Genomic DNA, 68,122 nt, shown 5'->3' on the forward strand with positions numbered 1-68,122 from the left:
GAATGCTGTAACCAGATTTAAAGAGTTGATTTCATCATCCTTTTCTTCACTGCCATGTGCTGATATGACAGAGGACGGCTACCTAAATTTTACTCCAGTAGAACTTGACTCTCTTGTTGACAGCACTATAGCTTCAATGTGTACAACACTGGACAATGTTGCCCCTCTGAAAAGGAAGGTAATCAGTCAGAAGAGGTTGGCTCCTTGGTATAATTCACAGCTGCGTGCGTTAAAGCAGACTGCAAGAAAGCTGGAGAGACAGTGGCGTTCCTCTAATTTAGAAGAGTCTCAATTAGTCTGGAAAGATAGTTTAATAACGTATAAGAAAGCACTTTGTAAAGCTAGAACTGCTTATTATTCATTATTGATAGAAGAGAATAAGAATAATCCCAGGTTTCTTTTCAGCACTGTTGCCAGGCTGACAAAGAGTCCGAGCTCTGTTGAGCCATGTATTCCTTTAACTCTCAGCAGTGATGATTTCATGAGATTCTTCATCAATAAAATTGTTTCTATCAGAGAGAAGATTAATGGAATCCTTCCCATTATTATCACCGATGTATCATCAAGTAGAGCAGCTTTAGAAGTATCTTTCGAACCTGAATTGTATTTAGACAGCTTCTGTCCAGTTGATCTTTCTGAGCTAACAACAGCAATAGTCTCTTCTAAACCATCAACTTGTATGTTAGACCCAATCCCAACCAGACTGTTCAAGGAGGTTTTCCCCTTAATTGACACTTCCATATTGGATTTGATCAATCTGTCTTTGCTGACAGGATATGTACCTCAGACTTTTAAGGTTGCTGTAATTAAAACTTTACTTAAAAAACCTACTCTTGATTCAGAAGTGTTGGCTAATTATCGACCTATATCCAATCTCCCTTTTTTGTCTAAAGTTCTTGAAAAAATAGTTGCAGTTCAACTTTGTGATCATTTACATAGAAATAATCTGTTTGAAGAGTTTCAGTCAGGTTTCAGAGTGCATCATAGCACAGAAACAGCACTGGTGAAAGTTACCAATGATCTCCTGTTAACTTCTGATAGCGGACTTGTTTCTGTGCTTGTCCTGTTGGATCTCAGTGCTGCATTTGATACGATCGATCACAGCATTATGTTACAGAGACTTGAACATGTTATTGGGATTAAAGGAACTGCATTAGGCTGGTTTAAGTCATATTTATCTGATAGATTCCAGTTTGTTCTTGTAAATGAAGAATCTTCCTCACACGTTGGAGTAAGTCATGGAGTTCCTCAGGGTTCTGTGCTTGGACCGATTCTTTTTACTTTATACATGCTTCCATTAGGTAACATTATCAGACAGCATGGCATAAATTTCCATTGTTATGCTGATGATACTCAGCTGTACTTATCTATGAAACCAGATTAAACCAACAGGTTGGTCAGACTACAAGCCTGTCTTAAAGACATAAAGACCTGGATGACTCAGAACTGTCTGCTTTTAAATTCAAACAAAACTGAAGTTGTTCTCTTTGGACCTGAGCGCTTCAGGGAGAAATTGTCTAGTTATATAGTTACTCTAGATGGTATTTCCTTGGCTTCTAGTTCTACAGTGAGGAACCTTGGAGTTATTTTTGACCAGAATTTATCATTTGACGCACATATAAAACTGGTTTCTAGGACTGCCTTCTTTCACCTTCGTAATATTGCTAAAATCAGGAACATCCTGTCTCAGGGTGATGCAGAGAAACTAGTTCATGCATTTGTTACTTCAAGATTGGACTACTGTAATTCCTTATTATTGGGCTGTCCCACATATTCTCTGAAAAGCCTCCAGCTGATCCAAAATGCTGCAGCCAGAGTTCTGATGAGAACTAACAGGAGAGATCATGTTTCTCCAGTTTTAGCTTCTCTTCATTGGCTCCCTGTTAAATTCAGAATAGAATTTAAGATTCTTCTTCTCACATATAAAGTTCTTAATGACCGAGCTACATCATATCTTAAAGATTTAATTGTAAGATATTTTCCTAACAGACCACTTCGCTCCCAAACTGCAGGTTTACTTGTTGTTCCCAGAGTTTCTAAAAGTAGAATGGGAGGTAGAGCCTTCAGTTATCAGGCCCCTCTCTTGTGGAATAAGCTGCCAGTAAATGTCCGGGAAGCAGACACCCTTTCCACTTTTAAGATTAGGCTTAAAACTTTCCTTTTCGATAAAGCTTATAGTTAGGGATGGCTCAGGTAATCCTGAAACATCCCATAGTTAAGCTGCTATAGGCTTAGACTGCTGGGTGACCTCATCTGTCACACCTTTCCTCACTTTGCTCTCTTTTTCCCCCTGTTTAATTTCTCAATTGATTTTATGTACATGTGACATTACTGTGGTTATTAACTTGTGTTTCCCTGTTCCAACAGATATCCTTTGAATGGTGTTATGGTGTTTTTCCCCCCTCTTTTCCCTCTTTTCTGTCTTCTCAAACCCCAGCTGGTCGAGGCGGATGGCCACCCTTCCTGGTTCTGGTTCTGCCAGAGGTTTCTTCCTGTTAAAGGGAGTCGTTCCTCTCCACAGTCGCCACAGGCACGCTCAGGACGGGAGATTGGACTGAAGACAAGTTTCGGTGCAATCTGTTGGTTTCCTTAGCTAGGATATTATTTTTTGAATTAGCTCTATATGAATTAATTGGATTATGATTACAATAAATTGAATTCCAATTGGCTTGAATTGGACTATATTACTTAAGTGCCTTGAGATGACAATTGTTGTAATCTGGCACTATATGAATAAAATTGAATTTAATTTAATTGAATCCAAACTGCAGACACCACAGCTTCAACTTTCCTGGAAGCCCTGGTTTATCTATTCTATCCAGTCCCTCAGCAACATCTTTCCGAAACTGCACTGCCTGCTCTCCATCAGTTAAGTCGGCCTGGTACCACCTACCTAAACTCTTTACTGCCTTTTCCCTAATTGTTGGAATTTTTCTTCATCTATTACAAACTTTATATCACTTAATTTCCCTCTGCTTATTGAGATACTTTTTGACTTAGTAGGTTTGAATTTTATAACAGCCGACTTTAGATTTTTATTAAGTCTCTCAAGTATTCTCCTCATACATGCCACTGTTGTAGTCACCAACATCATATCATCCATGTAGGCCCTAATTGGCGTAAGGCGCATCTCCTCCTGACGTCTCTCTCCACCTACAATCCACTTGGAAGCTCTAATAATTATCTCCATTGCTATTGTAAATGCTAATGGAGAAATCGTGCACCCTGCTATAATGCCTATTTCTAGCTTTTCCCAACCTGTTGTGAAACCTGCTGTTCTTAGGCACAGTCTAATATCCTAGAAATATGCTCTTATTAAGTTAACAACAACTACAGGCACTCTAAAATAATGAAATGATTTCCAAATGTGTGGCACTGAACCAAATGCATTTGCTAGATCCAGAAATATAACATGCAAGTCTTTTTTCTCACTCTTGGCTGTCTGAATCTGATGCCAAATCATGCTAGTGTGTTCTAAACACCCTGCGAAACCTGGTATTCCTGTCTTCTGCACAGTAGTATCTATTAAGCTATTCCTTTCTAAATAACTAGCTAATCTCTGTGCAACTACACTAAAGAAAATCTTCCCCTCTACATTTAGGAGAGAGATCATCTGGAACTGATTCAGTCCCAAGGACTCTTTCTCCTTTGGAATAAGAACGCCTCCTGCCCTACGCCATGCTCTAGGAATAAACTGTTTCTCCCAAACTATTCCTAATTGCCTCCACAAAAACTTTAGGATATCAGGTGCAGTTTTATAAACCCAGCAGGGGACCTGGGGCCGACGAAGCCTTTGCACGTCTGACTACCTTCTCAACCTCTTTCCTTCTAGGTGGTCTAACATCCATCTTATGAGCTATCTCTCCTAATGGTGGCATACCAGGTGGAAGGCCTGCTACTCTACACTGCTCAAGATCTGAATATGTATTTCCTAGATACTTTTCCACTTCTGATTTTGTTGCCTTAAGCTGCCCTGCCTTTTCCTGGTAAATAACCCTTTAACAAACTTGAACGGGTCCTTGTAAAACACATTCCTTATATATTCTATTTTCTTTCTCTTTTTCCTAAGATATTTGGCCCTTCTGAATATTGCTTGTCTGCTTCTCAATTCTTCCTGCAAAACATTAATATCCTCCTTCTCTGCCTCTGTAGCTCTTTTCCACTGTTTTCTTAACCAAATTCTCCATCTCTCTTTGCCATCTCGACTCAACTAAATTAACTCTTTCAACCCTTTTTCTATCTTGCACCCAAATTCTTTCTACACTATAGGAGTAGATTATATCTCCCATCTTCTCTAACCTATCGCTTGCATTTCTTCCTCACCTACCTAATATTATCAACAAATCTTTATTGACTGCCTCCCATTCTTTGTTGCGATTTGCCCTAGGCCACTTAACTCTTGCATTCTGCCCCATATTTCTCCCTCTAACTTGCCCATTCACCTCAATATCAGCTGCATCCCTTCTTAGAACCTCCTCCTCCGTAGCTGTGTTATCAATATCCTTCGGACTGTGTTTTTGTACCTGCCGCTGGACTTTATCCGACTTACACGATTATCTTAACACACTACCCTTCTTTTACCACACATCTCTTTCTTCTCTGATGCATTTTAAAGCCTATAACTGACGTTGCTTTCTGCCAGCCACAAGGACAAACCTGGAGCTTATTTCCCTATTGTCTACCACTTTTATTTTCTACAGCAATGCTGTCTTTGCTCTGAGAACTACTCTGCCCAGCTTTAGCCCTAGAGAATAGGTTATGAATATTTGAGAGAACTCTCTGTGTTCAATGCTTCGGACTCTTTAGTTCAGTCCCTTCACATGCATACTCCTACTTTTGACCTTAAGTTACGCTCATTACTGATCTTTTTCATTTGCTTATATGTTGCAGTTAAAAAGTTGCCAAACAGAGTTAACAGTTAACTCTTCTACTCACTGTCAACATGTCATGGAGATACATCGAAAAGCCATATGTTAGCAGGATCCAGAGGATCCAGGATCCAGAGTTGCCTTCTAAAACTCATCCAAAATGGACCGACACAAAGTAGACAAATTCATGGACCCCACATCTTCCAAACTAAAGAGTAGAGGGACCATCTGGATTGCTATCAACGCTCATTAGTGCCAATGGAACTGGCAACTTGCACATTTGAAAAAGGCACCATCAATGCTGAAAAGTTTAGACAGGTTTTAGAGCAATATATGTTCCCATCCAGATGACACTTTTCAGGGAAGGAGACAATAGACAACACTAAAAAAAGGAGTTGGAGAATAGAAGAAAATGTGTTGGACTGGGCTGCCTGCAATTCAGAGCTTTCACTAACTTAAAACCTTCAGAAACATTCAAGCCTCATGTCCCAAAGTAAGACAAGGATGACCCAGGACTATTGAGCAGCTAGAATCCTATATCAGACAAGAATGGGAAAATTTTCCTCTCCCAAAGGTCCAGCAGATGGCCTCCTCAGCTCCCAGATGTGTAAAGACAGAGAAAGTAGAAGAGGGGACGCTACACAGTGGGAAACATGGACCTGTCCCACCTTTTTTGAGAAATGTTGCTGCCATCACTGTCAATATTAGATTCTATCAGATACAGGATTCTGTATTTTTTGTGAATAAAATATTGGTTTCTGAGATTTGCACATCATTGCATTCAGATTTCACACAGTGAAAAGCTAGGAATTGGGGTTGCACTTATCGCAGATCATGTTTTGGTCTTTGCTTTACGCATTTGTACTTGTTAAGTCTTGTTTATATCTACTTGAACACGGAATAAATTCTGTAGGAATATTTCCCCAACATTATCTCTGAGTGCAGATAAATCCAGTAAAACGTTTCAAGCAGCAATGCATCTGTTTTCTTGTGAAGAGATTATGTCTGTGGATGACTACAGCTGTGAGCTAATAGCTGCAAAACACAATCAGACCAGCCTGATGCTTCTCCAAGTCCCACAGCAAATTTGATAAAATTATCAAATTTGAAAGAATTGCACCAAAAAAAATTTATATTTTACAGTTTTTCCTAAATGTATGTCTCTGCACTCTCCAGTAGCACATTTTCCATGGAAAAATTTCCCTCTGTCTGATATTTCTTCCATAGACCCAACACTATCACAAGGACTCCTTATGTCATGTCATATAGATTTTGTTTTGCTGCCCAAGTTGACAGCAGCACATCTTCATTTTCCGAAATGTATCAGCTGTTTGATGTATCAATTCTCATTAGGCTAATTTACAGCAAGCTCGGTGTTTACAGAGTAGAACACAGCACTTGTGTGCAAAGCAAAACAGCTGAAGGTTGCTGGTGAAAATTTGAATAAGTTGATGACTCTTCCTCACCTCGCTGCCCGATCCCGAACTCTAAAAAGACAAAAACATATTTAAATGTAGTTAAACTAAGAAGTGAAGTCTTATGACACCATTGGTGGAGCTGATTTATCAAAGCAGAATCAATATGATCTCAAGCTCTCCAACTACAGGCTCCTGATTATCAACAGGTCTGTTTGGGACTCTGGACTCAGTTGCACTGCTCCTGGTAGACTGCTTTGGTTACAACTGAAATGAGCTGGTTGCACCTGTGTTTGTAGATCAGTGTATTTTAGGATATCAACCACCAAACTATACACTCCAGATGCTCAATTTCTGATTTGTTGTGTTCTATGTATGCTGAACCCTGCCTGTTGAGAATATAGTAGATGGTTTAATATGATTTAGATGTGAAGTGGGATGGCGTGGTGGTATTTTGGTGGAGCGAAATGGAGAGGCAGAGTCACTGTTGCACTACTTAGCCCTTAGCAGTGTGGTTTGAGAACGCTGTAATTCAGAGCCTCCCATCACTGCTTGGATGCAGCAGGAATGCACTCCAATGGATTTTTCTTGTCAAATACATATTATTTTCTATATAACTGCTGAGTTACTGTATGTTTGATGCAAACAATTACTGCCAATGACTAATGCATCTTGGTCAGTGTGTATTATTACTCTCGGAGATTCAAGACTTTTTTGATGGTGTCTGGAAATAGAAATAAATTAGATTTTTTTTCCAGTCAACTGCTTGTAAAAACGATGATTTCACAGATAACTTTTAAACATCAGATCTATTGTTCTGATTTACTGATGATGATGATGATGATGATAATGCATCATTAGAGACAAAAAAGTAAACTATTAAGCATTTGTGTATTAATTTATGTTCAATCTCATGTAGCTGCAGAATGAAATGAAAGCAGCAGCTGCTACAAAATACAAAATATGGACTGATTTCGAGAACCAATAAACTCACAGATGGTTTCACTTTGAGAGACTCAGACCCTGGTAAAGTTAGAAAAAAAATTACCCTTTGCACAGTGGTTTCAGGCCCATTTTTGGATGCTTGTATTTTTCAAAAAGCCCACAAAAATGTGCAAGAATCAAAATTTCTAATGGCTTTTTTCCTTTAATTAGTACGGTACAGTTCAACTCAGCACAACTCCTCTCTGCTTCATTTTCTACTGCTGATAGTATCCTGAGGTGGGATCAGCGGTTTGTCATTACAGTATATTTGAAGAGATAACTTTCCTTTTTTGTCTGTTTATTACATGATTACATGATTCAGCGGACACTTTTATCCAAGGCAGCTTACAAGTGAGAAGTAAAGAGGTTATTTCACAAAATGAGTTTGTGACAGCCTTTTACTGTAGTAGATTTGAATATCTTTTGATCATAACAAATGAGTTCTAGAGAGCTCAACAAAAAAAATTTCAAAATAAATCTATACTTGCAGCTAATAAACAGAATAATACATTTATTAGTCATGCACAAAATATTAATTTAATCTGCACAACTGATTGTGTCTGCAGTGTTTTTAACCTGAAACTAAACAAATCAAAGTATTATTTCATCATTCAATCAACAGGTATCTGTGATACTTTATCCAAGATGTTGCTCTCTTACCAGAAATAAAAAGAAAAAAAAACATTTGAAGTATACTGACATGCAGCAGCCCTTGTAACAATTGTGTCTCTGTGTTTTCTAACCAAAACATAAGAAAATCAGACCAGCAACCATTTGTGAGACATTCAAGGGAGTTTCCAGACTTATTGTTTTTGTTAAATTAGGAGAATCCTATAACCCCATTTTTCACTATCATTTAACACAAAAAAATGTACCAAAGCTTCATACATCAGTTCTAAGAAAAAACATATTCCTTAAGGAAGGGGATACAGAGTACAAACTATAAAAACAGACAAAAGGCAAGAGAGGAAAGGAAGAAGGACATGTCAGCTGGGGACAGATGGATAAAAAGAGATATATAAATGCAGTGGGTGACACATGGAGAGATAGGGGAGAGGATGAGACGAAGAAAGTGGAGTGATGAGAAACAAACTCAGCGACTCCTGTTTAGTCAGCCACAGAAGTTGGGAAAGTATTCTGTGGTCGCTACAACTATTCAGAATATGTTAGATGGAGGGGGATCTCTGACAGCACTGTGTGTGTGTGTGAGAGAGAGAGAGAGAGAGAGAGAAATGTTTGTATGGTGATTTACTTATGTGTGTTTGTCTCAGTGGAGATTTTTTTACCTTTAACTGAGAAACTAAAAAAATATGGGGTTGTTCAAACAGAGATGACAACCTTTATTCGTGTTTCAAAAATATGTGACCGTTAGCAGTCATGAGCAAATGCATGTGAAATTTCCTGTTGTTGTGTCACCAAGGCAACCTTCAAAATGGTGTACTATAACATGATGTTAACATTGTGTTTCAGTCCAATCCTTATCCTAACCCTAACCAAGATGTTTTAATGTCAACTGAGACACTGCGTTTCCTTTACTCTTTCTGTCATTTAAATTCATTGTTTTGTTTTTTTATTTGATAGAGACATATGCCTTAACATAGAGAATGACAATAATCCAAAACAACAACATTTGTAGCTACTGCTAATTTCTAATGTTTACATTGTTGTTAAAAAAAAGAGAGCATGCTACACAGTGGAAAACAAAGACCTGTTCCAACTCCCAGCTGGGGCCTTTCTGTGTGGAGGCTGCATGTTCTCCTCGTGTATGCGTGGGTTCTCTCCGGGTACTCCAGCCTCCTCCCACCATCCAAAAACATGCATGTTAACTGGTGACTCTAAAAAAAAAATAAAAATAAAAATTGTGTGAGCGTGTGTGGTTGTTTGTCTCATTTGTCTCTGTGTGGCCCTGTGATGGACTGGCGACCTGTCCAGGGTGTACCTTGCCTCTCACCCGATGACTGCTGGGATAGGCTCCAGGCTCTCGCGACCCGACCGACAGATTAAGCGGGTAAAGAAATTGGATGAATGGTGCTGCCATTAAATTCAAAGTGAGCTAATATTTCAGTTAAACAGTAAAATGTCTCACTATCAACATTGCTGTTGCTCTTTTGTGAATGAAATATTGGTTTATGAGACACACTGCTCACCACAAAAAAATCAGAAAAGAGCTGATGGTGCATTCTGTTAGCAGGAAAACCAACAACAGACACAGGTTTAGAGAAAAACAGACATATATCCCCTGAGTGTGTTGGTCTGTGTGTGGTCATCAACTGTGCAATCACACAGCGAGCCATACAACATTCACTGCATCCCACCATTGTCCTACTGCACTTAACCAAAACAAAATGTAAACACATGTTGACACGTGTAAAACGTGCTGTGCTCACTTAAACACACAGCTGACATGTATCAATAGTGTGTGGGTATAGTTTGGGGGGGTGGGGAGGTGAGGGCAGTTTCTGGGAATTGTGCTGCTGCTACAGTGGGGAGATGCTGAGAGCAGCATGGAGTGTGTATGCGTGTGTGTTTGTGTGCCCCATTGTTTTCGCTTGTTACATGGATAAAGATTAGAATGCATTTTCAGTACTCCAAAGCACACACAGACACAAAGCCATGCATACACCTCAGTCTGACCTTTATGCAACTTTGCATGCGGACACACTCACAGTAATGACATCAGGCATGCTGACAGGAGGACAAAGCCTGTTACTTCGTGACAACGCTAATGGAAAGTGGCATTTACCTTATTAAGCCTCTTTTGAACTGCAGTATGTCAACCTGTCATAGTGAATGAATAACTTTACCAAAGGAATAATGTACAGATCCTATGTTTGATGTAGTAACCGAGAAAATTTGCAGTTTACCAGTCCGTGCATCATTATATTTCCAAAAGAGGGAAAGTTATTGAAGCGTAAATGACTGGGGCCTCTCAAACAAAAACTGCTGATTCGTTAAATATCTTGAGAGGAATTGGTGTTTTACATCATGCTGGCATACCAGAAATGAGGAAAAGCTGGCTCTAAGAGGGTGAAAACACATTTTCTCAAGAAATTACAGAAAACCAGCCACTAAAATGAAAAGCTAAATCAACATCTGGCCAACCAATGAGATCAACAAGAACTGCTCATCTAGAGCTTAATGCAGCTGGATACCATGGAAGGTCTGCCATTGCAAAACATTTTCTTTCTTCAGTTGGTGCTGAAACACACATACAATAATGCAGTGATAGAAAGTCATCTTGCTGACTCAACTTTCACTTCCCTTTTCAGCACTAATTTATGTTTTAAAAATCTCAAAAAAAGCCTTTGATCTCAATGGCCTGTCTCAAGTGATGAAGCATGGAGGTATTTTGCAGTGGTGTGGGTGTCTGTTGTAGGACTGCATAGTAAGTTACTTCTAAGAAGAACTGGGTCAATTTATGGACAGCTGGCTTTATTTGGCAGAAAGATATCAAGATATCTTGATGTCAGATATCAAGGCTGGCTCTGAAGGAAGGTAAAATCTTCCAACAAACTTCCTTAGTAACACATTTTATCGTGTTTTACACACTTATAATAAAAGGGTAAAAAGAGGAACTTTTTAAAAAATTTACTCTTTAATCTTTTGTCATTACCATCATTACAGTGCCGCGATGTTCTGTAACATAGTCTTGCACAATCAGTGTTGACTTTGGGTTACAGATCAGAGTGCTATCGTCAATGCTAGTCTGCAGACTTAACATGTGGTGTTAATTTGCTCATGCTTAACAAAGCCTAACAAAACAAGAAGTGACAGAGATGAGTGAGTGATGGGCTGATGCTTTAACCTCCCACGAGTTCCATAGGAAGTAAGGTGGATGTGGAGGGACACAAGGACAGGAAGAAGAAGCAGAGAGTAAACACAGTCTTAGTTTCACACCACTGAAGAGCTGCTGCTATTCTTGTCTGTTAAGTCTTTAAACCCTGAGGAGCAACAGCATGCATACATGAACATACCAACAATACATGAGAAATTACAGGAACCAGGGGTGGTTGGTGGCTTAACATTGGTGTTGCAGATAACTTGCAATTCCCAGTAGTTTTGGATGAAGATGCCAGTACTTGTTGAAACCTGTACAAAACTGTAATGTGGCAGGGCCCAAACTAAGCAAAGTGAGCATCTCCCGGCTCTTAATGCCTTGCCTTTCTTTGATGCTGACCTAGAAACAAATCCCGGAATATCTAGGAAATCATGCAACCAAAGAAGACAAGAGAAGTTCATACATACAGTTGTAAAACCACAAGTTGAGGTTGCACCAGAGGTTCCTTTAGGATTTGAAATCCCCACCAACATGAGATGAGATGCAGCAAAATGACCTCTCATTGTCAGCCATTTTGTTGAGAGCTAGAGAGGAAGAGTCTGAGGTTGAGCCAAAGAGGGGTATTTTTTGCAGAATGGCATCCTTTACCATCAGCATGGTCAGGATAAGCGGCTAGTGGTCCCTCAAGCAGTCCAAGATGTGGTTCTTTCCTTGGGCCACTCTATTCCCTGGGCTGGCCACCTCGGGAAACACAAGACCACTGCTCGCATTAGGCAACATTTCCACTGGCCTGGATTGCGCTCGGATGTAGCACAATTCTGCAGGAGTCGCTCTCAGTGTCCAGTAGAGAAAAGTAAAACGGGAAATTGATACATGCTGGTCATTACAGATTATGCCACTATATAGCCGTAAGTTTTTCCATTAAAATCTACAAAGGCAAAATCTGTGGCTTTCTCTCTGATACAGTTCTTTTCGAGGATTGGTTTCCCCTTTGAAATTCTCACTGATAAAGGAACAAACTTTATGTCTGGACTATTGAAACAGGTTTATAAATTCTTCTGTCTTAACTTCAGTCAACTGTGTTAACTATGTGTGTAGTGATGTTTAAGACAGTTGTAACTGTATAACTGGAGTGACAAACAACTTCAATGTGAGCCTACATGGTAAATTCAAACTATCCAAGCATGACCTACCACCCTGTGCAGGGGGAGCTGACTGCTCTTCATCACTAATATTGTTGAACCTAGACTGCTGGCTTGTCTGGGCCTCATTGCTGCTGGTAGTAGCTTGGGCTGGCTCTAGCTGTTGTCTTTTTTGGGGGAAGAAGCTCTCAATATTTTTGCTTCTCGTCATATTCCCTTAATATCCTTGGGGGAAATGTAATTCAATCACTCAATGACGCAATCGATCAATCTATCAATCAATCAGTCAGTCAGTCAATTCACTTTGAAGTAATAGCCTAAATTATGTCTATTTATATTATCTACAAATCACTTAACACAATTAACACATATTGCATCTCAAACATTTGTGGCATTTGAATGCAATTTACTCTGCCTCTGCCTATTTAATCATCTAAAAATATGTGAACTGTGAGCTAACTGATATAACTGATGCAAATAAAAAGTCCTTTATCTCCAAGAGAAAAAGCCTTTAAACAGCCCTTAAATCACAGTGTCAGGAAACTGTGGTATGTTTTGTTCTGAAGTCTTGTCATTTCCTGTTTTATTTTGAAATATTAACTTCCCCTCTCGTTTCAGGCACCTTGCCCTTCCTCTTGTGTCAGATGTCTGATTGTCTTCCCTGATTCCAAAGTGTTTCCACCTGTTCCACATGCTCCCTCATGTGTTCAAATAGTCTGCGTTTCCCTCTGTCCTGTGCCAGTGTGTCGCAACTCCTCAGTTCTTCACCCTCGTGCCTTGAATCCCTCGTATACTTCCAAGCCTTGAATCCTAGTGCCTGTAGTCGAGTCACCCTCCTGCAGAGCCTTTTTGTTTGTAAGACTTTTGCCATAGCTTTAGTTCTAGTTGACGTAATTTTTCATAGCCTGATTTTCGTTCCTCCGTTTTTGGAGAGATTTTATGTTGTTAAACTTTCATAGAAACCTCCGCTAGTGGAGCGCGTTGATTTAATAACTTCTTTGTTTATGTCCGCCTCACCAGGAGAGCGAGAGTTAATTTGTAATCTTTAATAGCCTTTCTGTTTTCCTCCTAGAGTGGAGAGAGCTTTGTTTAGTAATTTTCATAGCCGCACTCTCCTTGAGTATAGTTATTGAGGAGAGCGGATCAGGGGTTTAACAGCCTATTGGTTTGCTCTGTTCAGGTAATTCTCCTGTGTCACAATAAAAAACACCTTGTTCTGAAATCTCCCTGCATCTGTGTCCTGTGATCCTCTGGGCCTTGTCACAGAGAAATAAACCACAACTTATTCTTGCGTTATAGCTACTTACATCTGGCCTGTCACATTATATTTCACACACTGGTTGGTAAAAAATATAACAATAGCTATTTTGAACACACAAATCTGCAAAAAACACCCTCAGTCCAGAAACATTTCATGTTTCATTGCTGTCACAAACCACAACATCACCAAAGGTGTCATTCTGAGTACTTCTGGAAAGTTTCTTTGCTCAAGCAGTGTTTTCCAGTGTCTTCTACACAGAATTAATAACTCTTTCAGTTGAAATTAAAATATAAATGTATTACTAACAAATCACATCCTGATGAATACAATAGAATAGCCACTTTATTGTCATTCAAACTGGTATGGGTGAAATGCAGGGTGTGGTGGTGATGGGGTCCTTTACCAGCCTCTTGAGGCACTTCTTCATTATGGGAGTCAGTGCAACATTAGATAGTCATTAAAGCATGTGATGGTGGATTTTCTGGGCACTGGAATGATGGTCGTGGACTTGAAACATGATGAAACAACAGGCTGCTCCTGAAAGTTGTTGAAGATGTCCAGAAGGACTTGTGCCAGCTCGTTTGCACAATTTGTTCAGTTTGTTGCAGAGTTAAGGGGGTTATTGTCATACAGTGGAGGAGCAGCCTTGTAATCTGTTATTGCCTGAATCTCCAGCCAAGTGTGCCACGATAGGTGGTGGGTACTGAACAGATGGTGGGTAGTGTGGTGGTACTTCAATCCATCAATCCATCAAATATCTGCTCTAGAGGTTGCCATCCAGTGATAATTTGACAGTATACAATACTTTAGAGCAATATTGTCTACCACGTATACTCATTTTTGTGAAAAAGCAAGATGACAACAAGGGAAGAAAAACTGATAAGTGCTGATATTCCCTATAGGTGTGAAAAGGACAAACTAAGGTCTGAGTTGGGAAAGGCTTTGGATTAGCTGAATATCTGCCAAGCCAAAGAAAAAAGAATATATAATTAAACTGAAACAGGCCTTATTGGAGATACAAGAACTGAAAACAAGACAAAATGTTCTCAGGAAGGACGTTCAGGATCTCAGGGCCCAGAATTAAATCTTCAAGCAGCAACTTTCTGAAGTCAGTGCTGAAAATAAGAGCATAAAACCTCAAATGGCAACTGTCCCGGAGCAGCATGGCATGGTAAAGACAGTTGTAGCTCACCAGCAACGTGCACTGAAAAATTTGGGAAACAAAGGCAGAGAGAGAAATCTCATTTTCACAGGAGTGCCAGAGAAAAAAGGTGAGAAACATTGGGAAAAGGATGGAGCTGATGTTGAAGACATCTTAGGTGAGACATAGTGCCCCGGAGTTGTACCTGCTAAGGTTATGAGGCTTGGAAAACCGAGAGGAAAACTCACCACCTCGCCCCCTGTTAGTGAGTACAAACACTATAACAGAAGCAAAGATTGTGTTGGAAAATGCGAGGAAGTTGAAGAACTCTCTATAAAGAAAGATCTACATCCTGGAGTTCATAGAAAGTGGAAGAGGCTGCACGACTTTGCAAAAGCTGAGAGGGCTGCTCCTGTAAATGTCCAGTGTGCAATTAGAGTTGACTACAAGAAGTGCGCTGTAACTAAAGACGGTGAGATTATCTGTAAATTTGCGTCACCTTTTCAACCACAGGGTCCAAACATGTGAAACTGGGCTTCTGGAATGTTAATGGGCTGAGTAATAAACTGGAAAACATAAATGTGATACGGTGGGTGGGGGACCAAGACATTGTGGTGTTGTCAGAAATCAAAAGAGCTAATGTAACCCCTGCCTTTGTACCTGTGGTAGCTAAAAATCAAAACAGCCAGAGAGGTGATGTGATGATTTTGTTTAAATATGACGTTTATAATGAAGTTACTGTAATTGATACATCATCTCAAGAGCAAATTTGGTTTCAACTACAGACCGTCTCTTGTGTGATGTTTGGTGGGATTTACACACCACCATCAGACTCGTCCTTTTTCTCAAATGTAAGTTTTTCAAAAATTCAGGCCAGTACTCAGAATGACACCTTTGGTGATGTGGTGGTTGATGACATGAATACAAGATATGGAGATAAGGGGAAGGAATTGCTTAAAGGATGCAATAATATGCTGTATAATCCCGTTGATGAAACAGTAAATACTAATGGAAGGAGTATTATTCAAGTGTGTAAAGACAATAATTTATTGGTTGTGACCAGCTTGCATATAGTATCGCACTCCTCCCCTTGTTTCCTGACCTACCGTAAGAGAAAAATATGGATTTCTGAAGTTGGTTACTGTTTAATCAGAGCAAGTTACATCAATTGTGTTAAAAGCTTCGATGTGAATCATAATATTGATCTGCCATCTGACCATGCCCCTTTGACTATAAAACTGGTGTTTACAGAAGAAATTATTGATATAAAGATACTTTTACAGGGTGCTGGTGATTTATGTAGGCATTCTATCAGGACTCACCTTAACATCTCCAGGGGTATGAAATCAGTACCCTTACATAAAGTGGATGCAGACAGATTTGCTCTTAGCATAAGAATACTGGGAATTCCTATTATCAGTCCTGACCAGAATATAGACCCCTGGCACACAGCCCGCCCCAGGCAGAACTTTCACCATGTTGGCAACGCATATTAGAGAGTAGTGATGTTAGAATGTCATGGCGGGCAATTGATTGGAAAGGAGAGTTTTCCTTAACCCCTAAACAAGAGATGCCATCTGAAGCTGACTTCCAGGAACATCTGGAAAGACTGTTAAATCCTCCTCCTGGTGAGGGACAAATCCCACCACATGTAGAAGACTATAATGTCTTCTACATGCCTCTATTAGACCACCCTATTACTCTAGTAGAAGTCCAACATTTGATCGATCATCAGTTGAAGCCAGGAAAAGGAGCCGGCCTGGATGGTATAAGCCTGGACCTATTCAAACTATTGCATGGTGAATGGCTAGTATTTTTGTTAACACTTTTAAACTTTATTTTAGTATGTTGCTACCCATTAAGCTGAACCCCTGCTAGATTGATCATGTTATTTAATAAAGGTAATCCCCTGAATTATGATAACTATCGGGGGATCAATAGTGTTGCTAAGTTGTGTGACTATGTGTTAAATAATCGGTTGATGGCCTGGAATAAACCATCCCGGGAGCAAGCAGAAGCCTAGCCACAGAGAATCTGCACTGGACATATTCTAACACTCAGGCTGTTGATAGAATGTTGTGTGATAAAGAAGGTGCAACTGTACATTGCTTTTATAGATTTTTCTAAGACTTACGACAGAGTCCCATGAGGAAAACTGTTCTGAATGTTAAAAAATTTCGGTGTGGGTGTTACTATGATTTTAGCTTTGATGTCAATGTACAATGTTACTACAAGTATCTTGGGCTCCACCACAATAACATCTTCTATTGGTGTAAGACAAGGATCTCCCACATCCTGCTTCCTGTTTGTAGACAGGCTTATTAGACAGGTTAAACAACAGTGTGGAGATGATGGATTTCTGAAGTGGCTGCTTGTTTTAATATTAATGGATGACACTGTTATCCTTGCAACATCCATAGAAAAGCTGACTGAGAAACTGAAAGTTTTGGAAAAATTCTGTGAAGAATAGGCATGCTGGTTAATGAAGAGAAAACAAAATTTATAGTTATCTTTAGAACTGATGAAGACAGGCAGCCTATTCAATTGCACTGCAACGCGGCCCACCCCTAGCAATATTTATATGTATCTTGGAGCTATTTTTACTGCTGATGATAACGCCCGAAATTCTCTTGACTTACATGTCAAAGATAAAATTAAGCACTTAAACAAATGTATCATTTTCCTATCAACCAATTATGATGCTCCATTTTGTGTTAAATCCTAAATATTTGATTTCATCAGCTATTTTGTATGGGTGCGAGGCTTGGCTAAAAATTCACCTGAAGTCTGTTGAATCCCTTTATATGACTGGGGTGAAATCTTTATTGGGGGTGAGGTCTGCCACACCAAACCTTTTTTGCCTGATGGAGGCAGTCCTCCATTCAGTACAAGTTTTAATCAGACAGAAACAAGCCAAATTCTTGACTAAGGTAATGCAGCGTCATGGTATTGATGATGACCCCTTATGGTTTGTTCTTGAAATGACAAGAAAGGAAAACAAGGTCATGGACTTATACCTAAAGGAGTTAATGAATTAACAAGATCACATTGAGAGAGATTGTGCAGACATGATTGTGAAAATATGCTCTAATGAAGGAACAAGATACAAAACCTACCAAGTCATCAACCCGGACATGTCCACACACTCCCTTTATTCCAACACTGCCCCATACATTCAGGACCACTTGAGAGTGACTTTCACATGGTTCCAGTTGTCCTCCCATAGGCTTCGTGTAGAAATGGGATGGTGGAGCTGCACACCCCCATACCTACGTGTGTGTCATTGCAATATGGGCATACAAAGTGAGGAACCTTTGGACACAATGGTCCACTACAACACAAGCAACTCAGAATAAATGCATTTTTCTGGAAGTTTTATTAACAATTGTAGACATGCTTCTCATCTGAGGTCAGTGACTTTTCTGTTTTACTTTCAAAGGTAGATTAAAAAAGCTACATATGGTTTCAGAGATCATTTGTACAGATATCTCCTTCTGCTTCACTTGTGTTTCATAAAAGATGTATAGACAACCTAAGATAACAAAAGATTAAAGTAAAAAAGAATACTAACAGCAGCTGTACATCCATATGCAGTAATCACAGAGGTAGAAATCAGTTTTGGAAAACCAAACATCAAAGTTCAAGATCTGTGTTGATTAGAAGGAAATATTATGAAGGTGATGGCAGTGATCTCTTACTTGTTTAAAGGTTACATATAATGCCCCATTTTTACAAATTGACACAATTTTCTGAGGTCTTATTGAGATGTATCAGACAGGCTTTGGTCAGAAATACCTGTTGGTTTAAGCACAGTGCATCTTGTCTTTGCCATATTGGCAGGCTGCCTCTTCCCGTGTCTGCTCCAGAGGGGGTCCAACCAGGCTCGCCTCTACCTGTTCCTGCTCCAGGGGGAGCCCTGGCAGGCTCGCCCTTTGCCGCGTCTGCTCCAGAGGAGGTCCGGCCAGGCTTGCCTTTACCTGTTCCCACTCCAGGGGGAGCCCAGCTGGGCTTGCCTCTTCCCACGTCTGCTCCAGGGGGAGCCCAGGCAGGCTCGCCTGTTCCTGCTCCAGATGGAGTGCTGCTGGGCTTGCCTCTACCCGCTGATGCTCCGGAGGGAATCCTACTGGGTTCACCTCTACCCGCTGCTGCTCTGAAGGGGGTCCTGCCAGCTGCACAGCCTCCCTCCACGCCGGTTTCTGCTCCCGAGGGGGCCCATGGGGGCCCGCCCTCTCCTATTCCGGTTCCTGAGGTGGCTCCACCAGGCTCAACTCCTCCTGACTGGTTGTCTGGTCGGCCGCCGGACCGCCTCCAGTTCCTGGTCCCACGTCGCTGGATGTCTGGCCGTCAGCCAGGCCATCCGCCGGGCCATCCACCGGGCCATCCGCCGGGCCATCCGCCGGGCCATCCGCCGGGCCATCCGCCGGGCCGGCTCCTTTGTCACTGGTCATCTGGTCGGCCACCAGACCATCTCCAGTTCCTGGTCCCACGTTGCTGGATGTCTGGTCGGTCGCCAGACCGTCTTCAGCTCCAGTTCCTTCGGCTCTGGATGTCTGGCCATCCACCACACCGTCTCCAGCTCCTTCGCTGCTGGTTGTCTGGCCATCCGCCAGACCGTCTCCAGTTACTGGACTCTCATCGCTGGTTGTCCACCAGCAGTTAGTTTTCTGGTTTTGGGACTTTCAGTGATTTGTTTTTTCCTTGTTCCGAGCCCCCTCCTTCCACCCAAGTTTTTGGGGGGCTGTGTCATGATCCTGTTTTGTATTTTTCTGGTTTAGTTTTGTATTCTGGTTTTCTAGTTTTTAGGTTATTTAGCTTCTTGAGTTTTCTTTTGTCATTTCCTGTTTCCCTCAGTTCCCTGTCAGTCACCAGTTCCACTCCCATCTCCCGTGCTAATTCTCCTCAGGTGTAATCTATCAGTAATCACTCTCTCCACAGTATTTAGTCTCCAGGTTCCTTCTCAGTCATTGTCAGATCCTCGCCGTCTATGCCGTTGTTTCGATGTCTACATGACAATGGAGTTTTGTACAGCTTAGTTTTGTTGTTTTTCTTAGGTATTTCCCAGTTCTTTAGTTCCGTGTTTTCCAGCATTGCTGTGATTTTTTGTTTTTTTAATTTTCTACAATAAGCACTAAGTTTACCTCTGGATTCTGTTCCATCTCTGCATCTGGGTCCAGCTCCATCGCAAAACCCCCATGACAATATGTTGCATTACACAGAAGGTGTTAAACTACACCTCACCAGTGAGAAATTGTCCAGAAAGAAGGGAAGCTAATTGTTTTGTTGTTTTTCACCTTGAGTGACCTAGTGGAGGGTTTCGAAAGCAGTTTGCAACTGCAAACTTCTTTTTTATCTAATTTTTTTTTACCCAACTGATATTGCTTTTAGTACTATTATTTTGTTTGATTATTATGATGAATTTTGTGTGATCTTAAATTTAGCTTTGCTGTGTTTGTAGATGTACTCTCCATTGCCTGGGAGAATATAAAAAAGATTAAAAAGATCACGCATGAGTACCTATTACACTATATTGCCAAAAGTATTCACTAACCCACCCAAATAATTAAATTCAGGAGCTCCAGTCCCTTCTATGGCCACAGGTGTATAAATTCAAGCACCTCTGCATGCAGACTGCTTCTACAAACATCTGTGAAGGAATGGCTCGCTCTCAGGAGCTCAGTGAATTCCAGCGTGGTAACGTGGTAGGATGCCACCTGTGCAACAAGTCCAGTCATGAAATTTCCTCACTACTAAATATTCCACAGTCAGCTGTCAGTGGTATTATAACAAAGTGACTAAAGGTAAATAGATTATTCAACATTATTGGATAAAAATCACACAACAAAACAAAAAGATGGTGCAGGAAAGTATGTAAAAAATAAATAATTGAAAATAAATAAAGTGCTTGAGGAAGGTGCATCAAAGGTCCTTAAAATTAAAACTTTCATTTTGGTCCTGTTGCAGTAGTGGAGATAGCTGTGAACATGTTGGCACCAGAAGGTTTCCAGCAGTGACATGGGTCATCAAAGCAGCCACAACAGCCCCAGAGTCAGAGTCAGCACAAAATGGCACAAAAAATGGCACAAAATCAGAGTAAATGGCAGATGCACGGTCCATTTGCTGCTTTGCTTACACTTGGATAGGCTCTGTGATTGATTTATTCTACTCAATGGTGTCATGAACCGGTGACACTCTTTTGTTTTGAAGTTCTGTCTTGTCTCATCATTTCCTGTTTTATTTTGAAATATTAACTTCCCTCTTGTTTCAGTTACCTTGCCCTTCCTACTATGTCAAATGTCTGATTGTCTTCCCTGATTCCCAAAGTGTTTCCACCTGTTCCCCTTGGTCTCTCATGTGCTCAAATAGTCTGCATGTCCCTTCGTCCCGTGCCAGTGTGTTGTATTCGTTTCTGTCTCACACTCTAGGGTTCATGAGCCACATAATTTCACAGCCTGTTTGCCAAGAGCCTGTAGTCGCAGCGATCCTCCTACAGAGCGTTTATGTTGTAGTTTTTCATAGTTTTAGTTCTTCTCGAGTAACCTTTCACAGCCTGGTTTTGTTGTTCTGTTTTTAAGGAGAGATTTTTCGTTGTAACGTTTCATAGTCCCTCTTTTAGTGGAGTGGTATTTGTGTTTGTTTTACAGCTCCCTGATTTCGGCCTCCGTTACTGGAGAGCCTTGCTTACCGTTAAAGTTTTATAGAGCCTCCCCTTGAGGAGCGTTTTCTGTTTTGCATTTCTGCCCCTGTTACCGTTACCTGTTTAATTCCGCCTCACCAGGAGAGCGTGATCTTCTGTTCATAATCTTTATTAGCCTTTTCTGTTTTCCTCCTAGAGTGGAGAGAGTATTGTTTCATACATTTCATAGCCGCACTCTCCTGCCCCATCCTTAGTCTGGAGAGGGCATCAGGATTTTTACAGCTTTGCTGTAACTTTGCTCTGCTCTGGAGTACCTCCAGTGGTTGTATTAAAAAAGCCTGCATCTGTGTCCTGTGTTCATCTGAGCATGACAAAGGGCTCAGGTGAAGCAATTACTTATATTATGTTAATATAATTATATAAATATATTCTAACTGTAAATGTCATTTGTATTTTGTTTGTTTTTGTTGTATTTGACCTTGAGTGACCTAGTGGAGGGTTTCGAAAGCAGTTTGCAACTGCAAACTTCTTTTTATTTAATTTTTTTTTTACCCAACTGATTTTGCTTTTAGTATTATTATTTTGTTTAATAATTACAATGAATTTTGTGTGATCTTGCATTTAGTTTTGCTCGGTTTGTAGATGTACTCTCCAATGTAGGGGTCTCCATCATTTGTATTTTATTTTAGTATGTATTTGCATGGAAATAGCTCTAATTACCCAAACGCCCAGCAAATGCTCCATATAGAGAATAGGCAAACAAATTGTCTGGCTATTCTTTACCCCACTCTGATTTAGGCTTCCAGCAATTATTCATTTTTTGAATTAGATCAAAGAAACCCTGAATTCAAAAAGTGTTCTCTGGTCTTGATGTATAGACTCATTTAAAGTAACCTCTGACGCCAGGAAGTGTTTCTCTGCTTTAACTGGATCTATAGGGACTCATCTGAAGCAGGAAGAGCCCTCAAGATCCTTGATCTGTAGCTGTTCACTTTGACCCCAGCTTGGCACCAGGAAGTGTCCCTTTTACTCATACTAGATCTATGGAGTCACTGCTAGTTATGGCCTCAGACAGGAAATGTCCTCTTTGTTGGATAGATGGAGCCATTCTTATTTCCTTCAGAGAGCAGGCCAAGTATTGTGTGTGTTTGGCTCATTCTTTGTCACTGATGGTAAATGGGTTTGTGGCAGCTTTGTCAGAAATATGGCTGAAATAATTGCTTAGGTGTAAGTGATTAGAACTGGTAAGCTTACAGATTACTATGACCACTGTACAACTGTAAGCTGTCAAATGTTGAATCGTAATGTCAACCAACGTCAAGCAATTTAGCATTGTACCATAACTAGCCCCAACCCAAGAGACCTTGACTGCTCCTAATTTGTTTGTGGAGAAGTCTTTGCTGCTGACATCAAGATATGAAACCCCCAGGTTTCAGAAAGAAAAGTAACTGATTCTTTGAGTAAAACTAATGAATTCACATGTATCAATTAACCGAATGGAGATTGATACTTAAAGAGTGAGTACATTGTCCAATATGATTTATACACATGGCCACGGTAACAGCAGCTCATTTCTACTCTACAACTTTTTTGGTTGTGTTTTTGTATTAGTTAATAAATTTCAGAAAAAGAGCCTAGAGAAAAACTAAGGTGTAATATTGCTGTAAGCCTTTTTGTCAAGCCCGAATTAATTTCCCTCAGATGCCAATAAAAAATATCTTTGTTTACTTTTAGGCACATGAGACTTTGGCAGAAGCTGACAGTGTCATATTTGAGAATAAGAAAAGGTTATTGTGTAAGTTCAGGAAGGTTAATTCATGAAACATATAGCTTCTCTAATCATATTGACATGACATTGCTCACAGACTGTGACCCTTTTGTGACCCTGTGACCCTTTTGAACTTTCTTCCCTGATCTACGGCATGATGTCAGGACATCAAATTTCTTACTTTTGTAATTGTGTATGTAGCATACCATCTGAAGGCCTTTATCCTTTCTCCTCACTGGCATATTTTCAATGGTGACTGTTATTGTTATCTGTGACTTTGACCTGGAGTTTGAAGGATCATGTACAGGCAATTCAGTTTAGATAATCAGTTTCCACTCATTAGGATATGAATTTACTTATGACTATATTTACATTTTGAGAACGGCTGATGATACTCCATATTGTGTTGACATGAATACTTCAGGTACATATTACAATAGTGGGGAGTTAGCAGCACACAGGTCAGCATAGACGACCAAACACATGCTCGCTTACAGCTGCAGCAAATGTTTCAGAATATTTACTGACATGTTTATATTTGTCTCACCCTGGTGTGTGGAAATTTTACAAAGGGGCTGACTGAACAAATTGTCACAATAAGTGAACTATTCTAGAACATCTCTAGAACGTTTCAAGACTCCAGTATACGTGTGAAGCAGTATAGGACTATGTAAATATATTCAAGTTAGCGTTAAGTATCTGCACACAAAGATACTGGGAGGAGTATCTTTGTGTGCAGGAGGAGAAAAGCTGATCGTAGAGGAACATAGAGAGAAAAAGAAGAGACAATAAAAACAGACAGTAGAAGAAAGGAAGAGGGGGATGATGATCAGATGAAAAGTAAGTGGACAAGATAGAAGAGTAATCCTTTCTCTAATCAAAGAGATCAAAGACAATGAATGACAAGGAGATGTGTTGGAGAAAGAAAAGAGATGACAGGAAGAAAGGAAACAGGAAAAGAAGGAAAAAGGGAATAAACAGGACAACTGAGAAGTGGCTGGATAGAGAAGAGGATAAGCAAGGTTGAATGGAAGAAAGGCGAGAATAATAGAACAGAAAGAGGAAAGGGAGAAAGGGGGATGAAATAAAGAGGTGAGAAGTCCATTAATAAGGCAAAATGAAGGATGAAAGGAAAAATTGGAGAAATAAAAAAGGGAGAAAAAGAGTCTTTTCTCTGAGTTAGCCCCTGTCTTTCTTTTGCATCACTTAATGCTGTTCTGCATACATCTGAGCTCTCGAGGTTTTATGTTGTAAACACACACACACTGGCAGCTATCTCATCCAGCAGCTGTTGATGTCTCTGACAGCTCTGATCTGGAGGTCTTTGGCTAGAGGAGATTTTTGGCTGCAGACATTGAGACAAAAGAAAAAGATTCTCCAGTAATTATTTAGCAAGAGAGTCTGATTTGAATTTAGACTAACAGTGAAAGTCTCCACAAGCTTTTGCAAGCAGGCAGTAGATATTTTATGAAATATTAATATGTTCTAGATTACACGAAATATGTGTTATTTCCATCCAGTTCTGCTCCTGGTTGAATTCAGAATACACTGTTTTCAATTTGTCTTTGCTTATTATTCCAGAAAAGAAAATGAGTTTGGGCATACATTTTAATAAAAATATAATGTTCACTTGTCATACAATGACCTAATTAAAAGGTTAATTTGAACAACACAGAAAAAATGCTTAAAAGGATTTCGGTGCTTCATGGTGGCTTTACACCAACCTGACATCACCCTGATCGCTCTCCTATGTAAAACAGGCAAGGACAAATAATATCCCCTTACAAATTCTTGGAGATTGCTCTGTTTCTTGACTGGATTCTCCCTATTTAAATAAAGGATTGTTCCATGAACAGGACAGAAACCACACTGTTCCTCCTGAATCTGAAGTTCGACAGTCAATATTAAATGGCTTGTGACAGCCTATGCTTGCTTAGCTACTTTGTCCTGACTGCTGGAGTCTGCACATTATTACTTACGTTTGTTACACATGCTCAGTAAAAATCTTCAGTGTACTTTGCCCAAAAAAGATGACAGAATGTTCAAATGAAAGGTGACTATCTCATATTGGCTGTGCCTGTATAACACTGCAGGTGTTGCCAGTAAAAATATTCATTCATTAGCAGAACCACATTAACCTGACAGTGAGCAAGTACGATGTTGTCAATTTAATATTAACATATTATACATTTGTTTCAACACCAAACAGCAGGTTGGTTTGTTTGAGCTCCACTTTGATCAGACCAAAGTCTGCCACAAAGAACCTAGACGGTTGAATAACGGTTTTTTAAATGATCTGATTTTAATAAAGGGAAGGAATAAGAGCAAACCTTAAAAAACATAAGCCACATTTGTAACTAAGTGTTTTATTGTCTTTTATACTCTCAAATACATTTTGTTGATGAAACATTTGTAAGTTTAAATAGTCACAAGTGTTATTATTGGAGTAACTGGTACCCTTTTACACCTAATAACAACTTAACAAAATGTTTATGTGCACAAAGGACCTTACTTTATTTTAATTTAATATCCGTAATTTATCCTATTCATAACCATTACTCGTTCAAGCCTAAACTTAATCAAAAGGCTGTATCCAAAGTTTTTACATTTCAAATAGTTTTTTTTAAATAGAGGTCCAAGAAGAAGATCTCATTCATCCCACCTACGTGAGGGTTTTACATTGAGATATGTAGATGGAGTTCTGCTCACCCAGTTCCAGTGAGATTCTGATCGATAGTGCCCAGATCAGTCCTATACCAAACCTGCTCTACGCTGCAGATATCAAACTGAGGGCATCAATAGGAACATGTTCTGAAAAGGTTGACAACGCTGACATCTAGACGATTAACTGAGTAAATACATGCAGGCACAGAGACAGGCTTTCTCCACAGGAAGAATATTCATGTGTTTAGATTACACTTTCTTTCTTTGAATTTGTTTAATCAGATGCTGCCCGTGACACTATAATGAGGATGAAAATAGATACATACACGTATGTAATATACGTGGAGAACTAAAGCAGAACTAAAAATCCTATTAAAAGAGTTTTATGATTTTGATCTTAAAGTTGCAACAAGATGTCAGATTTCAAGGTGACTGAACCGTTGTGACATTCTTTCTATTAGAGGACGAATGTTTCCACGTTTTCCTCGAAAACTAAACTGAAGAATGAGAAGACATCGGAATATCCGGGTCTCCTGTAGAACGGCCTCAGAAGAAAACTCCATCTCCCATGGTCCCACAGTTTTCACAACAGTTTCGTGCGAGAAAGCAGCTGGGGGGTGGGCAGGCTGCGTAAGTGCAGCACGGAGACAGAGCGGGACACTGTTTGGACTTCATCAATGAAGATTTTCACCGCAGGGAAGCAGCAGGATTTACTGAGAGAAACCCGATCGAAAATGACCAAAGACCTGGAAGTGGAGCGCATCGCTAAAAAACTGGATAGAATGGTGCACAAACAGGACACGGTGAGTGCAAAAGCAGCGGAAAAGCACGCCATCAGGTGATGAATGGTACCTTTAACTGGTGAGTGGGGAAAATTCTGGAAACCATGGCCAGTAGGTCTAAACTGTGTTTCCTGACCGGCGGCAGATATTTCATTCATTTCAGCCACAACACGCTGTATTTGGTGCTTGGTTTGTTTAAATCTCTGTCACTGCTCAAAAAAGCTGCCAATTAAAACCAACGCACCTGGGATGAGTTGTCTCAGAAAAGAGTTAATCAGTTAGAACTGCGCTACATTTGTTTAAAGAGACTGCAGTTTGAGTTTTATTGCTCAGTCCAGTTTCAGTTTGTGCTCATAGCTCAGATTATCTACAGACAGTCTTCATTTACAAATGATGGAGAATCGATACAAAGAAAATGGCTGAACACCAACATCTGTTCTTTTAAAGTAGTTTACATCAAATAATAACACGAGAAACAATTCTGTTCATACACAAATGTCCAAATACAGTATGCTGACTGTAAGGATGTTAAATTTCTGCACAGGTACATTTAAATTTACAGAAAATAAAACGTTTGTTTTTCTAAAACCTTCTCAAATTAAATCAAACTAGCGTTTTAGATCTTATTTCAGCCTGCTTTTCACGTACAGATTTAGTAAGTTCTGTACAGTCCAGTGATAATTTCATGCAAATATAAAGCCTTTTAAAATGTTTAAAGGTTGGTTCCGCCACATATATGACTCAACCATTAGAATGTTTTATTTTTTTTAATGCATTTCATTGAACATCTTTAAGGATCAATTTATAGTTTCCACATTGGGTCTTTGTTGGCCAGAGTGAGAGAATATTGGGATCCATGGTGTCATTCATCGACTTAAGTTGCTTGTGTATATTTAAACATGGGAAACACGATGATAAAGTTAGCCTCTCTTCCATAGCTGCATTACATCTGTCCATAAAAAAATGTTTTTTTTTGTTGTTTTTTTTGCTTTGGCATTGTCCTTATGCGGACAAATCAAAGCTGTGGATTTTACATCCAATGAAATGAAACCAAGATTTATAATCAGCCTTATATTCTGTAATTTTTTTACTACTTTGTGACAAATTTGCTCAGACTGAGCTGTGGCCTTAATTAGTCTCAAAACCCTTGCAAGTAAAAACCGAGTGCACACAGTAAACACTGGCCCATAATTTGCCTGTAATTTAATGCATTTTCATAACAAAATGGTGCTTTTTTTTCACTGCAAAATGCGTAAGATATGCCTGCTTTTTATGACGCTCAACTGAGGCACAATAAATGCAGCTGTTTATGTGCATTAGCATTTACGGCTGTAGCTCAGGAGGAAGAGCAGTCGATTGGTCGGTGATTCCACTCTGGCTTCCCCGGGCTACATGTCGAAGCGTCCTTGGGCAAGACACTGAACCCCATGTTGCCTCCCAGTGTATCATTGGGGAATGAATGTGTGTATGAATGATTAGAAAAAAAGCACGTAGTTACGTATCCTAAGACGTGCTGTATAAGTGTGTGTGAATGGGTGAATGCGGCATGTAGTGAAGCGCTTTGAGAGGTCAGTTAGACTAGAAAAGCGCTATGCAAGTACAAGTCCATTTACCATTAACTGCAGTTGTTGTTTGTTGGTACACAAGGCTTTTTATTTGATTATAAGAGTTGTTGTTGAAGGTAACAATACTTAGTGGCAGTCGTGCACCTGATAGTAATGATGGTGAACTGCCTCAGCCTTACGTGACTGATACCCATATTACCCACAGTCACCAACGGGGGCTTCATCCTTTGCAAAGTGTCAGCAGCTCCCCCTGCCCGAGTGACCACCACTTGGTAACACTACGGTGATCTATCGGGTGATAAGCAACTGTGGCGAACTCAAGTGTGGACTTAATAGGAAACTTAATCTTTGGGAGGCCTCATGAACATTCCCATGTGGTAATGTTGGTTCAAAGACACAGATGGGGATTTCCACACCATCGCCTTATTTACCACAACCTTTGTCCTTAAGAGACTATTTCTCCCACCAGACCTGTCCCATACCTTATCTGGAGGACATTAAAATAACAGCTAGCAAAAAGCTTCCTGTGAAAAAACAACGGAACCCCTTTATATAGGAATTGGGGGAGAATCCAGACCAAATGTTTCTTCCCCCTTATCTGAACAAGAAACAGACCTGTCACACCTCTACCAACTATTTTCCTCAGATTCACTTTCAGTTGGATTTTTAAAACTGTGTTAAATGTGTTTCATACCTTTTTGTACAGGTTCTTTAAGGTTTTCAGTGATATCACAAGCTGCAATTTCATACCTTTTTTACAATCGTACTTGGTATAATAAGGAAGAAATCATTATTTAGGAAAACAACTTTTCCAGCGAGCCACATTGCCACCTAGTGGTCTGTCACCAAATAGTTAAGCCTAAATTAAGTCATTTCTACTTTACACGTCCAGGCAAACACCATGACGATGTCAGGCATATTCTCGGCTGAAAGTTGAGCCTCAGCCTGCGTCATGCTCCGCTTCCACGAATCAAACCCTGAAAACTGCTAGAAGTAAATTAGAATGGAAAGAATTAGAAAGGGAACAGAATGAAGTATTAGAAAGATTGTGTTTTTGTTTTTCGTTTGTCCATCGTTATCTCTGTATCCTCTTCAAATATCCTCCTCAAACACTACACTCTGCAACATTAAACTAGCTTCTCAGCTGCAGGTCAAACAGGTCATTGAAATAATTGAAAAAGTGAAAGATGACAGTTTAACTTCATAAACTGATCAAAAATGATCTCCATGTCTGTTTTTCGTCACTTTTAACCTCCGCTGCTGCATAAGTTACTACACAGTAATATTTTTCCCACAAAGAAAGCCAGCGTAAGCTTGTCAACTTTCTGTTAATATTTTCTGTGAATTGATGCACCAGAGTTGGTTATTGACCAAACAAACAACCAACTCCAACACTCAGGTGAACGTCTACAATAGTGTTATATCTGACGGTGAAGTCTCGATATCAAACCTCCGTCTCCTTGGCAACGAGAAGCCCCCAGTGGAGAAGACAGACCTACCAGGCAACCTGAAAGTCCACAGAAATTCATGCTACTTCATTTATTTATAACAATACAAAAACCATGGACAGAATCCCATCTCATCTCAGTATTGTCGAAACCGCCCAGTGATTGATTGCGTGGATGGAGCGCATGAAGTTCTCTTTCTGCAGCCATGTCTGGAAGAGGAGGAATATAAAGTTGAGGACTTCAACAGGTGCAGCTCATTCCCTAATGATGGAGACGACGCCCACCTTAAACAAAACCTGCAGAAGAAAACAATAATAGGAGCACACCCCTATGTGGAGGAGGTCGTCACACTCCAAATTTGTTAACCTTTAACCGTAAATAGCGACTAAAATTAAGACACAATTTTTAGCAATTCTGGTACATTTGTCCATTCTCTTGCCCCTTCTCCAAACCATAAAGCGTTCCCTATACCATCATACATGGTCCACGCATTTCTCCTGTTTGTACTTTGAGGATCATGTTTTTGTTGACATCTTTCAATAAATAGTTCATATATTTCTGACAAGTCGTTGTTAAATGCTTCTTTGTGTGATTTTTGGTTAATTCAAGCGAGAACTCGTGAAGTAGCACTTTGAGACTGATTAACATTAATTTTAACATGAATGATTATTTTTTTTCCTTTATCGAAGGAATGGTGCCCCCTATCGAGCTTTATTTAATTTAAATTTAATAGTGAGAACACCATTTATAACGTCTTCCTGGTACTGCTGTGTCAGGCATTTGCTACACAACCTTCCTAATAATAATAATAATAATAATAGAGATACAATTTATTATCACATGTGCAAAGTCATCCTCAGTACAATGCAATCGTTTTCATTCTTATTGTATTGCCCCCAAAATGATCAGGAGTAACTTTGACTAATAGAATGACAACACTTACGAGCAAATATACTTCCAGTTGCAATTACAGTTTTACTGTATTATTACTGTTGAATGTTCAACGTTGAGAGTTGGATGAGGGGAGGGTGGGAAGTGTAATTGTACATACAGTATGAGTGCACGTTTTCTGTTTCACAAGAGTCTAAAAGTTTAAAGAGTAATCTAAATCTCTTACCATGGTTAGTTCTGAAGTATTTGGGGGGTACCGATCAAGCTGAGAGATCCAGATATACAGCTTCCCCAACATTACTGAGAGGAGAGAAAAATGGTTAGGCTAAGTCAGCATAAACAACCCGATTATCACAAGATATATCAAGATATATCACCAGAATACCAGCAAACTGAGTATACTGCACATTTGGATGTTTTAGCCCAGCTTTTCACTGTTGTATGTACCACAACTTCATAGAAATTTTGATGGACTGTTGTGGGACAGCATGAGAAATGAGTGGACATTAAACTCATCAGCTACTCTAAAGACAGATTTTGAAGGGGGGGGGTGTAATTTGGACAATGATACTACTCAAGCTAAGTTTAATATGGCATACATCGTATTTACCTGAGCTTTTAACTGTCTGTAATCCTGGTAGAGCTCTGAGGTCAACAAATCAACTTTTGCTGGAAATGGCCAAGTCAAAATACAAACACTGGGATGACAGAGCCTTTTTTCCGTTGATGCCCCCAGGCTCTGGAATAAGACCCCTGCCGAGATGTGTCTGATTTCTGACCTGGGTCTCTTTAAATCTAGGCTATTGTTTTTACTTATTCTTTTCTTTGGTACACCAAAAAGATTGTTGTAAAGGGCTGTATACATAGAGTACATTTACATTTACATATAATAAGGCACATTTTAATAATAATTTCCCTTTGTAGTATTGTATTGCATATAGTATCTGCAGTATGAAAAGATGTTGACAGAAAATAAGGACAAAATGGTTCTGTTTTTGCATCACAAGCTAAATTCATGCAAGTTCCATGTAAAAATTCCTCCGCTTTATCTAAAGAAATTATTTACATGAGACTCATGTAAATAATTTCTTTCTAAGGTGAAGGCTTTATACAGCCCATTTTTCTATCCGAAATTAAGAACAACCTCCTCTGCAACAGGTTTTATGTTTGGCATCAGTCACCATGGTGATCTAGCCTAGTCACAGGAAAAGTGTAAATGTTCTATGTGAATAGGTGGTTGTAGCATGTAGTTTTCGGTAGGTTAAAGCAAATTTGTGTGTCCTGTGTAAATGATTCACTAAATGTGGGTAATTGTGGTTGAACAGCTTGTTTCTGTGTGTCAGTTTTTTAGGCATGCATTTAAGTTTTCTATCTGCTGTTTCTATGATTACTGTAACAGTTATTTTGAATATTTTTATGTTATTTGTCTTTGCAGATTGTGGCTCTTCTCTTGGAGAAGATCTTCTAATTTAACTGTGCCTGCATGATTAAATACTGGTTAAACTCATCTATGATAACCTTTGTGGTCTTACAGTCTTATAGTAGATCCTAACTTATATGAATGTTTCAGTATTTGATGTTAAAACATCTTGCTTCAGCTCTGTGTTCATTTTTGAAAAATACATAAATCAGTTTTCGACCGTCACATAACTTACTTAGTTTTGGATGAATCTGTGTAAATAACTGTAGGTCATCGGTCAGTTTCCCATGGGTCAATATGTCAGCTTTTCAACAGAACAATATTAAATAATTAGCCATCTTCAAAGTCCCACTTTCATCTTAATATGACCATCCACATTTATGCTCCTGTAATTATGATCCATGTCTGACAAATTACTTGCAGGGCTGACTAAATTATCTAAAGAACAGCCTCATAAAATACAGCTATACATGACTGCGACCAGACAAAACCCAGCACAGTAAAATTACTGTAAATGTTACAAAAACACTAAAAACCACTAATAAGTGAAACGGGTAAGTTGGAACTGTGTAGTTACATTTGTGACTTATGTGTTGACTGCATGACATTTTTATGTGTTATTCCAGCTGCACAGCAGTGTCGTTTTATTCTATTCTTGAGGATAGTCCAGGATGCCTCAAGCGTCAGTATAGTATATAATACCTTATATACACATATTAATACAGTATATACTGTATGGAAGTGTCTGAAGTTGCAATAGCAGGTACAGTAATTAGGTCTTGATTACAATAAACTTCCATTAATAAGCGTCAACATGAAATATCAAGTCTTTTCATTTTTCCCCACAGTATATGTCACGGGCCAATTCCATGCCTCCTGGTTATTCTGCTGGTAGGCCCATGTTAACATGATTTCATGATTAACTACAAAATGGACATTAATGTGAATGTCTGGAAGTCACAAGCTTGAATGTCATACCTAGGAACCAGCAGGAATAACTGACAAGCCAGTTGCTGAAGATGGGTCCAATAGGGTTTATTAACTGATAAATAAGTTTCTAGTGACTTATAAAGCCCTGTGACAGTGACCAAATACAAACCTTGCAGCCTCAAAAAAGAAACTCATAAACCAGTGGATGATGTTAAAGTAGCTACAACCATCTTGCCCAAATGGGATATGTAAACCCCTCAATATTACTGCTACTTTTTGTGGAACTTTATTACGATTGAACAGACTCTCTCCTCTGAAAGTAGAGGGGTGTGGCATTGGAGAACCCTACTTTATTTCTGATAACCCGTATTTACTCTGTGGCTAAGTGAAATGCTACCTTAGTGACATGCAAACTGGGCCATTCTGACATAACACTGCAAACATTTTTTTTTTGTTTTAAAAGATTAAACCAATTTGTGAGTGTTTAGTCAAGAGAACACCTTTTCTCAGCAGAAGATGTTTAGACTGAAAGAGAAACAAGCCCTGGAAAGTTTGAAAGATGGGCTTTTTGAATATTCCTTTTGGATTTGGATACAATTCTCACACTAAAGTTTTCCGACTGAAGAAACGATGAGTAAATAAAGTATTTTAGATTAAATTTAGTGTGTACACATGTGGCAGGTGTTGCTCGATTCAAGCTAATGCAATCAATCTTTTCGTGTGGATAAGTTAAAGTGTAAATGCTGTCATCTAAATTTAAGTGTGCACCCTCCCCCCACTTGAAAAGGTGAGACTTACTCCCTTTTCAGTAAAAACAGATCCAGTGGGTTTTTTCCAGTGCTGATTCAGAGCTGGCACAATAGTATGTTCTTCAAGTTGGTTGTAAAAAGAAGCAGTTAAGACGTGGTTTGGTGTTCCACAGCCGCCATAGAGGTACTTCATTGCATAACTTTATTTGTCTCATCCAATACCCAATGAAACTTTCGTTTAGTGTGTTTTTTTTTTTGTTGTTTTTTTTATCTGTAGTTGACCATCATTTCACCACAATAGATCTTGGTGGAGAGCATTTTGGGATGCTATAAAACCAGGGCACAGAGGGCTTTTTCAGTTTTGAATTTAAATGATGACGGTAGTTCCAGGCCCTGGTTTCATACTGCTTTAGAAGTCCCAGTAGTCCCAATATAGCCTCCTTTAGATTCTGAATGTATCCTTCCGATTCCAGAGTTCTTCTTTCAGCATCATCTATTGGGTTATTTTCTATCCTCTCTTTCTTAATTTCTTAAGCGATTCTGAATTTCTGCAGTGAAAGTTCCCTTTTTCTTGGTCTACCATCTTCTCATAGTGGTGTTGAATTTCCTCCTCATTTTGGTCACTCAGGCTCTTCTAACTTGATTGGGTTAAGTTTCTTTTTAACTTGGCCAATCACCCTGTTAGCTTCTCTCTCCTCTAGCTTCTCCACTTAAATATTTGACTTCTCTCTCTTGGGTGTCTTTCATAGTTTTCCTCTGGTCACACTCGCAGCCCTTTCAAATGCAGCTCTTCAGTGCTTTTGGCCTCCTAACAACCAGTATAAAGGGCTTTTGACATCAGTCTTGTGGAGCTCCCCTTTTACAGTAATGTGCACCTGGAAGTCTGCAGTTTAAAGGAGCATTGCACAACCTGGCCCTTCTCCTTGGAAGATTGACAGCTGTCCTGAATGTTTTCCACTTGTGAATAATCTTTCTCTCTGTAGAATGATGGACTCCACATAGTTTGGAAATGGCCTTATAACCCTTCCCAGATTGATGGGCAGCAACAGCTTCTCTAAGATCATTACTGATGTCTTTCCTCCTTGGCATCGTGTTAACACACACCTGAATGCTCCAGACCAGCAAACTCATACTTGCTGATAAAAAGTTAATTAAGTGTATTTGATTCATAGCACCTAGCTGCTACTTATCCTTTCCGCATGAGTGAAACAGATTACAAATAGGAGACAAGTCATTAAATTCATGTTTCATACGATAAAGTAGTTTGCTTAACCTGCATCCTGCACATATAAAATGTACTATGTTTCTGTATATAAACGAGGGTTACTGAGTACGAATATTTGATTAGCAGGTACATGTGTGGAGAAGCATGATGTGTGTTGTTGTGAATCAGAGGGCCTCGATTATAAAGACTTTTTTTTTAATGAGAAGGCAGCAATTATTATTTCAATAATTGTTTGTGTCAATTTGTGCATTTCTGCAGCTTTTTAAGTTTTATGCCTTTTTCGCCAGTGTTTTTCAAGTCTGCACATAAATTATTAATATTGATAATAATGTAGATATGTTTACTACACAGAGCAATTTGTCATAGTTTTTAACTATCACCTTCTTCTCCTCTTCTGCCTTTGTTTCTGCCCATCATTTCCTTCACCCCTTCTAAAACCAAGCCCAATTTCCATGTTTTTTGTGCATGTTCTTTGTCTTTGTCAAGCTTACCTAAACTCTTGCATGACTTCTGATCCATAGACTACATCCCATTTACCTTTTGGGTAAGTTTAATTAAGTAACATAGAATTATTACATGGGGAAGCACGGTTGTCCTCATATAGCCGGTTAAAAACTGAACATCATGTGGTTTGGTTATTCTCTTGGTAACTTTGTGTGAATTGAACTAAAGTTGAGTGTCTTGGACCCTCTTGGTAACAGCTGGGAAATTCCAGGATGAAACCACAAAGCTAAATGTGAATTAAAAATGTCCATTTTAATTCTTGTCTAAAGGTCCCATGACATGCTTTAACATGTTTTCTGGTTCATCTCTGGTTTTAAAATGACAAATTATCACCATAACCATAAACTGATGTTTTAAAAGGAAAAAAAAACTATACTTAAGTTTTAGTATTTTTATGCAGGAGGAACTTGTTTTATATAGTAGCTTCAAACTTGCCACACCCAATCTATTCCCTTTTCACATACATCACAGTGAAGGAAAGGCAGGATTTCCTTTTATGGTCGAATTCTCCATACAGTGCACCTCAACCAAAGCATGCATGTTACCCACCGGGATCGTTTGCGCCGTAAGGAATGAGTGATCCACCACTACTTCTCAGAGCACAGGACTTTGATTTTGTAGCGTACTCTGTATTAAATTAAGGAAAATCAAAGAAATGCCTTTTAAAAAGGAGCACCACCTTCGACAAAAGTATCAATATTATAATTAATCAGTTTCATTGCGCTACTCTGTAGTTCTCTCTTAAATTGACCTATGTTCCACACAAGGAAATGTCTGAAAACGACTCATTAAAATAGAAACTAAATATTCATTGAAAGCTTAGACCAAAACACGAACCTGAAAGAAAAAAACTTAATGGCACATAGAATATGCAGGAAACAAGGAATAGGTAGAAAACAACTTGTGACTGTGTACTGAGTCTTTAACCATATGGATATGAATAATGTTGTGGCAGTTAGTTTTTGCTGCTCAACTTCATATTCTGGATCCAATTCTGGCTAAACATGCAGAGCTGGGTTTTAAGTATTGTCATGATCATTATGTAGCGTTTTATAAAATTGTCTTCTTTGTTGGAACTTTCTGAGCAGTGATCTCCGTCATGAGTTACTAACATGCTCTGCCAAACGCTTTCAGCAAACCAGGAACCCGACTCATTAGAAGACAGTTCTCCCAACTTCCAACTTGTTCACAGTAGGAGGCTTCCCACCAAGTACTCAAGATTAAGAATTAAAAGAAAGAATTCAATATTTTTTTTGTTTATTTTGGATGGAGGCACAGGCAAAATCAGCAAAGCCAAAGCCCACAGTGCCAGTGTTCTCATCATAGTTTGCAGCACTTAATTTTTTTGGAGAGATTAAGGAAAGAGAGGGAGTGAAGAGAGAGGAAAGGAAAGAGCTTGAAAAGATGGACACCAAAACCGGGTAACCAACTGCTGCATCTGTGGAGAGAGAAGAAAGCAAGCTGCGACCAAACACAGAATCGTCAGGAGCAACTGCAGAAACATGGATGGGAAGAAACACACAACAAACGACTATATGAGAAGGAAAATTGCTGTAGTCAATGGTTATCACTAAAGCCAAAAATCACATTGTAACAGTGGGGTGAGCATGTGAGTGAATGAATGCTTGTGCATATGTGTGTGTGTCAATTATATGCTAAAGTCTCCATATGAATTGTGTATAGTGATAGGGGGAGGGGGCCACAACCACACCCACTCCAGAGATCAGGAGCAGAGAGGAAAGGCACCTGGACCCGTGCAACCAGTAACCTCCATGAGGTAAAGAAGAAGGAAAACAGACAGCCCATCACAAGAAAGCCATGCTGCAACTGAGCGGACAGCAAAGGAGGGCCCCAGTTAGAGCCCCCACAATCAGGGAGTCAGGGACCAAGAGACCCAGGAGCCCAAGGACCACACCTCCACCTGGTAGAGCCAGAGCCACCCTGATAGGACAACCATGCATATGATGCAAAGACACACTCACAAATACAAAAACACACTCTCCCACAAAGACACAGCTTCACAGATACGAGGACTCACACTTGTCAGAACACCTCCCCCTGGTCTCTCTTGCCCCCTTTATGGTGGGCGTGTGGGAGGGTTTGTAAAATGCTGTGTAATTTGATGGTATGATAACTAAAGTGCAGTTAAAATGGGGAAGAGGGGGAAATGCAGCAGAGATATCCCCACTGCTCGTAGACAGCAGAGACCCTCCACAGCAACCCACAACCCCAGGCCTCAATGTCTAATGGTATGCTATTAAAATTGAGAGGTAGGCAATCGTGTAAAGCCTAGTTTGTGCTTCTGCGTCATGTCGACGATGTACCTACACTTTAGCTACACTGCTGACGTGGACCCCTACGCCATAGCCTGACACGCACCTCAAAAAAATCCTAACTATGTGTTGCGTTGACGCAGACCGCAAGGGCTGTTATTGCTCCGCTCAGAATGTAATTTCCAGCAATTGCTTTTTCAGATCTTAATGGCTGTATATGGTGAAGAAGTTTGTCAAATCGGACCGTTGACATTCGAAAGTATCGAAAGTGCATTTGTTCATCCAGGTCTCTCAGTGGGTGAACCAGTGTTCTAAATACTCCTGTTCCCAGCCTTGACCGGTCGTACAGACCACCTCCACAAATGTCTTGAGGGAAAAAAAAAAAAGAAGGAAGGAATCGGCCACACACACCCCTAGCGGCATGCTGAATTGCAGAGCAACGCATTCCCTCGACGCAGAACTTCGAGCGTGAGAAACCCAAAACCTTACGTATGCATGTGCCCCCCCCCCCCAAAATCTTATGTGAATGGGCGTTTGATATGTAAGAGGAGGGGGAGGAGGGGAGAATGTAAGGCTAGTTACAATGGGCACCCTCGTTCCCTGTGATCCGCTACTACGAAGAAGTAGGGGATACGAAGAAATACGGTGAGCCCACAACTACACTGCACCTCCAAGAAAGCGTCCATCCCTCCGACTCTGTTCCTCGCTCCCCTTAGGGGTGCTTCCCCATTCACTCCACATTCAAACACAGGTACACATTGTCCTGAGTCTAAGACCCACCATCCCTAAACCCAGCCGCACAGCCCCAGAATGGGGAAAGACAATCCCCCACCACCCCAGATCCGCACGTAACAAACACATCTGAGACCCCAGAGCACCAACCCACACCAGGGTATGTACCAACCCACTCAATTCAATTAAATTTCAAGTCAATTTTATTCATATAGCGCCAGATTACAATTGTCATCTCAAGGCACTTAAATAATATAATCCAATTCTAGCCAATTGGAATTCAATTAATTGTTATCATAATCCAATTGATTCATATAGAGCCAATTCAAATAATATCCTAGCTAAGGAAAAAAACAGATTGCACTGAAACTTGTCTTCAGTCCAATCTAGCGTGCCTGTGGCGACTGTGGAAAGGAACGACTCCCTTTTAACAGGAAGAAACCTCTGGCAGAACCAGACTGCAGAACCAGACTGCGGATGGCCACCCAGGAAGGGTGGCCATCCGCAGTCCACCTCGACCAGCTGGGGTTTGAGAAGACAGAAAAGAGGGGGGGAAAACACCATAACACCATTCAAAGGATATCTGTTGGAACAGGGAAACACAAGTTAATAACCACAATAATGTCACATGTACATAAAATCATTTGAGAAATTAAACAGGGGGAAAAAGTGAGGAAAGGTGTGACAGATGAGGTCCCCCAGCAGTCTAAGCCTATAGCAGCTTAACTATGGGATGTTTCAGGATTACCTGAGCCATCCCTAACTATAAGCTTTATCAAAAAAGGAAAGTTTTAAGCCTAATCTTAAAAGTGGAAAGGGTGTCTGCTTCCCGGACATTTACTGGCAGCTTATTCCACACGAGAGGGGCCTGATAGCTGAAGGCTCTGCCTCCCATTCTACTTTTAGAAACTCTGGGAACAACAAGTAAACCTGCAGTTTGGGAGCGAAGTGCTCTGTTAGGAAAGTATCTTACAATGAGATCTTTAAGATATGATGGAGCTCGGTCATTAAGAGCTTTATATGTGAGGAGAAGAATCTTAAATTCTATTCTGAATTTAACAGGGAGCCAATGAAGAGAAGCTAAAACTGGAGAAACATGATCTCTCCTATTAGTTCTGTTAGAAAAATTCTCTCAAAATTAGGCTCAGAGTCGCTGGATACGATTAACACAAAACATTTATTTCTTGCAAGAAAGAGACAAGTCCGCACAAATCCACACAACCTGTTGGGAAGATCGCTCAGAGTTGTCTCCTCGACCAAATGGTGCTCCCGCTATTTATGTTGTTTATGCTTGCTCATCACACAATGTTATGAGAAAAGGCGCTTTTCTCACCATTCATTATTATGGGAAGGAACATTCAATGTTATGGGAAAAGGTGCTTCTCTCCCCATTCCTTGTTATGGGAAGGAACATTCAATGTTATGGGAAAAGGGCATTTCTCACCAGTTAATATTATGGGAAAGACTAGTACCAGAGTCAAAACACTTTTGCTTGAATCATAGAAGAGGAAAAGATGGAGGGACTCTTCTGTCATAGTATAACTATATAATTTTTCCAACAGTTCTCATCAGAACTCTGGCTGCAGCATTTTGGATCAGCTGGAGGCTTTTCAGAGAATATGTGGGACAGCCCAATAATAAGGAATTACAGTAGTCCAATCTTGAAGTAACAAATGCATGAACTAGTTTCTCTGCATCACCCTGAGACATGATGTTCCTGATTTTAACAATATTACGAAGATGAAAGAAGGCAGTCCTAGAAACCAGTTTTATATGTGAGTCAAATGATAAATTCTGGTCAAAAATAACTCCAAGGTTCCTCACTGTAGAACTACAAGCCAAGGAAATACCATCTAGAGTAACTATATAACTAGACGATTTATCCCTAAAGCGCTCAGGTCCAAAGAGAACAACTTCAGTTTTGTCTGAATTTAAAAGCAGACAGTTCTGAGTCATCCAGGTCTTTATGTCTTTAAGACAGGCTTGTAGTCTGACCAACCTATTGGTTTCATCTGGTTTCATAGATAAGTACAGCAGAGTATCATCAGCATAACAATGGAAATTTATGCCATGCTGTCTGATAATGTTACCTAATGGAAGCATGTATAAAGTAAAAAGAATTGGTCCAAGCACAGAACCCTGAGGAACTCCATGACTTACTCCAATGTGTGAGGAAGATTCTTCATTTACAAGAACAAACTGGAATCTATCAGATAAATATGACTTAAACCAGCCTAATGCAGTTCCTTTAATCCCAATAACATGTTCAAGTCTCTGTAACAGAATGCTGTGATCGATCGTATCAAATGCAGCACTGAGATCCAACAGGACAAGCACAGAAACAAGTCCGCTATCAGAGGCTAAGAGGAGATCATTGGTAACTTTCACCAGTGCTGTTTCTGTGCCGTGATGCACTCTGAATCCTGACTGAAACTTCAGATTATTTCTGTGTAAATGATCACAAAGCTGAGCTGCAACTATTTTTTCAAGAACTTTAGACAAAAAAAGGTAGATTGGATATAGGTCGATAATTAGCCAACACTTTTGAATCAAGAGTAGGTTTTTTAAGTAAAGGTTTAATTACAGCAACCTTGAAAGTCTGACGTACATATCCTGTCAACAAAAACAGATTGATAAAATCCAATATGGAAGTGTCAATTAAGGGGAAAACCTCCTTGAACAGTCTGGTTGGGATTGGGTCTAACATACAAGTTGATGGTTTAGAAGAGACTATTGCTGTTGTTAGCTCAGAGAGATCAACTGGGCAGAAGCCATCTAAATACAAATCAGGTTCTAAAGATACTTCTAAAGCTGCTCCACTTGATGATACATCAGTGATAATAGTGGGAAGGATTCCATTAATCTTCTCTCTGATAGAAACAATTTTATTGATAAAGAATCTCATGAAATCATCACTGCTGAGAGTTAAAGGAATACATGGCTCAACAGAGCTCGGACTCTTTGTCAGCCTGGCAACAGTGCTGAAAAGAAACCTGGGATTATTCTTATTCTCTTCTATCAATGATTAATAATAAGCAGTTCTAGCTTTATGAAGTGCTTTCTTATACGTTATTAAACTATCTTTCCAGACTAATTGAGACTCTTCTAAATTAGAGGAACGCCACTGTCTCTCCAGCTTTCTTGCAGTCTGCTTTAACGCATGCAGTTCTGAATTATACCAAGGAGCCAACCTCTTCTGACTGATTACCTTCCTTTTCAGAGGGGCAACATTGTCCAGTGTTGTAGGCATTGAAGCTATAGTGCTGTCAACAAGAGAGTCAAGTTCTACTGGAGTAAAATTTAGGTAGCTGTCCTCTGTCATATCTGCACATGGCAGTGAAGAAAAGATGATGAAATCAACACTTTAAATCTGGATAAGACAGCCGAGATCCCCCGAGTTCATTTCCACGTTGATGTTGCCCAGGTGACCTAGTATACATAGTGTAGGGCAAGCAGGAACTCTACACTTCAGCTATATTTATAAGTATTAACATGCCTCAAGTCAGAATTTTTGTACCGGTGCACAAAACCACAAAGCATGCATGTAGTCATTGGATATTGGTTATCAGTGCAGTGTGGGCAGATGTTTGAGTGTGTAAGGTCCTTCCAGAACATAATTTGTCCTGTATATTGTGTTCTGTAAAAGAATTTTGTATTGTTGCTTAAGTTGCAAATTTGAATTTTTAGTCATACTGAAGGTATTTAAGCAGATCTGTCAAAGTCAAATTTATTTAAATAGCACATTTCATGTACAAAACAATTCAAAGTGCTTTACATAAATTAAAAGCACTGGAGCGGGGAACGGAAAAAGCATTGGAAATTTGTAAAATAATATAAATAGAAAGAAATAAAATAATTAAAATGAATAAAAACAAGCAGCAGTCTTGATAAGTTAAAAGATAGTGTGCCGATTTCATGCATAGACACATGAGAAAATAAATGTTTTTAACCTCGATTTACAAAAATTTCTACATTGGGTGACAGTTTAATCTCTGGCAGTTTGTTCCACTTGTTTGCAGCATAACAGCTAAATGCTGCTTCTCCATGTTTAGTCTGGACTCTGGACTGGACCAGCTGACCTGAGTCCTTGGATCTAAGCGCTCTTCTGGGTTTATATTCTCTGAACATATCACAGATGTAGTTTGGGCCTAAACCGTTCTGGGATTTGTAAACCATCAGTAGGCTTTTAAGATCTATTCTGTGACTGACTGGAAGCCGGTGTAAAGATTTTAAAACTGGTGTCATGTGTTCAGATCTCTTAGTCCTGGTTAAAACTCTAGCAGCAGTGTTTTGGATGAGCTGCAGATGTTTAATGCTCTTTTTGGGGAAGTCCAGTTAAAAGACCGTTACAGTAATCAAGTCTACTGGAGATGAATGCATGGATGATTTTCTCCTGGTCTTTTTGGGAGAGAAAACCTTGAATTCTGTTGATGTTTCTGTGTTGGTAAAAAGCTGCCTTGGTGACAGGTTTGATGTGGCTGCTGAATGTCAGATATGAGTCTATCAACACTCCAAGGTTACGGACTTGGTCAGTGATTGTAAGGGCCAGAGTCTCAAGGTATTTACCAATGCTGAACCTCTTCTCTTTGCCGCCAAACAGAATGATCTCAGTTTTGTCTTTATTTAATTGTAGAAAATTCTCTCATCCAGGTGTTTATTTCCTCCAGACACTGACACAGTACATCTGCTGGGTTGCAGTCATCTTGTGACAGAGACACACAAAGTTGTGTATCGTCTGCATAACTGTGATAATTGATGTTAAAGTTCTGCAATATCTGACCCAAAGGTAGCGTATACAAGTTAAACCGAAGAGGTCCAAGAATTGACCCCTGGGGGACTCCACAAGTCATGACCGCTCGCAAATATTTTGGACAGTAATCTGTATATTTCTGACAGTAATTTTGGAGTGCTGAGGTTAAGAAATTCTGCTACTTTAGAGGGAAGTTGTACGGATAGTTGGTATACTTCTTACTTATTATGGATTTGAGCTGTTGATACTTGGTCTTGATACTGAAAATTTGTTTCGGCATACTGTAAAGTGAGTGAAATAAATGTTATAAATTTTTTACTTCCGATTATATGTTTTAAACACCTTATTCCGTGGTTGATCAACTGAGTAAAATTCAGCATTGTTTTGTTTTGAAGGATGTCAGGATTGTTCCAGATAAGTGTATGATTACACGGGTAGAGTGAAGACTTGGTTATTTAAAGCAATTCCCACCGGGCTGTCGGGGAGGAGTTGATGTTATTGCTTTTGAAACCATAATTATGCTTGATACTTGGGTTAATAAATGGTAAGTTTGAGATTTCTAAATTAAATAAAATTTTTTCTTCTAAATCAAATCATGGTTCATCTAGTGGACAAGATTCATACCGTTTGTACTGTAACATATTGGCTAAGAAATAATAATGGAAATTGGGTAAATATAAAACACCACTGTGTCTTGTTTTCTGTAATGTTTTTAAGCTAATACATAGTGGGTTATTATTCCAAAGAAATTTGGAGATGGTTTCACAGAGGTAACCATGATTTTAATAGTAGCAACTCTCCCCATGAGTGATATTGGTAAGGCGTTACAACGTGTGAGATCATCTTCTATTGTCTTTCGAGGATATTTTGTGAGCTCTGAAAGCCTGAAAGAGAAATGTTTACGCCTAAATATCTTATATTTCCTGAGTCTAATGTGGTAGTGGGAATATTCTGGAAATTACAGTTAATTGACAGATCTTCATTCAATTCCATATCCTGTTTGTGATGTAAATTTGGAAGGCTGATTCTACTAAGAAACTGGTAAATGCTGTTGTCTAATGGGTCAGTTTATGAGGAGTGTAATGTTTGGTAGAAGTCCCTGAAAATTTAGTTTATTGCATCAGGATCATGAGTGACATTTCTTGATGTATCCTTAACAGAGGCTATAGTTGTTTTTTTTCTTTTTGTTTTTAATTGGTTGACCAGATATCTCCCAGACCTGTTGCTTTGTTCAAAGTTCTCCAAGCAAAGTCTTTGCACGAGGAACGGTTGTTTTTTTTTTTTTTTTTTTTTTTTTTTTTTTTTTTTTTTAAATCGGTTATTCAATTTAATTCCGGTTTAGCTCGTCTTATTCTGTTTTGAATGTGATCATCTGGGGAGGCACCATAAGCATCCACTAATGATTTAATTTTCATTTCTAATTCTGATACCTTTTCTTATGCGATGAAAAAGAGATTATTTTGCCTGCATTACTGCTTTTCCTGCTTCCCAAAGAACACTTGATACATATAGGACGCTGATATTAATGAAATCTGGATCTTTCAGTAATGATATATTAAATCTCCAATTTCTAGATGATGAGGTGATTCTTTAATACACCAGAGTGATAGAAACCGGTGCGTGATCACCGATAGTTATGGATGGATTCCTGTTTCTGGGTTATCACTTATAAGAAAGCTGATAATTAGGAAATAACCTAATCTAGAATATGAGTGGTGTACTGGTGAGACAAATGTGTATTCTCTGAGAGAGGAGTAGTGGGAGCGCTGTGCATCACAAAGACCAAAATCATTTATGTATTGTTTGACAATATTTGTGGACTGCCAATTCCTAAGACTACCTGTAGTACGGAGCCTGACCATTCCAGAGTCCAATACCAGGTTGAAGTCCCCTCCTATGATAACAGTGTTGTCCATGTGATCAGAGAGAGAAGTGAAAAAGGAGTGAAAAAAGAGGGGTCGTCAACATTTGGGCCATATACATTAACAATGCAAACTTTCATATCTTGAATAGATAAATTAACTATTATTAATATACCTGCAGGGTCTATAATTGTGCGGTTTTCAGTAAAATTTACTTACCTGTTAATTAGAATGGCTGCACCTCTATGTATGGAGTTGTAACAGGAAAACACATGAGGAGACTGCGCTGTGGTGAGTTCATCTATAGTTGCCTGTGATAAATGAGTCTCCTGTAATAAGACGATGTCTGCTTGTAGTTCTTTTAAAGAAGTGAAAATTTTTAATCTCTTCTCCATTGCACCAGCTCCAAGCACATTCCATTTAACAAACCTTAGTGTGCTCATGGTCAGATTGGTGGAGTTTTAATGTGTGTGCCATGCAAGTATTTGCAAGTGATGTGTATGTTTATATCAATATTGGAAAGGATGCAAAGATGCAGCTAGTGGGGGGGGGGGGAAGGAAAGAGGAAAAAAAAAGACTGAATAAACGAAAGAAAAGAAAACATATGAATCCATAAAAAAAACATATTCACCGTGCGTCAGATGAGTTTACGAGACAGGAATAGTTACTCTTCTTGCTCGGCAACAGTGAGAAAACAAGTAATTTACAGCATCACCTGAGTTTAGAAGAGCCATGGAGTGGGGTTCAGATCATGGTCGAGCTGCCCATTGACATAAAACTTGTCCACGGAGATGACCACACATGAGCCTCCGTCCATGAACTTACTTCGGGTCGAGAACAGAACCTTGTGTTGTTCCAGGATCTCTCTCGGGAATTGGTCATTGTCTGTTCCCCTCAATTCTCTGCCGTGGCCTTTTATTTGCTCCTTATGTTTAAAATTTTCAAATTTGGCCACAATCGTGTTAGATGATGGCCTTCTCTCGGTGAACTCTGTGAAAGGTGCTGTTTTTGTCCTTTTTTTTTTTTTTTTTTAAGTTTAAGGTGAGTCTGAATGAAGTTTTCTTTTATGGTTGTTTCGAGATCTTCCTCAGCCTGCTCCAGGATACCTGAAAAAACAAGATATTGTTCCTCATGCTGCGAGCCTGGAGATCAATCACAGTCTCCTTGATGCGTTTGTTTTCCTCTCGAAGACAGGTCATTCCCTCTGTAAGGGATTTCACCGACTCTTGAGGGCAGCATTCTCAGTAGCCAGCACTTGGATTTGTTTGTGTCTGAACTCCTGGGACTCCTACACAGCCTGAAACTCTTTATGGAGCAGTTCCAGGAGGGACAAACAAGCCTCATAGCTGGACAATTGGTTGTCGATGGACAGGAGAATATCCGCTTGGCTTTTCCCCGGGAAATAGCTCCAGGTGAGTCCTCGTTTCGGCATCTTTTGGAGGATGAAGCTTTGGATATCGTTGCATTGGAGGCTGCATTGGAGGCTGCATTGGAGGCTGCATTGGAGGCTGCATTGGAGGCTGCATTGGATTTACCTATGACGATGCTTTCGTAACACTTGTCAATGTACTTCTTTAGGTAATCCAAATCTTCGTTTTGCTCCAGTGTGTTTGGGGTAGAGCAATATATGATTAGAAAAAATAAACAAATAACCAGCTTTTAAACAATTTGAAATAAGTTAGCGGAATTTAACCAACATTGAAATGTTTGTTTAGTAGCTCGCCATGTTGTTCTGCAAGTTTTTAGGACTCCGAATGGAGAAATAATGTGGCTAGTGGTTAAACTAATCTCCTGATACTTGAATCACTCAATCAGAAGGAGCTTCAATTATTTGGCTTTTTCTGGACATTTAGTTATTTTATGAGATGTGGATAGAAACCTGGCTACTGACTCACCCCTGTTGAACACTCAGATACTCGATAAACTAAGCTAACATCACATTAGTTAGGTAAGAAATAACTGTGGACATTTTCTGTTTACAGGACGGTGCTCTTGACTTACTGAGGGAACTAAAGAACATCAAGATGTCTCTGGAGACTCTGCAGGTAAGTAATTCCACACACTCTACCTTGCTTCTGCGGTCTGACAGCATAATGCTCAAACATGCTGCAGTTTAGAAGTATACAGGCTTGAAATGGGAGCAGAAACTTTGATCTCAGCCAGCTTCACAAAGTATTTGAAGCAAGCTTTCAGGGGCCAAATGGTCGATGTGTAGTACTTGCTCATGTTATTTTTGCCATCCATTTCCAGATTTAACCTGGTTGTGGCTTTTTTACCACAATGTCTTGGGGCTAATTTACCTGTCTGTGTCCCAAACAGTTTGTTACAGTCTGTATTGGAGACACCATGTGTTTCTGGAGCTTATATTTAGACCTTCAAGTGTTAGATTCTATTCTAGGATTTGAAATTCTTGGAATTGAAAGTTTGTAAAGTTATAAATAGTTTTCTTTCTCTGTGTCTGTTCATCTTTATTTTATGGACTGTAGTTGACCAGAGTTGGAATGTCGGTGAATGCAGTAAGGAAACAGAGTTCCGATGAGGAGGTTCAGATACTGGCAAAAGCTCTTATCAAGTCTTGGAAAAAACTGCTGGGTAAGTTAGTGTTTGTGTGTTTGTCTGTATATTGTGTGTTTTTTTTAGTTTTACTTCTTCTTGGGGACACTGTTATGTTGCTCACGAATGATGTGGTGCAGCTGTGGCTGATGTGTTCTTTTAACCTAAAGCTGCTAGCATTCACATACTTGAGTTTCTTTTGTCAGACAGCCAAACACGTCTGAAATTATGACTCCATGTAACCTCATAGTCTGAGTCTAGACTTTATCACGGCTGTCATATGACTAAATCAATGCTTTGCTTGGTTCTGTCGGTGAAGTTGTGCAATGTGCAAGATCAAAATCAAGAAAAAATGCCATCATGATCACTTCTCCTTTAGAAGAAAGCTCTGTTTAGATTGAAGCTGTGGTTTATTCCTGTAATACAACTGAAGGAACATGATTATACATGCCAGACATTTGATGTTTTATATCATGAGAAATGCACAACTTGCAGTGTGTTTATCCATGTTATGTTATTTATCAGAGATTGAAACATAAGTTATAACCTTATCGTTTTCATCTCTAACAGTTGAAGTTTTTGTAAATCAGAAAAAGTTAACTGTATTACAGTATTTAAAAATGTGCCGTCTTATTCTTGTTCAAACCTGTAACATTACCCTATCTTATCCCATGACATTTTGGTGGCTACTGGAGGTGTTTTTTGTCAGTATCAAAAGCATGCAAAAAAACGTAGGTTTTAGACAGAGGTGTGTGTTATGATTGTGTCGTTGCATCCCACAATTGTAGTGGGAGCCAAACCGCAAAAAAACCCTAAATTCTGTGAATTAGGTTTTACAGAAATCTATTAAAAGAAGTCTATTCAGCCTTACTAGCATGTACAATGATCTCCGAAAAAGAAACTCTGCGCCTCGCTCACTAAAGTGTCCAAGACATACGACCGCAAGTCTGATGAGACAACTACAAAGTCGATCATCAACCCGTGGCCTGGTATCAGATACATTTATGAACCACCTTATGCTCAAACATGGGGTTCAAAATGGACAATCCATGACTAGCACAGAAGTGCAAAACAACTCCGCTCAGGTTCAGATCAGGGAGGTCGTTCCTCCCAGTCCCGCCTCTCCAGGTCACTCCATTGCCGACATGGGCATTGAAATCCCCCTGAAGAGCAATGGACTCTCCTTGTGGCATCCCCTCCAGGACACCACTTGGAGATTTCAAGAAGGCCAGGTAATCTGAGCTGCTGTTTGGTGCACACACAAACAGCAGTCCGAAAGCTTCCCTCCTGTGATTTTCAGCCGCAATGAGGCGTCCCTCTCACTCACCAGGGTGAACTCCAACACTGATGCGCTCAGCCGGGGGCTTGTGAGTATGTGAAGCTAGAGGTGCTGATTATTTTTGTCCATCTTAATTCCTGTTGCTTTGTTAGAAATTATGAGGAAAATGAATCAAACTTCAAATGTTTTTGTTTTCTTCTAACTAAACAGTTTAAAACCAAATAAACTTGAATCTATAATGATGTCAAACCTTAGTTGCACTGTGTGTTGTGTCTTATCTGACAGACGGTTCAGAAGGGAAGTCGGAGGAGAAGAAGGAAGGCTCTCCTATGAGGTCTTCATCCACCCCTAAGGACTCTTTCAGCAGTGATAAAAAGTCTGTCACCCGGCAGAGATTTCACTTACCTCTTTCCTCACATGCGAATCAGTCTTTGATATGTTAATTTGGTATTGTCTTTAATAACTGTGTCCTTAGAAATTCAGTCATTTCAAACTCATCCTTCTTTCTTTATCATCTCACCTCCTTCCCAGTAGTGAGAGGTCTGGGGATGCTCCCTTAACCCCGACTACTCCAACCACTCCCAACACAGCCGCCCTCCCCCCTCAGGTTACCTCTTTCCCTCCTGCCCCCGTCACCACCGACAGTGTGCGCAACAAGAGTCGAGAGCTACTGTTGGCCGCCTTGCAGACTGGAGGTGAGAAATACTTTTGTGATTTTAACACTTCCACAATCCAAAACGTGTAGAAGACTAGGATGTTCTGATATTTCCACACAGAGCTTTAAATAACTAGTAAGATAACTAGTAAGTTGGTGACATAGCAGCACAGTTATGTTTCTGCATTTAGCAGACGCTTTTATCCAAAGCGACTTACCAATGAGGATATAACATTACAGCTAACATCACAGCTAGCAATAAGCTACATAGAAGGAAACCACTAGTCAGTCTCTGTCAGAAGTGACAGGGGTGACAGTTAGTGGGTTTACATGATGAGATTAACTGGATTATAGCTACAGTTGGGTTCTGCTCCTTATCTGAGGGTAATTATCCTTTGTTACATGGCGGTGAATGTATCGAATCACTGGCACAAAGCATGCAATACCACAGTAGATAGGTGGCGCTGTACCCATTTCAATTATCGCTAACAGAGCCACTTCCTGTTGAACTCAGGCATTCGAGAAAGATGGCGAACGAAGAGCAAGATGAAGCTACGTCCCTCTACATTTGTGATGAGCTGGTTATGGCACAAACGCGATGCACAACGGCGCATTCTCCATCGCGTTGTTTGTTTCTTTCTGACGGCGGCGACAACAACAGTAATATCGTCTCCTTCCACTTCTGGGTGACGATCGTGGGAAAAAGTCTTGAGCATGCGCAGAACGCTCGATCGTATCCACTGTCGTCTCCAGGCACGTTAAGTGGGCAATCGGATCGAGTTATCCCAGGGTATTAATTTGATCGCAAGTAACCCGATCCGATTCGATTTCTTGTCGGATTAAGCTTGTTACATGAGCTGAATAACTCAATCTTATTGTAATTTAGCCATTAATCCGATTCGATGGCCCGCATTTAACCGCACTGTTGAGATAGAGGGAAGTCCAGAAAGAGAGAGTGCAGTAGAGGGGGTAGGGAAGTACAGGGTAAGTGCTAGGATAGGAGATGCTCTCTGAAGAGCTGGGTCATCAAGAGTTTCTGGAAGATAGACAGGGACACCCCTGTTCTGGTAGCGCTCGGTTACCTGTTGCGAGCAGAACAATACTCCTACTTGCCTGTATGAGGTACAGATCTCTTACATTTCAGTCCATTGTTATTTTTATCATCTGACTAGTAGTTTGTATGTCAACAAGAGTACTCACATTAAAATTTTACCAGATGTGGGGTATGGCCCAAGTGGAGTGAAGGTATGCTGTTTCAGGCTGCTCCACCTGACACAAACGGATTCACTGGATTTTAATGTGGGTTTCTTTATTTGAAAATTGTGTGTATCTTTTTATTTGTCTGAAAATAAACAGGAATGTTTTGTGTGTTTCAGATGACTACAAGACCACTGAAGTCGACTGTGAACATCTCGCAGCACAAATTGAAGAGCATATCCATTTGCTTCATCAGTGCTTTTCAAACTTTTGTCTTTAGTGGAAACTTTTGTCTTTGTCTTTTTCTTGGTGACAGTCTCATCTTAGAAAATAAGGAATTAAATGTAAACATTGCAGTTAATTTACCTCCTGGCACATTACAGTGGAGACTCAGAGTTGCATTGATTCTGTTAAGGCTGAACTGAATACTGCATGTCTATTCTGAGATACCCTAAAATAGTAGAACTGATGAGAATCACGAAGAATAACGAGTTACATTTGACATCTTTTACATATTGACACAAATTTTTTTTCTGTTCTAAAAAAAAAAAAAAAAAGGCAGGGAGTGAAATAGCTATTAGCCTTTTTCACAGATGCTTCTTCAAGCCCTTCACTGTGTGTAATACAGAGATGGAACAGGGGATCAAAGTTGATCTGGAGCTGGTACGTCTCTGGTAGGAGGCTCAGCTGATTCCACATCAGCAACTTGATGTGTAAGGACACGGTCATGAATCATCTCTGTGTGCCATCCTTCTATCCATTTTCTATACCCACTTAATCCAGGGGGCTGGAGGCAGGATACACCTTGGACAGGTTGCCAGTTCATCACAGGGCACAGAGACAAATGAGACACTCACAATTTAGAGTCACCAATTAACCCGATGCAAAAACCATGCATGTTTTTGGGCAGAGTACCCAGGGAGAACATGCAAACTGCACACAGAAAGCTGAGATTGGAACCTGGAACCCGCTTGCTGTGAGGCGATAGCGCTACCCGAACAACATCAGGTTAACAAGGATGTCTTTTTTCGTCTGTGAGACAAAACCAATATCTAAAAGAGGCTGTTGACTGAGGACTGTGTGAGAAAACACATTGTACATGCAGGTACAGCTGTATTCACTGTACAAATGTTGTTTTTAAGTTTTTTTTTTTTTTTTTTTTTTTTTGTCAGATGATGCTTTGCAAAAAACAACCCCACTTGAGCCTAGTTCAGTGTATAGTTGCAGGAATGATTCAGTCAAACCACATTATCTGGGTGTGTTATTCTGGTTTTGAAGTCAGAATGGATTCTTTAGAATTTCAGCTGAACTACAAAATTTTACAAACATTTGAAAAGTTGGTTGAACTAACTTAATTGTTTTTTAATTATTTGTGTTGCTGTGCTAAACTTCATGACTGGCTCTGATGCTGCTGCCTCAACAGATGGCTGCAAAGCATAATGCCCTCTCCACAACATGCTCAGAGAAGGTATTGTGGTGTAGCCCCAGGTGTCCTTACGAAGTACATTCTGCGCTGTCTGCTCTTGCAGGCAGCTTTGGTTTCGCATTTCTTGTTGCACCAAGGTGTCTGTAGTTCTATACAATCGCCATCCCTTCTCCCAAAATGGAAATATGGTTTTGATTCTTCCTGGTCCTCCTAAAATGAAGTGATGACCTGTACTTGGTCTCCTGTCCACCACTGATACACCCAACAACTGCAGTCATGCCACAGTTATTCAGAAATTTGTAAAAGAGACATTCACTTGTTTTTCAGTAATAGTGACATTAATGCCATCGGCATATTATTCTCCGGGTACTCCGGCTTCCTCTCACTGTCCAAAAACATCCATTTTAGGTTAACTGGTGACTCTAAAATTGTCCTTAGGTGTGAGTGTGTGTGGTTGTTTGTCTCGTTTGTCTCTGTGTGGCCCTGTGATGGACTGGCGACCTGTCCAGGGTGTATCCCGCCTCTCGCCCGATGACGACTGGGATAGGCTCCAGCCCCCCCCCCCGTGACCCGACCGACGGATTAAGCGGGTATAGAAGATGGATGGAATTAAAGATTGCATTGTATTGATTAGGCTGAGGTTTCCACACAGGTTCACCAGGAAGTAGAATAATTTGTGTCCTTGTGATATTATAACTCTTAATATTGATCTTATAAATGCTAAATTATGAAAATGAATTAGGTCTGTTATTCTAATAATTCATAAAGTTTAGATTTATTTACACCTTTAAAAAAATCCTCAACCTCTTTTTAAATTTTTGTCAATGTTTTGTAATAACCTTACATTATTTCTAAAATCTAAATCTAAAAAAGCCACACTTTTATACAGTTGTTACTTAACACACTCCTAACAAGTCCTAACTCTTACTCCCAGTCAAAGCTCCATATCACTGAATGTACAAGGCAAGATTCCGAGGACCATCTGCTTTGATTTTGTGCATATCCATGTATGCTCACGTGTGTCTGCTCATTCATTAGCCATGTTTTGGCCCTTGACTGTTCATTGTGCTCACAGATCTTCCAGGAGTTTAAGTCGACAGATATGAAGTACAAAAGCCGTCTACGAAGTCGCATCTCTAATCTGAAAGACCAGAAGAATCCAGACCTGCGGCGTAATGTTCTGTGTGGAAACATCTTGCCTCAAAGCATTGCCTGCATGACAGCAGAGGTCAGTCATGCAGACATTTTGTGTTGCCCTTCTTCAAAGAATTGTTGGTGAGGTCTTTGGGAGGTTATTTTTCTTCTGACAGTCGACCAGATTCGACAGAAATTTGATTTAATCAGCTCTGAATCATAACACGTCACTTTAGGGCACTTTACATTATAAAGTTACCTCATAGTATTACAATAAGGGGGGTGGGGGAGTCTTTGATATTACATTATATATAATATGTTATATTTGGACTCAGAAGTTGATTTCAAGATTTTTTTTGTACTGGTCTAATGTTCACTTCCTCATGTCCCTTTACCCAAGTGGTTCAATTCAGCTTAGTTAGACCACTTTTATTTCTGTAAAACCAACTCACAGCATCTCAAGGTATTAAATCCTCTTCAGTTGAATTAGAAACAGAAGTCTCCAAACATCCTCCAACAATATGCTTCTAAATCAGGTGCTTCTCAACTGAAGGACAAACTATCAAAGAATGAAAGCAGGTTACAGTCCACTGACTCTTATGCAAGTTTTTAAAAGTGCAGGCAGACTAAAATTTCAACACAACTGTATCTTCACCAGAGGACTCATTACAAATGTTCTGTTTGCACTAAGAATAAGTGAGAATAATTTATTCCTCCTCAATAGTAATTTGTCTGCAGCAGTTTGGCCATGAGGGCTGGAGACACGGTATGGACCTGATGTCTGGTAGCTGAAGAACCTCTTGCAGCTATGGGAAGTCTTGATCTTCTTCCCAGTAGCAATCCTCATAAGAACCATTTTCTTCACATTTATGAGTCTAATGCTCATTTTAATGCTTTGAAGTAGTGATGGGCTAACTGTTGTCTCTCTCTACATAGTTCAGTTGTTCTTTCCAATAGAAACTTTATAGCCAACAGGAATACACTGTTGGGCAATGTAAGACATGATTATAAAAAGAAGGCAGTGAAGGTCAGCCACATTATCTGACATGAGTGAGCTCATAATAGCACCTGTTCCTATGGAAATGCTCGCCAGAGCAAAATTTTTTTACACTGAATGCTAATATAATGCAGAATTTATTTTTTTTTTTTTCATATTTTTTTTGTCTCTTGTCATTCCAAAGGCTCAAACATATGATCCTCAGCAGCATTTCCTGTTTCCTAGTTGAGAACAATACCTGTTGAACCAATCTACTCATCTGGCTTTTCTGTTGAATGAAAGCTATACTGTATGGCATCCATATGGAGAAAAGGAGCTGTTTGAAATACAAATCAGATGCATTCCATCCTCTTTTAGAAGATAATTTGTATAAGAATGAAAATGTACATCGTGTTTCATTGAAGCCTTCATCCAATCAGTCCAGAATCGTGACATCACAAAGGAGGTTCCCAGCTGATGCCCCCAGGGGGAGCCATGGCAGCACCTGACCTGTCCTGACCACAGCCACATTGATCCCACAGGATTTTAATGCCTTGTGACATGGTGGTGCTCTGCAGTGCAGGGTTGACTGTAGCTCAGGAGGAGGCTGAGCAGGATGGTGGTTCAGCAACACACTTAACCCCACTATCATCAATGTGTGAATTAGGGCTGTAGCGATAGACTAATAAAAGATACGATACACGGCATTCAGTGATACGATACAATTTTATACGATTTGATTCAATACGACTTAATACACAACATTTTCTGAAAGATTTTAAAGGGACAGTGTGATTTGACATGAATCGTTGCTGATTGGACTGGTGGTCCGTCCTTTGAACCAGACGGAAAACACCGCCAGACAAACGGAAACAAACAAACATGTCACAACCGTGTCTTCAGCGTACGCAGACTCATGTTTATGTTGTGAATATTACATCAACAATCTGCTTGTTTTACTTTCTAAATATCATATACACAAATCCAAATTCTCTAATCACAAACCATCTTTTTAAATTTTTGAGAAGGAGCTCAAACAAAACATGACAACAATCCTACATTCTATAAACAGAAAAGCCATCAAAACCACTGAGCTATGCACTTTATATGAACTAATTTATCACTGTTTTGTATAATGTGACACCCCCCCCCCCCCCCCAGCATTGTTTTGTATTATGTTAATGTTCTGTGTTTTCACTAATTGTAACCTCTGACTTTTCAATAAAGTTAAAAATCGATATCCGCGGCTGAAAAATCGATACTTGATCGGGAAACAAAATATCGATATATATCTCGGTATCTATAAAATCGCTCAGCCCTAGTGTGAATGTGTATTATAGAGTTCAAAGTAAACGAGAGGAAAAACACTGTGTAGCTCGCAAGACTGTATAGACTAAAAAGTGATGTGAATTTGGTTTGTAGTGTTGAATTGCATTTAAAAGTTGTACAATCTTTCTAACCAGCATACATTTCAGGATCATATGAAGTCAAATGCACACCTTTTCCTTGAGGTTTAGCCCAGCCACCCTCCAAAGGAAACTCATCTCAGCTGCTTTTATCTGTGATCTCATTCTTTTGATCAACCCCCAAATATTGGGTTGGGACGAAGATTAGAAAGCTCTGCCTTTCGGCTCAGACATTCCTTTACCAAAATGGATCGCAACAGTGCCCTCATTACTGCTGACAAAGCCCCAATCCTTCTGACCATCTCTAGCTCCAACTTTTTAACGCTCATGAACAAGAACCTGAGATATCTAAACTCATCTGTTTGAGGCAGAGGCTTATCCCGGAGGGAAAGCTTTATCCTTTTCAGTTTTAGAACCATGGCCTCAGAGGCCGACTTTCATTCTGGCTGCTTCACATTCAGCCGCGAACCATTCTAATGTGTGCAGAGGGTAATTGCCTCACGAAGCCAACAGAAGTACATTATCTGCTAACATTTTTCCTGAAGCTTTCCAAACCAGACACTCCCCAACCAGGCCTTCAAATCCCGTCCATGAACATCGAAACTCGCAACGTAAACAAGCATGACGTTGTGCCAAGGAAACAGACACAGATCTCGCTTTGATTATACAGGGACCTAATAACCCCCCAAAAGTGAATATGGTACCCTGTACTTCTGCAGCAACCTCCACAGAATCTTTCGGTGGACATGGTCATCAAAGATCTTGATGGCCCAACCAGAATGTCAAAGTCTTTTGACATTTAGTGATGATTCTCTAACAGAGTTTGGAACTATGTTGAGAGCTTTGAGCCATTTTTGCCTGGAACGACTTTTATGTACGCTCCTTTTATACTCAATCCTGACACCCTCTGCAGTCACCAATCATTCTGTTGGTTATGAAATCTTTCAGAATGCTGTTACGTGGTATATTCTATAATACATAATATTCTTATTTTTTAAATGGTTGGTTAATGGTTGAAACAAATTCCAAATATAAGTTTAACCCTTCGGAGTCTGTAATATAAATACCCCTTTCTGCTATATCTATTCATAATCAACATTTGAAGGCACTTCATGTAACCTGATGCCCCGTTGCATTGAAAGCACTAACCCACGATCCAGCCAAGAAGTTGGTGCGTACTAACTAACAAACCGATAATAAGCTCAGTAAATCTCAAAACCCACTGCATACATGACAAATGTTGTTTACACAAAAAAAACCCAATGTAAATTGATGCAAAACTTATTTCTGTGATTCAGTTGCGGAACAATCGATACAATGCGCAACGCAAGCACAGGCTCCTAAGGGTTAAATAGAATTTTAGTAGATTTTCTAACTTTTCTGGAAATGTGGTTTACATAATTGTTGTATATTAAAAAAGGATATAAACTATCCATGGAAATCAATCAATGACACAAACACACAGCCACTTTTTATTTTATCTCAGGAAACAATCAATTTTACAAGATGTTCATTGCAGCCACCCACTGGTGTACACCAACAATACCTCAGCCATGTACAACATGCTCAGACACATCATGATGGCATTACATTTCATCAAATAGCCTTGAACAAGACTTGCCTGTTAACTGAAACCATTCCAGTTGATGATGATATCATGAAGCTGTCAACTTGTGGATTCAAAGAAATAATCAAAAGTATGGGTTTGTGTGAATCCAGGAGATGGCAAGTGCAGAGCTGAAACAGATACGAGAGGCTCTGACTAAAGAGTCCATCAGAGAGCATCAACTGTCAAAGGCTGGAGGAACAGAGACAGACATGTTCATCTGCAGCAAGTGCCGTGGAAAGAGCTGTACATACACACAGGTATGGCCTCAAATGCTGGCAAACTGGATTCCTTCACTGTTTTCTGGGGTTATTTTTTGTGTGTTACAGGTACAGACCCGCAGCGCTGATGAGCCCATGACAACTTTTGTTTTGTGCAACAGCTGCGGAAACAGATGGAAGGTGAGGAAATATCTGTAAGAAACTGATGCATATCTAACCAGTGTTCAGGCAAAATATACAGAAAAACTGAACATGCGATGACGACAGCAGTCTTGTAAGCCTGGACTATAATACTAGGTCCTCTGAAATAAAGTGAAAAAATAAGTTTTACCAAAATAAACAAAGCAAAAAGAATCTTGTTAAAAAAAAAAGTGAAAATTCCACAACAGGTGGGTTGAACACTGCATTTTGTCCCGTGTTTAGGGACCTTTTGAATAAAAACGTAGGAAGTCGTGCCACAAGATGGCGGCAGAGACTGTACTCCGGTTCCACTGCTCCCCCTTAACTCTTCTTAAGTCTTCTCACCTTTAGTTTTCACTCGTGCATTGACCTTGTGCTTATTTTTTTCCAAAAATATTTCAGTTGTTTGCTTCACTCTCCATCACCTCCTAACCTCCATCCCCTTTACTTTCATGTTCTTTTCACCCTCCTCTCCTGTATCAACTCTTCCACCTTTTGTCTCCATTTTAGTTCATCCTTCCATTCCTGTAGTATTCTCCAGTTCTTCCTCCCTCCCTTATTTAGCTCTTGGCTCTCGGTGGAGGTGAAGTGTCTAATTTGAGACGGGGGTTTGTGGGAGGTATGTTTTGTTGCTTCTACATAGATAAAAGCAGAAAAACTTCTCATTTTTAAACTCAAAGTTTAGCTTAAATCTAAAGTTGTCTATAGTTCTGGGGAGGAATAAAAATAGGGAAGGATTTAATTTAGGCTTAGATGAGAAACTTCTACTAACAGTTAGTCATAACTATAGTTGCATATCCAGGTTGTTCATTCAAGGAATAAATCTGCTGGAGTCAGAACAGCTCGATTTAATAAAAAAACAAAACAAAACAAAAAAAAACTTTTTACTTCTTTGTTTCTTTACTTTCCTATTTCACATGGTCATGGTCAGTTAAAAAAAAAGCTTTGTTCAGTTCAAAGTTCACTGAAAACGCCATTCAAAAATGTATTTCTCAGTAAACCTTAAACATCACTTATTTCATACACCGTTCAGTGTTGACACTGAATTTACATTGTCAGGATCAAGATGTTGCTTACAGTACTGATGTCATTTACATTTAAAAGTGCATGTTTTTCCTAACAAAAGGCTAAACAGAGCAGTGTTCCACTGTGGTCATCAGCTATTTAAATACTGACATTGTGTCAGACTTGACAGATTTGGTGATTCTTGGTACATTTTAGTGGCACCCTTGACACAGTGTTTATTATTGCAGCTTTTTAAGCTTTGTAAAACATTTAAATGAAATCCACAAAGAAAATTTTATACTAATATATTGCAAAGAGAAATCGGTGCAAACACATTGGCATCGATATGCTGGTGCTCTGCTGGATACACCGCGTGTTCTCATGTGGAGGCGAAATGAATGACGCCCCTTCAGGATAAAGCTGATGAGCGAATGTAAAGATAACCACGGGGGCCCTTAGACTGCTGCGTTTCCTTTATTTCAAACATTTTCATGTGGCTGCAGCTGCAGGTTGGTTTTTAACTACATGCAACCCAGACAGTTTAATTACTCTTTCTTTTTTTTCAGTTTTGTTGAAGAGGACCCACATGTACATTACTCCCGTCTAAAAGTGAACTCCCTAAAATAACTTAATTTGGATTTAAGAATATTATTTTATTTTTGTGGATTTTCTTTTTATAAGTAATACTAACAACTGTAATATATTTGGATGAAAATAGGCAAGTTCATGTTGACTAATGGTTTAATTTGATTTGTATGGAGCACTTATTGTTTATTTATTGAGGTAGATGAAGCTTTATGTCACACTGAAATCCCAGTTGGGCCTTGTGCAGACGGTACATGTGCTTTTGTTTACAATATTGTGCTGCAGCATATTTTTCCTCTAACACTTGTATTAAAGTTGCTCTTGGATTAAGAAAAAAAAAAAAAAAGAATGTGAGATTCTTGTGTTATTCTTGCTGGTTTTATTGCAAATTGTTCTGATAGAAAGTTACAGTCAATGATTTATTTTTTTTAGTGTTAGCATCATTCTAAAATTAGGTTGCAAGATAAGAAACACTTTCTTTAATAGCAAAAAAGATTTCAGTTGATGGATGGGAAGGTTTTATGTCACACTAATCCCATATCTTGGCTTAAAGTTAGGTTAATGACCTACTTGTAAAGGTCTGTTACACATATAACAGCAGCTACAATGGACGTCACAATCTGATATCCTGGAGATCAGCAGAAACGGCACTGTCAATCAATTCTGAGACTCATAAAGTGGTTTTGAACTGTCACAATAACTCTTAATGGATGAGTGTTTAACTAACCACATTTGCAAACACAACCAATAAATGAAGAAGCAGGCTCTTGGTCACAGTGACGTCGGTGGTTTAGAGCCTGTTGACAGAGCTGATGAAAAGTGGTGAGAAGAAAAAGCAGAGAAAGGTCTTGCAGTGTTTGTTGTGGAAACAGAACTCGGCTCTTCCCATACATGAGCATGAGAGAGAGGGGAGGAAGGTGATGAGACACTTGTAAGGCTTTGCCTGTGATACAACACTGTCTGTTAGGTGTCTTCTACCTGGATGGAAAACCAACTGAAGTCGAGCAGTGAAGATGGGTCATAGGATAGCTGGATACAGCAGAGTAAAAAGCAAGTTACAAATGGATGAGTTCATTCAAAATTAATTTAGAAAATTATATTTGTTAACTTGCTGAACTGGCAAATGAGGCTAACCATTGGGACTATAAATCTACCTGACAAATCCATCCATAAAATGCAACTGGTTCTTCAAACCCCCCTTCAGTCATATTACGCCTGTCCTGCAGCAACTCCGCTGGCTTCCTATTAAATTCTGCATCATTTATAAAATGTACTTCTCACCTTCAAGGTCTACATCCTCGCCCCTCTGTATCTTACTGAGCTCCTTCATCCTAATATACCCAGCCATACTCTTAGGTTCTCCTCTGTCCAGCTCATCCACCCACCCGCTTGCTTGTCCACCATGGGGTGGCCTTCAGCCGCTCTGCTCCCCGCCTCTGAAACTCTGCCATAAAACATTCTGATTCTTTCACCTCCTTCACATCCCGCCTTAAAGCTCACCTTTTCAGACAGCAATATTCCCTCTAATCCTAGGACTGTAATGACCTCACTGTTGCTGTTTTTTCCACTATTTTGATAGTCATGTTTTACACTTTGATTCTTCTTATCTTGTCTTTTGTATGGTGACCTGGAGTGTCCTGAAAGGCACCTATTATAAAATGTTTTATATGGTAAGTTGAGGTAAACTTCAACTTTTGCTATATTGTGGATTTAGTACAGTCAAACAAAACAAAGAAATGGTGAAACAACTGTTGGAATACCCCAGGCTGCTGGGAGTGATCACTGTGAGGCTAAAGAAAAGCTAAGGAAATGATCTCGGTGCAAGTTGTCTGTCAAGAAATGCTAACAAAGCTCTTAATATCATCTGAACTGTGGGCACTGAACCAACACTACCCCTGCAAGGTTGCTGCAGGGTGCATGGAGTTTGACATGTTGGACATGGTTGTAAACCTTCTCCAAGTCTATAAAACACAGTGTCCACCTGTGAGTTTGCTGGAGCTGTGATGACTGCCATCTCCCCTGAAATCCCATTTCTTTCAGCCAGTTTCTTACAGTTCTCTCACAAACATCGTCTCATGTTTCTTTCCATTTCTTTTGTTGCAGATTTTCTGTTTTCAGGCATTTGTTTTCATTGCTTTGAGTTTTATGTCTTGACTCTGGCGTCTTCCTCAGTGAATCTTTATGTTTCCCTTTTACAACCTTAACATTTTGTTTGTACTTGCTCCAACTTTTACACACACCTGACCTGACCCTGAAGCTCAGGAGGAAGACCTACCAAACAACCAAGGTGGTTTGATTCCAGATCACATGCAAGATACTGAGCCACTCATTGCCTCTGATGCGGCCATCTGTGTGTGAATATTTGTTATTGAGAAAAAGCTGATGGGAAAATGATTTCACAATGTAAATGTACTTTCTGATTAACACTATATAGACTAAGACGTGCTGTGTGAGTGTGTGAATGTGGCTGAAGTGTTGTAAAAGCACCTGTGGTCAGGTATTTAAGTACAGCATGTTTACTGGGACAACAAGCACTGTTGAATTATCTTATATATCTCGGAGTTGGTATATTCTTTTTAGAATTGCAAATTACAATGTAATTCCACAAAAAAAAAAATGGAAATTACAAAATTTAAAATGTTTTCAGGTTATCTTTACAAAGTCAAGATTGTTCAGCTGATAAATGAACAAAAGTCAAGTCAAGTTTATATGTATAGCACATTTCATGTGCAAAACAATTAAAAAGGGCTTTACATAAAATAAAAGCATTGCAGCAGGGAGCGGAAGAAGCATTAAAATACATAAAAGAATATAAAGAGAAATAAATAAGATAATTAAAATGAAATCAAAATCATTAAAAACAAGCAACAGTCTAGATAAATTAAAAGGTACCGTGCAGATTTCATGCATAGACACATGAGAAAAGAAATGTTTTTAACCTGGATTTGTCTACATTTGGTGACAGTTTAATCTCCTCTGGCAGTTTGTTCCACTTGTTTGCAGCATAACAGCTGAATGCTGCTTCTCCATGTTTAGTCTGGACTAGACCAGCTGACCTGAGTCCTTGGATCTAAGAGCTCTGCTGGGTTTATATTCTCTGAACATATCACAGATGTATTTTGGGCCTAAACCGTTCTGGGATTTGTAAACCATCAGTAGGCTTTTAAAATCTATTCTGTGACTGACTGGAAGCCAGTGTAAAGATTTTTTAAACTGGTGTAATGTGCTCAGATCTCTTAGTCCTGGTTAAAACACTAGCAACAGCGTTCTGGATGAGCTGCAGATGTTTAATGCTCTTTTGAGAAGTCCAGTTAAAAGACCATTACAGTAATCCAGTCTACTGGAGATGAATGCATGGATGAGTTTCTCCTGGTCTTTTTGGGAGAGAAAACCTTGAATTCTGTTGATGTTTCTGAGTTGGTAAAAAGCTGCCTTGATATCAGTTTTGTCTTCTAATTGTAGAATATTCTCTCTCATCCAGGTGTTTATTTCCTCGAGACACTGACACAGTACATCTGCAGGGTTGCAGTCATCTGGTGACAGAGACACACAAAGTTGTGTATCGTCTGCATAACTGTGATAATTGATGTTAAAGTTCTGCAATATCTGACCCAAAGGTAGCGTATACAAGTTAAACCGAAGAGGTCCAAGAACTGACCCCTGGGGGACTCCACAAGTCATGGCCACTCGCTCAGATTCATAGCTGCCAATTGAAACAAAATAACTCTGGCCTTCTAAATAGGACCTGAACCAGTTAAGGACCGCTCCAGAAAGTCCAACCCAGTTTTCCAGCCTGTGCAACAGGATTCTGTGATCTACTGTATCAAACGCAGTCCTGAGATCCAACAGAACTAGGACTGAAACGTAACCAGAATCCGTTTTCAACCTGATGTCGTTTAACACTTTGACCAGAGCTGTTTCAGTGCTGTGATGACGTCGGAAGCCTGATTGAAAGTTAACGAGTTATCGAGTTATCCAAAAAGAGAGATTAGAGACAGGTCTGTAGTTGTTCATCACAGAGGCGTCTAGAGTTCTCTTCTTAGGAGTGGCTTAACGGCAGCTGTCTTTAGTGACTTGGGAAAAATGCCTGATGCCAGTGAGCTGTTAACTATTTGTAGGAGATCACTTTCTATTATATTCTATTATATAATATTTTGCAATATTACGAAGGTGAAAGAAGGCAGTCCTAGAAACCTGTTTTAGATGTGAGTCAAATGATACATTCTGGTACAAAATAACTCCAAGGTTCCTCACTGTAGTACGAGAAGCCAAGGAAATACCATCTAGAGTAACTATATAGCCAGACAGCTTCTCCCTGAAGTGCTCAGGTCCAAAGATAATGACTTAGTTTTGTCTGAATTTAGAAGCAGAAAGTTCTGAGTAATCCTGGTCTTTATGGTCTTTATTTAAGACATGCTTGTAGTTTGACCAACCTATTGGGTTTATCTGGTTTCATAGATAAGTACAGCTAAGTATCATCAGCATAGCAATGGAAATTTATGCCATGCTGTCTAATAATGTTACCTAATGGAAGCATGTATAAAACTCACATTTTTGCTGTTTTTTGTACTTTTTGTACTGTTTGAATGAGTGTATCCAAACTTTTCACTGGCAATAGGATGTAGCCCTCACATAATACATACTGAGTTCATCCTAAACACAAGCAGTTCAAGTTATAGTGAACAGTGAGAAAATCAGACCACAGATAAACTGACAGTTTCAAAGTTAATTTGTGTGATGGTTTCGTTGACGATCACACTGTTGGGAGTATAAACACAGAAAGATCATTATTACAGATCTGCTCTCTTCATGTTCACTTTCAGTTTAAACCATAGATTCATGCTAGAGACATGTACAACCTTTTTAAACTCTTTTTAAATTCCTCATCCTCTATCTTGTCTAAAGGGTCAATGAAGACCACCAGGTTGATTGCAATAACTTTTCAATAATTCTTTTATTATTATTGCAATAATTATCATTATTGTTATTAATATTATTTTGCCTATGTTAGTCCTTTTATTCATTATTTCCAAACAGTTCACCTCAAAAAAATTCTGCTTTACTTTCATACGATATTGTGGATCCTTACCCATCTGTATTCTGAAGAACTGTCTGTATTTTTCTTAATCCTCGTATACTGTATGTCCTTGATTAGTTAATTTGGCTTACTTTCTGAAATAAGATACTAGATTTAGGTCTAGTGTTTTTTTTTTTTTGTGGGATTCAGGCTACCCTATTATATGGTAGAGGGGAGGAATTAGTGGTAGTCTATAAAAGGCTGTCAGTTAATTGGTGTGTGTGTGTGGTATTGTGGGTGAATTGGTCTGTACCAAATCTCAGCCTCGTGTTTAATTCAGTTGCTAAAATCATCCTACATGGTAAATGGACTGTACTTGTATAGCACTTTTTTTTTAGACTAGCTGACCACTTACCCACACTATACCTTGTTACATTCACTCACTTATATGCATTTTCACACATTCGATACGTCCATCAGTAGGCGTGCAGTTCAGTGTCTTGTCCAAGGATACTTCAACATGTGGCCTTCCAATTGACTCTTCCTTCTGAGCTACAGCCGCCCTCCTATTGGGGACAGGTCAGGACTGCAGGCAGCCAGTCCAGCACCCGTACCCTCTTCTTCCTCAGCCAGGCCTTTGGAATGTGTCAGAATGTGGTTTTCCATGGTCTGCTTGAACAATGCATGGACGTCCCTGGAAAAGATGTGGCCTTGAAGGCAGCATATGTTGCTGTAAAATCTCAGTGAACTTTTCTGCATTAATGCTGCCATCACAGAAGTGGAAATGAGCTTTGCCCTGATCCAACCCCATACCATCACAGAGCCTGGCTGCAGGGACTGGTTGCTGAGGATAAAATAAATAAAGGACGGAATTATTTTGGCTAAAAGTTTTCGCACAGTAATCCCTTGTCCATGTGATTGTTTTATTTAATGTTCTGTAGTGCTGTTACACTGGGGCCAAATTCCTGTGTACATTGTACATTTGGCGAATGAAGAGATTCTAATTCTGGTTCGATCAGCTATTGATGAACGACGGTTCTTGATGCAGCAGCATCTGAGGGGTCAGAGGTCACGGGGTCCAGCTTAGGCTTGCTCCCTTGTCCTTTACACACTGAAACTCCTCCAGATTCCTTGAATGCTTTAATGATATTCTGCTCTGTAGAGGAAATATGGTTATGCAGATCCCTTCCAGTCTTTCTTCGCCAAACTTCTTTTTTTTTTTAACACTTCAATGATTTGCTTCAAAAGAATTTTAACATTTGTTGACAAATTGGAGATCTTCTGCTATGTTGGCTCCTCAAAGACTCTGCCTTTTATTCCAAATCATGATTAAAGTTACCTGTTGACATTATCTTTGAAGGGACTTTTTTTTTATACTATTACCCTAAGCTGTCCAGACCTAACTTTTTGTAAAACGTATAAAAATATTGTTGGAATAAAAAGATAAATCAAATGAAGTTGATGAGACAAAACATGACAAATCTTGGGCTCCTGCTGTCTGCAGTAATGTAAAAGTCAAAGTAAATGTAATGCTGTTCATTTTGATTTTGATTTTCAAAACAATCCTGCCCAACTTTTCTGATTTGAGATTGTACGTCTTTATAAAAAGGTAAATCACAGAGATCGTTAATGTGTGATGGTTGGCTGATAGGATCTCTGAGGCACTCTTTTTATCATATTTTTTCTTAGCCAGAGTGCGTTGACCTGTTGACTTCTCCACTGAGGGATACGTATTCAATTTCTTTGATTTATTCATGTCAAAAAACTGAAAAGCGACTACAAAAAGGAATTGTCGTTGAACACTGAACAAATGATGCTGCTTCTCATTGGATGTTTAGGGGTTTCTGTTTATATATGTACAATTAAAATCACAGTTTTAACAAAATATGAAATAAATAACATTAACAATACTAAGATAAAAATGCATTCTGAGTGACCAGTCAGGTAAGGCAGGTATCTCTTTTTCAAAATCTGCTCTCTGCCTTGACAGGGAGCAACAAACATTTGCTCTCCACAAACTACTTTTCCATGATGCATTGGGTGTAAGCATCTCATCTTACATCATAGCAAACTTTCTATCTTCTCACTACTTTTTTGCACCTGGGAATTTCTCCTACTCCACTTCCTGAATTGATCAACCACAGATCAGCCGTGTGGCCTCCTGCAACCAATCAAGAGCAGGTATCCATGTGGGCGTCAAGACAGTGATGCGGTCGAAAGTGAGAGGTCCCAGAGGTCAGAAGAAGCAGTGCCCAAGTAGGCCATCCTGGTTTGTGTGTATGTGTATAAGTATTTGTATTACTATACTTAATGAGACAATTTTGGCTTTTTTGATTTGTATAAAAGATTGAGAAAATGTGTCATCTTTGGTTCATACTGACCCATAAAACTACTGTTCCCAACTTTGCTCATGGAATACCTCCAAAATCAGACAAAACCATATAATTAGATAGTGGGCATGTTGTGTTGGCTGTGTAATCAGCAGAGTTTGTCAGAATAGGTAAGCTTTGTGTCTGCTGTCAAATAAAATTATACTAGTGTTTAGCTTTCTTGAATGGTAGATTATAAGTGATGTGAGGCCACAATGTCTGCTTTCTGGCATTTTTCTATATTTAGTGCTTTTTGAGACTTTCCTATTCCGCAAAAAATGTGCCCATGTGGCATTTGTTCATGCAGGCAGCTGTGACCATTAATCACATTAAAAAAAAATGTATGACCTGTTGTAGTCGTGAGTGCAACCAAAAGAGTAAAAATGTCCGTGACAGTGTTGCAGATTTGAAAAATGTATGGGTTTTTTTGTGATTGTTTTCCAATCCTAACACAGTGATATTATTGTCTAAAGCCAACCAGAAAATAACGCTTCATATTAACATTTTCTGTTACCATTTAACCAAGGCAACCAGCAAAATTTGGAGTGACAGTCGCATTATAAAAATAATATATTTTAGACCTAATTATATTCTTTTTCTAACCCCAACAAAGAACTGTTATTGCCTGAACCCAACCAGGAAGTGACATAAGTGTTTCAGTGATGTGTAACCCTTGTGTTTGTTGGTCTCGATCACACAAAGGCCCATCTGCTCCATTCAATCACTCATCCTTCCTCCTTATGAGAAATGTGTGGTTTCTTCAACAAAAGACTTGAGAACGATGTCTGCTCTGATGTGGAAACATAAGTCATATTCCCCTCCTGCTTCTTGTAGGGGAGGGGGCTACTTTACAGGATACCATGATGAGCCATATTGAAGCATATGAACAGATGGGCAAAATGGCCACTTTAGTTTGAGGACATATTGGCTTTTTTTTTTTATCATTCAGTGCTTAGTCAGTTTTTTTTTTCTCTTTTTTTCTAAGTAATACGAGCAGGATCTTAGTACTGCATTAGGATCTGCTGTATCTACGGAAATATGAACGCAGTAGATTTTAAATTTTTTTCATGCCAGATTCCATTTTATGTTGCACTGAAAGCTGGCTTTTAAGAAGTGTTTTGAATTTAAGGGTAAACTTCAGATGACATTTTCCCTTCACAAACAGCATTTTTCTTGTGACCACTCTGACAACACACTGCGTCTATGGATTTTTTGGTCATGATGAGAGGCAACATACATCTTTGTGTTGACCTCAAAGTAAATACAAATCTGTGATAGTTCTACTTGCTTTAGCTCTTGCATTTTAGCTTGTTTTCAGAGAAAAGAATTTAAGCATTTCAAATGTCATACAATGAGCAAAGAGCCTGTGTCAAGATGCAGGATTTGTGGTTTAGCAGAGTAACTGCTCCAGGGCAGTTTGAGATAATGGATCCGAGACATGTTAAGGCACCACTAACAGACCAATGTGTTATTGAAGCAAACCTCCACAACTGGATAATGACAAAGACTCCTCCCTCCCTCCCTCCCTTCTGTCAAGAGTTTGACTCGTTCCACACATCTACTGAAAAGGATCAGTTCAAAGCGGAGGAGTCTGTGCTAAAGCTTTTTGATTTTATTAGATAAACAATACTGTCAAAAGTATTCACTCACCCATCCAAATAATTAAATTCAGGTGCTCCAGTCCCTTCTATGGCCGCAGGTGTATAAATTCAAGCACCTCTGCATGC

The 68,122-nt window shown here is 39.5% G+C and overlaps 1 protein-coding gene across 1 annotated transcript; it reads left to right on the forward strand.

Moving 5' to 3' along the window:
- Positions 1-26,276: 26,276 nt before the first annotated feature.
- Positions 26,277-59,322, forward strand: tcea2 (transcription elongation factor A (SII), 2). The gene is made up of 10 exons (XM_072366932.1): positions 26,277-26,458; positions 46,769-46,831; positions 47,273-47,378; positions 48,904-48,994; positions 49,150-49,313; positions 50,650-50,705; positions 52,969-53,124; positions 57,132-57,278; positions 57,348-57,419; positions 58,991-59,322. The coding sequence occupies exons 1-10, from the start codon at positions 26,333-26,335 to the stop codon at positions 58,997-58,999; spliced, it is 990 nt and encodes a 329-aa protein (XP_072223033.1). The 5' UTR covers positions 26,277-26,332; the 3' UTR covers positions 59,000-59,322.
- The last annotated feature ends 8,800 nt before the right edge of the window (positions 59,323-68,122 follow it).

The sequence above is a fragment of the Leuresthes tenuis genome, unplaced genomic scaffold (genome assembly GCF_036924035.1).
Source record: "Leuresthes tenuis unplaced genomic scaffold, fLeuTen1.0.hap1 SCAF_16, whole genome shotgun sequence".
Classification (NCBI taxonomy): domain Eukaryota; kingdom Metazoa; phylum Chordata; class Actinopteri; order Atheriniformes; family Atherinopsidae; genus Leuresthes; species Leuresthes tenuis.

Bases quoted from the DNA above. Each gene is read 5' to 3' on its own strand.
- tcea2 (XM_072366932.1), top strand. From the start codon at position 26,333: ATGAAGATTTTCACCGCAGGGAAGCAGCAGGATTTACTGAGAGAAACC. The intron at 48,995-49,149 runs GTCTGTCACCCG...CCTCCTTCCCAG, and splicing joins TCTTTCAGCAGTGATAAAAA to TAGTGAGAGGTCTGGGGATG. The intron at 50,706-52,968 runs CATATCCATTTG...TCATTGTGCTCA, and splicing joins TCGCAGCACAAATTGAAGAG to CAGATCTTCCAGGAGTTTAA.